We start from the raw sequence: 72,089 nt of genomic DNA on the forward strand, positions 1-72,089 counted from the left end.
TTTTGTGTTTGACTCGGTTGGACTCGTTGTTGGAGTCTGGATTTGAATTTTTGAGTCGGTTTTTGGTCTGGTATCGGTTTTGACTCTAGTTTGTGTCATTGCGACCCCGTCGTCGTGCATTAAACACTCCAAGTACTTTTGAAAAGTTTTGAAATGTTTATTTTTTAAATCGTTTTAAGTTTTTCGACGTATAGTTATACAAAACTGTCGATTAAACGTTGTTATTCCTAAGGATGTTGTAGTCCGATAATCATCGGGTGTTTGTTGAAGTCTCGACAGATACTATGTATCTAAAGAGCCCCCACTTTGACTGAGGCTTGGATAGGACGAAAGTCAAAGTATAGCCCCCAAGTCAATCGAAGATTACAACCTGGAGACCGAAGCGACGTCGAGGCGGCTCAAAAGAGTTCGGGCCAAGAACCTGCCGTCGGGAAGGGCGACGCCAAGGCGACTCAGGGATACGAGTCAAGGACGTATCGTCGGGAACAGTTTAGAGTCTGTCGACTGCCTGTATGGGTCGTTTAAAGTCCGTTAGACTACGTACGAAGGCTCGTCAGCCATAAGAAGGAGTCATACCTAAGGCATCTTCGGGATATATCCTTGAGTTGCTTCTTGTTTGTAGGCAAAGGCTCGCCAGCCATGTTACGGATATGATGGGGCTCGCCACCCGCATTGAGGTTACGTTGTGAGGCTTGCCAGGAACGTTGAAAGTAGTGCATTTTGAGGCTCGCCAGCCATGTCAAATGTGCGTTGTGAGGCTCGCCAGCCATGTCGAATGTGCGTTGTGAGGCTCGCCAGCCATGTCGAATGTGCATTGTGAGACTCGCCAGCCATGTCGAATGTGCGTTATGAGGCTTGCTAGTCATATCGAATGTGCGTTGTGAGGCTCGCCAGCCATATCAAATATGATTGAACGTGGGAAATAGCCATGTTGGACATGCCTATTTCGAAAAGTCATTGAGTTAGTGGGCTCCGTTGGAAGGTCTCCGATATCTTGTTGGGGAATTTCGGTGTTTATATTGGATGTTTGTGGTGCCGGAAAGAGATGGGCTTGTGAGCCTGGCTCCTAAGGACGGCGGTCATTTTGAATCTCGAAGAGAGGTAACGGTTTTTATTGTCGTTCGTTGGAAGTTTGTAGAAAAGGGCAGATGGGTATTTTGCCATTTGATGTATGTTTGGGGTTAACGGTTTTGATTTCATCTTCCCATGATTTGAGATTTGAAAACAGCGAGTTCCGCTATTTGTTTCTGTGATTTGAAAATATCGTCGAGAATTTTATGAAAATGGGGAATTCGAATTTCCCTATTTATTTTCGTTTGAAAATGACAGTTTTTAATGCTATCGTTTGAAAACTTGTGATTTGTGGAAATAGCGAATTTGAATTTCACTATTTTGTTTTTGTATTTGAAAAATGACGGTTTTTAATTTTGTCGTTGAAATCTTGTGAAAATAGTGAATTTGAATTTCACTATTTTGTTTTTGTATTTCAAAAATGACGGTTTTTAATTCCGTCGTTGAAATCTTGTGAAAATAGTGAATTTGAATTTTACTATTTTGTTTTTGTATTTGAAACATGACGGTTTTTGACTCCGTCGTTGAAATTTTGAAGTTTGTGTGGGAATTGGGCCAAAGCCCAAAATTCCGCTGAACAAAGCAGGGAACGCCTGATTGAGGCGCGAGCTCTTTTGCGAGGGAATGGGGCTTCCCTGTTTTCTGTAAAAAGACGCGAGAGCAGACTGCTTCTCATTTTACTCGTCTTCCTCGACACAACACCACAAAAACATGAAAAAATCGCCATTTTCGACTTTGTTGCTTGTTTGATTTCGTGCCATTGCCTTTATGTCATCTCAAGGTATGTAAATTCTCTTGAATCTATTTGAATTTGTTTGTCTTTTCGTTAATTGAATTAGGGCGAAACCTTGACCCTTCCAAATCGATTTGGGCGTTTTTGTCTAGCCCACTTTCGAGTGAAATTGATGATTGCATTAGGCTAGAAACATGTTTAGGGGTATAGGGGTGCTTTTAGTTTGCATTTTGGTCCCCGTTCCCGCTCCCTAGGCTAGAAAAACTTGAGTGAGATGGAAAACTGTCTTATTTCACAATGCCATGTTTATTTGCTTGAGTTGTGTGCCCCACTAGGTTGCATTTGAATTTTTGCCTTTTTGAGACGGTCTTATGTCTGACGAAATAAGCGTCTGTTTGAGCTCAAATTGAGCCGGTTTGTCTTGAAATGGACCTTAACGGTAGTTTAGGTCACTTTGAGACGTGATTAAATCCCGTTGCTTTGTTGTGGTCATGTTTTGAATTTTTTTTGACTTGTTTGTGCCCGAATTGGCGTAAAATTGCCTTTTTGAGCCGTGAAAAATACCCAGTTGTGTTTTGAATTTTTGTTGTTTATTTTGCGGGCTTTGTGTGGGCCTTGAGGCGTTGGGCGGTTTTGAAATTTTTTGTTGTTGTTTTGACTCGTTTTTGTTGGATGGGTTTGGGTGGGTTTGCCCTTGTCCTGTTTTGCATTTGCAGGTGTGTTGTTTTTGAATTTGTCCATTTTGTGCCGTCGTAATGCCGAAATTTCGGCTGACGTTTTTTGTTTTGTCCTGATTGGAGGGGAGTGTTCTGGGCCACTTGGTCTGTAGCTGAGGCCTTAGAGGAGGAGGATGACCCAAGAGGAGGAGAGATGGCTGTTGCCTTGTCCTTGTCGAGTTGTGTTTCTCCCTGGTGGCCTTTGTCCAACCTGTGATCAAGTGTTGATCATTGGTTATTATCTGCAGAGATTCGGACGTCTGATGATTGGGGGTCAACACGGGTGCATCGTTCTACGTTACCGTCTTCGATCGTTGTTGAATTCTGATGATTGGGATTGAACATCGGGGTGACACCCTATGTCGTGGATCCTTCCCATTGCCGAATTCCGACGACCGGGGGTTAACGTCGGGGTGATGCATTGAGTCACAATTCCTGATTGTCATGTCGTCTGAAATCTGCCAGACATGTTGCTCCTTTCTTTTCCATGTTGCTCCTTTTCTTTTCCGGTCAGAAGGATAGGGAGTGCTTAGTTTGGTAGGTGAAGGATAGCCCTCAGTTCGTTATTTTAGCAAGTGTCTATATGATAAATACTTGTATCGCATCCTGTTTGTATGGTCAGTCGTTTGTATCAAATGTGTGTTGATGTATTTTGCGTGAGGCGGTTTGTATATATGTGTTTTTGGTTTGTATTTATTTCGTTTGGCTTTTTTGTGTTGTGTTTCGGAGAAGCACGGTCAGCGGTTGATTCCCCTTTGCTTTGCATTTGTTCCTGCATCGTTAGTGTAGAAACAGGCACAGGTAGCACGTATGCACACACGTAAACACGCAAAAGCATTTGATGAAAACAAAAATATCCACGATGACTCGAAGTTAAAATTGAAATTTGAAAAGAAATTTTGAAAACTCCGCGACAGGCCGTCACGTTTGGATTTTTTTCAAAAGAAATTGATTTGAAATTTTGAGCAATTAACTCATGTTTGAATTAAATTGCATCGAATTTTGCCGAAAATTGATTTGCGACTCGAAAAAACTAATACTCAAACCGTCGTGGATGAATTTCAAAAGAGTTTTTTGCGAGTGTATTTGATTTGATTTTTGTGAGATCAAGAGTCGGATTTGTAAGAGCTTGAGTTTTGAAGAGAATTGACGTTGTGTTATCAATTTTCGAATTTTGTGGAAAATACGGAAAAGCGAAAAAATTTCGGAATTTTTGACTGACATGGAAACGATCCGTCGCGGATCGGGGTGACTTGCCCTTCCTCGCTAAAAAAAGATGAGAAAAAGCCGTATGTTTAAAGGTGCGTCATGACAACCGTGTCGGATTTCGTAAAACGCGAAAAACAAGGAAATGTGAGTGTGAGAAAACACAAAAATTTCCTGATAGGCCTGAAGAGGCGCGAGCCTTAAGGCGAGAAAATCTAGGTGTCAGGAAGAAACACAACTTGATAGGGACAAATCAAGGTCCGGATCCTGAGGACCAGCCCAAAGAGGCGCGAAGCCATAGGCGATGGAAGTGAGCTTCCCCTTTTTTCGGAAAAAAGCGCTGATTGTTTTGTATAAATAGGGACGCTTGTGCTTCATTGTTTCATCATCCGAAAAGCGAAAAACAACTCTATGAAAAACTCTCTTCTTGTTCCACAAAATTATTCGTGGATGCTTTTGAAAATAGGTTGCGACATTGGTGTCGGGATTTGTCGCCTCCCGAGAAATATCAACTCGTTGTAAGGGGAGTTGGTCAATTGTTGGTGCTTCGTCAAGTCAAGGTGCAATCCTCGTTCCTTAAAGCATGCTCTCGGTTTTGGGATTCGAAACATCATGTTTTCGTTTTCCCGAAAGGTGAAATTTGCCCTCTTGCCGAAGAAGTGGGCGCCATTGGTGGATGGCCGGGTTGTACTTCGGTGCTTCCCCTGACTCGGTTGTGTTACAAAGAGAAGTTTCGTTCAATGTTGGGCTTGTCAACGAGCCAAGTGAACTCTCTCCTTGCTCCCCATGGTCTGGATATGTTGGCTCTTATAAACATTTTCTCAAACCGGTTGGATGTTAATGTCTCGGAGGTGACTAGTAGAAGGGCTTTTTTCTTTTGCCTAGTGCATGCATACCTCCTTGTCGATGCCTTGAAGAAGGAGGGGCCAAAGCGTTATGGTAGTATGACCCTTGTGCATGTAGTTGAGCAAATGGAGCACGGTTGGGATCCATCATGGTTGGTGCTTGGCGAGATCATCTAAGCTTCGGACAAGAAGGGCTCTTGTGGAGAAGCTCCTTCGTTCGGATCTCGAAGGATCCTCCAAGTGTGGCTATTGGAGAGGCTAAGGTACGTAGAGCCTCCGGCCGATTCTTCTTCTTATTCCTTCCGTCACCTTACTACGAGGAATAAATTGTACTCGGATAGTTTTGCATCCACCGAGGCTTATTAGACCTCGAGATTAGTGGACGAGGGTGGTCCTCATATCCGTTGGGTGGTGCCATGGTGGCACTTGAGGTCCTTTGCGGGGTTGCCCGTTCCGGCTTCTAGTTCTTGTTCTTTGATGGTGGTGGGCTTGAAGGTTGCTTCTTTCATTTATCCTGAAAGGCTAATGAGGCAAGTGGGGCTAAGATACTCTCATCCAAGAGAGTGTTTTCCGGAACTCTGAGCTTGTGGATGTTTTTGAAAGGTGGTGGGCCACTCGGCCGACTTGGGAGGTACCAAACCCCGTTGCCACGACATGGGTGAATCCCGCTTATGTCAGGTAGTCAAGAGCTCAAACCTTGGAGGAAAGGTCCAAGTCTCGTAAAGACGAGGTTGTTGACTTGAAGTATAGAGAGGTTGGTAAGGCCAACCGTCCCTTTTTTGACGACTTTGCCGATGATTTTAGCCCGGATGTAATGAGGTTACCAAAGAGGAGAAACTTGGGTCCCAAAGAGGTAGTGGGCCGTGTATGGGCTCGACTTGGCCGAGTTTGGGGTCATGCAAGAGACCGGAGGCCGTCGCCGTTGTAGATCCGTTGAGGATCCGTTCCGAAGAGGAAGTTCGTGCTAGGCGGGCCAACAAGAACAAGGGGAAGATGTACCCTGAGGGAAAAGGCAAGGGTAGAATGGAAGAATGAAGACCTCCATTACCCGTTTTACTATTATGTTGTAATAGTGTTGTGAGTTTTTATTATGTTGTACTAGCTATGTATTGTGTATTTTGTGCTAGTTTTACTGTGTGAGATGTCTTAGTCGACATCCTAGCTTTGACAAGTTGTAGACTTGCTTAGCTTTATTTGTTGTCAAATTTGTAATACTTCTCATTATTAATTAAATAAGAGGATTGCTTGCGTTAAAAGAGTTGTGAACGCTTGTTTCTTCCATCCATTTCATAAAGGCAATTCGGTTTGAATTATCCTAAACATTGCACTTGTAAAAGGGGATTTTTGTGGGAAGGGAGAAAGGCTTCCTTTTTTGTATTTTTGTGGAAAAGGGAACGTTGTTCTCCTTTCTTTTTTTTGAAGTTGATATGGGTGGTGTTTTTTTGTATGTGGAGATGGTTGTGTCTTTCTTGTATAAGAATGGGCTGCCTACGTATCCACCTAAAGAGGTGAAATCAAACAATGCTCGTAGTTCGAAAAGTTTTGTAAATTTTATTTGGGTTTTGTGGTTGTATCCTTCTTGTGTAAGAAAAGACAGCCTACGTATCCAGCTGAAAAGGTGAAATCAAACCATCCTCGTAGTTCAGGTGTTTTTGTATGAGTGCAAAATGGATGTTGCCTTTGACAGATTAGAGGACGTTTGAAACGTGGCAAAGTACCGTAACTTAGACTCGATAAAACATGCAATTTCGAATCAGAACGCGTTGGGGAACTTGACTTGAAAGGAATATTGTGGTCACTAGTTGTGAAACTAGGGTAAGGTTTGTTGGTTCCTAGGGTTCAAGGGTAGTATTTCTTGAGTTGGTCTAGGTTGGTCGGGTTTGTAAAATCCTCTCCGTCTAGGTCACTCAGTCTCACTGCGCCCCCCGAAAGTATTTTCTTGACTAGGTATAGCCCGGCCCAATTGGGTTTAAATTTCCCCCCTCGGATCGACGGGTGGTAGTGCTCGAACCGACTTGAGGACCAAGTCCCTTCTTTGATGTTTCTGGGTTTGACCTTTTTGTTGAATGCCCGTTGTATACATCGTTGGTATAGTTGGACGTTGTGCAAGGCGTTGAGTCGTCGTTCGTCTAGAAGCGTTAGTTGTTCGAACTTTCGTCGTGTCCATTCCGCCTCAGGAACTTGACTCTCCAGTAGGATGCGTAGAGATGGGACCTCCAACTCTACAGGTTGAACCGCCTCCATACCGTATGCTAGGTAGAAGGGTGTGACACCTGTGGGTGTTCGAATGGAGGTTCGGTATCCCCAGAGTGTGAATGGGAGTTTGCTCGGCCAATCGCGGTAATTATCTGGCATCTTGTTGATGATGGTGACAAGAGGTTTGTTTGCTGCCTCTGACCTTGAAATTTTTATATGCCCTCACATGCATATTTTACTTATTGTATATAAAATATCGTATTAATTTGATTAATATTGCATGATTTATGATTTTTATGAGATAAAAAAGAATTAAAAGGAGGTAAAATGGTTAAATATAGTTAAAATTCGAAATGGCCATGAGATTTTAATATGTTGTCACATGCATGATTTACACACTGTATGTAAATTTTGAAATAAAATGGTTTCATTTAGCATGATTTATGAATTTTTAGAGTAAAAATGGCAAAAATAGTGACTATTTTAGCATAAATAGCTAAAACGAATTACATGGCATGAGAAAATTATTTTAGGTTGCATTAATATCCCACTTATCAGATCTAAAGTTGTAAAATTGATTGGATTAATTTTTGTATACTTTAGATGTTTTATTTGATAAAACTGATAAGTTGCAACTATATTTTTCTCGAAATTAATTAGAAAATTTTAACCATGATTTTTGACATTATGAATGTCATAGAATTATTCCAGAATGTTCAAAAATTTAAATTCAAATTTTGAAATTATTGTAATTTAATTTGGATTTATTTCATAAATGTTATGATTTTAAGGTCGAAATGAGCATAAAATTATATCAAGTTGAATTATTGTCAAAAATTGAGTGATGACTAATTTTTGAGTCCTAAGAGTGTTAGGATAATTAACTTGAGCTTAAATTTGATTTAAGTATTGATTTGTGATTTTAATAAGTTATTATCACGCATTTCCATAAAACCGGGTTATATAATTGATATAAGTTAAATAGGGCGATTTGGCACATAATTTGGCATGATATACACATATTATAATGCTGCATATTTCAATTGTTGAATATCTTTTATTTATATAATTTTGAATTATGTAATTTTATCTTAGTATGGCCTTAGTTATAATCGATATTACCCGTAATGAAAGGGAATATTGATTCGGTTGTAATTTAATGTGATCTCGTATCACTTTTATTTTTACTAGTTTTTCATATTACAAATGTATAATAGGAATAGCTGTGTATTTTTATTATTATTTGTAATTATGGAATTTCTTCAAGACGGTGCCATTCGGAAAGGTGTTCCGACGAAGATGGGGTTCTTGGGAGGCGTGCCACTCGAAGATTCAAGGGACCAAAGGAGTTGGTTTCTGAATATGTAATAGATTATTTGATTTTTTATTTTAGGAAGGCCATACTAGGAATTTATTATTATTGCTTTGCATTTATTTTAATATGTTGCATGCATTGCCAAATCGCCATAACAACACATTCATATCATATCGAGTCATCGACCGTGTCAATTATAATTATCGTAGTTCACCGCTTTAGTTCACTTAAAACGTGATAGATAATAAATTGACAAGACCTCTCACTAAATAATAATTGAGAATTAGCCTTACCAAATAGTAGAAACCATGAGTCCCAATTTCATAAGGAAGTAGGCTCGTCTCACCGGGGTGCTAAACTTGTTACGTTGGGTAATAAAATGTTATTACATCGAAATTTGGATTGAGCTCAAAGGAAGTATTCGTGACCGTAGTCGCATGTGTTCCGGGCTAAAGATAAATATTAAAGTAATTTTTATCGACCGAGAGTTCTAGAAGTAGAATCGATTAAAGTGTTAATCCACCAAATTATATTAATGAGGGATGAATCGGCTCACCGTGCCCAAGCTAGTTAATATGAATTTGGATCTCGGAATCATTTATGATAGTTGAGTAGAGGTCACTATATAAATGCTAAAACTTGTTTAAAGTGTTTACAAGTTTGATTAAAATGACAAATGTTAATATTTCTTTTACCTCCATGTTTGTAGTTTATATATATCGCAATGGATCTTACACATGCAACAACACCAATTACCATTGAGTCTTATCATAACTTATTTGACGAAATTTGCTCCAACAACAATCTCGATACTACTAGAGAGCTTCATTTTGGGATTGGTTCCGATGGAAACCTTAATTTTATTACTTCCTCCATACCTCCTACTATGACTAGGTCTTTTGTGAATGTGTCTCGGGTAGACCATATCACTAAATCTATGGGATCCTTATCTTTGGAAGTAAGGGATGCCGAAACCAGTGGGAGTCCTAGCAAGCAAGTTCTTGCAACTAAAGGGAAATGGTTCAAAATGAAGGGAATGAAAGGTTAAAAATTCAACAATGGAAACAAGATGGCTAGTGGGACTATCAAAGGAGCTAAAGTTGATGATGAATGCCATTATTGTCATGGCATGGGACATTGGATGAGGAATTGCCCCATATATTTGGGAAATATTAGGGATGGACTTGTTATTCCACTTGGTAAAATTCCTTCTGAAATTTATGTTATTGATGTAAATTTCACTTCTATCACAACATGGGTATTAGATACTGGTTTCGGTTCTCACCTTTGTAATCATTTACAGGGGCTAAGAAACGTGGAAAAGCTGAACAAGGGCGATGTAGATCTCCGACTTGGGAATGGATCTAGGGTAGCGGCCACATCCAAGGGTACTTATGTACTTGTTTTGGCAAGTGGATTTAAGTTGTATTTGAGTAATTGTTTTTATGTACCTTCTCTTTCTAAGAACATTATTTCAGTTGCTGTGTTAGACATAGAGGGCTTTAATTTTGCCATTAAAAACAATTGTTGTATTATTTCTAGAAATTACTTGGTCATTGGCCGAGGCTCTTCTATAAATGGAATTTATGTTCTAGAGACTTCAAATCCAAAGAATGACATCTATAACATACAAACCAAGAGACTCAAATCAAGTGATCCAAATGAATAGTACATTTGGCATTGTCGATTAGGTCATATTAACGAGAATCGCATTAAAAGATTAGTTTCAACTAATGTTATTAAACCATTTGATTCTCAATCCTATTGTATATACGAATCTTGCCTCCTAGGCAAAATGACTCGTAATCCTTTTAGTGGTAAAGGGACTCGAGCTAGTGAACTATTGGGCCTTATACGTACCGATGTTTGTGGACCAATGACTATCACCGCTAGGGGAAATTATGACTAATTCATTACCTTCATCGATGATTTAAGTAGATATGGGTATATCTACTTTTTTTTTTTTTTGAGGGGAAAGATCGATTTCATTAAACAAAAGCCATACGGCATCTACAACAGACGTCAAACAAGACAAAATACAATATCGTTGAAATCAAATAAAAACCATCTTTCACGAAACAAAGATCTCTAATTAGATTATAATACGCTTCTGCAAGCCCTCTAAACCGCTGTTTCTTCACACAGCCTTCCGCGAGGGGATCTTTGGATCTGTTGGAGTTTTGAGAAAGATGAGTTTTTTCTGATCTAACCTCTTGTATCCGACGCACCGACATCAGCTGCAACACCATTGGAGAAAACTTGACCGCGTCGATCTTCCGCCTAGATCTACGACTCCCATATTGGGAGATAAAACCCACATAATGTGGGAACAAAACTCTCCAACAGGGAGAGGACAAAATAAGAACACAGAAATCTACATCTAAAAGGAAGCACCAGAACGAGAAGAAAACGAGATCGACAATTAAAAACATGAAAAGAAAAAACGGAACCGCCACCGCCGATCCAACCGTCACTACCACCAAAGCCAACGACTAGCCCTCTCATTCAACTCTCAACCACCAATAAAGAACCAAATCAAGAGAAGCCCACAAAAAAATCAAAAAAGAAGCAACAGGTGGGCTAAAAGTGATTTAAAACGAAAATTATTGGTGGTTTAGAGATGAATCGCCGGAGATCGGCCTCGGGGAGGCCCAATCACCGGCGTTAGAAAGGACTAGCATGGGGTGGTAGAAGGAGGGGGCGGCGGCGGAGCCAAGCAGAATAGGGTTTTGGGGTTTTTTTGGGGGGGATTTAATTGGGAAAATTAGAGAGAGGTTTTTAGAGAGAAGTGACTAAATATGGTATCTATCTACTTAATAAAGTACAAGAGTGAAGCTTTTGAGAAATTTAGAGAATTTCAAAATGAAGTAGAAAACCAATTGAACAAGAAGATAAAAGCACTATGATCGGATCGTGGTGGAGAATGTCTTAGTAATGAATTTGATTCACACTTGAAAGATTGTGGCGTTGTGTCACAACTCACTCCACCCGGTACACCACAACTTAATGGTATTGCCGAGAGGAGAAATCGAACCCTACTTGATATGGTTCGATCTATGATGAGTCAAACCGAGTTACCCGACTCATTTTGGGGATTTGCAATCCAAACCGCAATCAAATCATTGAACAATAGTCCAACAAAAGCAACCGAAAAGACTCCATATGAGATGTGGAAAGGAAGGGTTCCTAATATATCATATAAGAATATTTGCGGATATGATGCTTACGTCAGGGTAAAGATCGACAACAAGCTAGCCCCGCGATCCGAAAAATGCATCTTTGTAGGTTACCTCAATACCTCCCGAGGCTATTACTTCTACAAACCTCATGAAAACAAAGTGTTTGTGTCTATTGAGGCTGTCTTCTTAGAAAGTGAGTTTATTTCTAAGAGACAGTGGGAGAAATTTTGAACTTGGTGAAGTTCAAGAGACACAAACCGAAGTGGAGGCACATGAAGATGTTCCTTCGTCGTCTAATTCGGTTATTATTCCTCAACCGAGGAGGTCGGGTCGAGTAACTCGCCATCCTGATAGATACGTTGGACTTATCCAAGAGGATGGGAATCTTGATGTGTTACTTTTAGAAAGTGACGAGCCCGCCACCTACAAAGTTGCAATCTCTAGTCCCAATTCAGCTTTATGGCTTGAAGCCATGCAATCCTAAATGAATTCTATGCTTGAAAATCAAGTTTGGAACTTGGTGGATTTGCCTGAAGGAGCAAGACCTCTTCAACGCAAATGAATCTTTAAGATAAATAATGGCATAGAAGGACATGATGATGTCTACAAGGCTAGGCTAGTGGCAAAAGGTTTTACCCAAGTTCATGGTCTTTACTATGACGAAACCTTTGCCCCCGTAGCCATGCTGAGATCCATTCGGATAATGTTAGCGATCGCCATATTTCATGACTATGAAATATGGCAGATGGATGTCAAGACCGCCTTTCTAAATGGGCATTTAGAAGAGGAGGTGTATATGATGCAACCTGAAGGTTTTATGGATCCTAGAAATCCTAACAAAGTATGCAAGCTTAAGAGATCCATTTATGGTCTTAAGCAAGCATCAAGAAGTTGGAACCATCGATTTAATCATGTTATAAAAGAAAATGGTTTTACTCGAAGTGTTGAGGAACCATGTTTATACATGAAGTTCAGTGGGAGCAATATTGTGTTCCTAATATTGTATGTGGATGACATACTACTTATTGGAAATGACATTCCAATGTTATCCTCCGTTAAGGAGTGGTTGGGAAATCATTTCCAAATGAAGGATTTACGAGAAGCACAACGCATATTAGGTATCCGGATCTATAGAGATAGACCCAAAAGGATATTGGCATTAAGTCAAGAATCTTATATTGATAAGGTTCTTCGACGCATCAACATGGATCAGTCTAAGAGAGGCTTAATTCCTATGGGTAATGGAATCATTTTGAGCAAGTCTCAATCTCCCTCCGAACCCAAAGATGTTGAACGCATGAAGTTGATTCCCTATGCTTCCGCTGTTGGATCAATCATGTATGCCATGATATGCACTCGTCCAGATGTCTCATATGCCTTAAGCATGACTAGTAAATATCAAGAGAATCCAGGTGAGAGTCACTGGATAGCAGTTAAGAATATCCTCAAGTACTTGCGAAGGACTAAGGATTCTATCTTAGTGTTTGGAGGTGACTCCCAGCTATGTGTTAAGGGTTACACAGACTCGAGTTTTCAAACAGATAGAGATGACATGAAATCCAAGGCTGGAGTTGCTTAAATGCTCAATGGTGGTGCCGTAAGCTGGAGAAGCTTCAAGGAAGCTGTGATTGCGGATTCTACTACAGAGGCTGAGTACGTTACAGCATCAGAAGCTGCCAAGGAAGCCGTGTGGATTAGGCAATTTTTGGAAGGGCTAAGGGTAGTACCTGTTGGAATAAGTGTCCTCCGACAACAATGCGATCACAACTATCGATCATGATGATCACATGTTTAAATCTCATTTTAAGAATACATGTGGGATGTAATATTTTACAGTCAACTGGTCCACACATATCGGTAATGATTGGCTGACTAGAGTTTGACATTACTGCCGTGCGACGGTGGTGATCAGTTGATCCCCTTAGGTCATACCTAAAGGGTGACGCTCTTAATTGATTATTTAATTAATCGTATGTCTATACGAGTTAATTAAATTGCTTAAAATTGACGAGTGATTTTGTGAGTAAAGTTAACGTGTCTTATTATAATTTAATTAAATGAGATACGGTCTAAGTAATCGAATTTTTTTATTACTTAGATAAAATTATTGTTTACGAAACAATTGAAATTGAAATTGAATGAATAATTTATTATAAATACAAGACGTTGTAATTTATAATTTGATAAACCGTTTTGGCACAAGTAATTACGAATTACTAGTCGATTTTGTATATGACATATTTTTTGAGTATGTTGATTTTTAATATGTTAAAAATACATTACAATTTCATATGTCAAGTAACATGTCACATATGTTACAATTGACAAATGACAAAATAAGATGGACCATCAATTTTATGTTAAATGTGCCGAAAATATGGAGGGAGTATAAGGTTTATATTGTGTTTTAATTTTAAGTGGAAAACGTAATGATTATGCCTAATGACTAGCCACGCATGCCTAGTCTTGTCTTGAGAAGAACACAAGACCATGCATTGGGCTCTCCTTCCACCTCCAACCGGTTTTCTACATAGAAAATACAAGGGCTTTTCTTTTATTATTCACTTCTTAAACACATAATTTTCTAGTTTAAGAAAATTGATTATTCTCTACATTTTTGTGAGACATTTTTAGAGAAAGAAAAACCACAAAAACTCTCTTCTCTAAACCGAAATAGAGGAGAATAAAATAAATATTTTGGGTCAAATTTAAGCTAGATTAATAATATTACTAGTTTATAATATTATTAATTATTAAGAGTAACACCTTGGGTATATGCTTTTGGGAGAGGTTCTAATTTGAACCTTGTTCATCCATTATAAGGAAAGCTCAAGAACTAACAAGAAGGAGAACTTGTTGGTGCCCAAATGGTTGAAATAAGATGGTGAGAAATAGATTTTTCCATCTCTTTTATTAAAGTTTGCATGCATAAGATCTAGCTTTTATTTTATGACTAAATAAATTATTTCATATATGAATATGTAAATTAATGAGATTAATATTTCCTTCAAGTGGTATCAGAGCCAGGTTTCGATCCTGGGACCTGTATTGTTGGAATAAGTGTCCTCCGACAATAATGCGATCACAACTGTCGATCATGATGATCACATGTTTAAATCTCATTTTAAGAATACATGTGGGATGTAATATTTTACAGTCAACTGGTCCACACATATCGGTAATGATTGGCTGACTAGAGTTTGACATTACTGTCGTGCGATGGTGGTGATCAGTTGATCCCCTTAGGTCATACCTATAGGGAAATACTCTTAATTGTTTATTTAATTAATCGTATGCCGATACGAGTTAATTAAATTCCTTAAAATTGACGGGTGATTTTGTGAGTAAAGTTAATGTCTCTTATTGTAATTTGATTAAATAAGATTCGGTCTAAGTAATCGAATTGTTTTATTACTTAGATTAATTTATTGTTTATGAAACAATTAAAATAGAATGAATAATTTATTATAACCACATGTAGATGTGATTTATAATCATATGACTCATTTTGGTACAAGTATTTATTAATTACTAGTTATTTTTGTATGTGACATATTTTATTAATATGATGATTTTTAATATGTTAAAAATGTATTATAATGTAACATGTCAAATAACATGTCACATATGTCACAATTGACAAATGACAAAAATAAAATGGACCTCCATTTTATGGATAGAAACCGGTTTTAGTGGAGGGAGTATTAGGGTTGTGTTTTTATATTTTAAACAATTAGAAACACAATGATAACCTACCCATATGTAGCCATGCAAGCTTACTCCTCTTGGGAAGAAAGTTGGCCTCATGCATTGGCTCTCTCCCCTCCCCCCAACCGGTTTATGCATAGAAAAGCCAAGGCCTTTTCTCTTATTATTCACTACTTCAACATTATTTTTCTAGTGTTAGAAAAATTATTACACTCTATACAATTTGTTGAAATACTTAGAGAAATAAAATCTCACAAATCTTTTCTCTCTTGACCGAAATAAGAGAGAACAAATTAATATTTTGTGTCATTTTTAATTAAGACTTATATTGTTACTAGATCATAATAATATTGGTTATTAAGGGTATTCCTTGGGTATATGCTTTTGGGAGAGGTTCTAATTTGAACCTTGTTCATCCATTGTTGGAAATCTCAAGAACTAACAAGAAGGAGATCTTGTTGGTGCCCAAATGGCCGAAAATAAGATGGTGAGAAATTGATTTTTCCATCTCCTTTTATTAAGTTTGCATGCATAAGATCTGGTATTTATTTTATGACTAAATAAGTTAATTCATATATGAATATGTATACTTATGAGATTAATGAATCTTAACAAGCGGTATCAAGAGCATTAGGTTGTTTGCATGCAAATCGGTTTATGGTTTTTCCAAGTTAATGTGAATTTGGATCATGGACACATTTATTCGAAATTTGGGTTAAACTCAACAAAAGTATTCTCGACCATAACCGGATGTGTTTTGGGCTAAAGATAAATATTAATGTAATTTTATCGACCAAGTGTTCTAAAAGTAGAATCGATTAAAGAGTTAATCCACCGAGTTATATTGATAAGGGATGAATCGGCTACACCGTGCCCAAGTTAATATGAATCTGGATCTTGGAATCATTTATAATAGTTGGGTAGAGGTCACTATATAAATGCTCATATCTTGTTAAATTATTTACAAGTATTATTATAACGATAAATGTTTTGTTTTCATTATTCCGTTAATCATATTGTTCTAATTCTTTACCTCAAATTATATACGATATCATTTCGATTTTATTTCAAATATCCATTAAAACATCGTAACTAAAGACAAAATTTGAATTTTCTTCTAAAAACCTCGTATTATCCATTGTAAGGATCTCTTGTGAAGAGTATAGATAAAAGTTATTCGTGATCAAAAGGGTTTTTGATTCTTGACTAACATATCTACTTACAATGAATTATTTTTCATATGCTTAATCGAATTAAGTACTTTGAAACGTTAAATCATTTTCGTGACTAGATTTGTAGGAAATCAAAATTGACCAAAATACCGCAACCACTTCAATGAAAGTTTTAAGACTAAACGAATGAAAAGAAGAGTAGTCTTCATGAAATTCAATTTTGCTTCTCTAAGCAAAGACTCATTGAAATGAGTGGGAGCATTCTCTTAACCGTTAAGAAAAGGACGAGGTTCAAAGAAGTAAAATTAGAATGGAATTGATACAAGGTAATGTTAAAAGTAAAGTTATTGAGAATAACGATACTAAACCTATCAATCCCGACCAATAAAGTTTCCATTGTCTTAATTGTTGGACGCTAGAAAGGAAACTACCCCAAATTATTGAAGGATCAACACGTTAGTTGTGGGACATCTAATGGGACCTTCTTCTTTAAATGTTTATTTGATTGACATAAATTTTGCTAATACTACTTCGTCAATATTAGAAACCGGTGGTGGTTTTCATCATTGTATTTGATACATAGGATGATTAGAATATGACGACTAGCAACAATGATGTTGAGAGATAGAGTCATTGTGTACTCAATCTAGTTTTTGGGTTTAAAGTTGTACTTAATTGTGACTATTAAGTGCATAAACTCTAAATAAGAATATAAACTTGTTAAGATACAAAAGAGGTTTCACTTTTGTGACTCTATACACCACGATTTGATGTATGGCTAGCCCATTATCAAGGTGAATATATTCTAAACCAAACTAGAATGATACATCATGTAGATGATGCAAAACTCAAATTGGTAACCCAAGATTAAACCTTAAATTCTGGAATGCTGAACGCAAAGAGTTATCGAGTACTCTTGAAACCATTAGATTGTTAATCTTATGGTATATGCGTATCTTGTATTCGAAGCAAGATATCTCATACCTTTTGGTTGAAAAGGAGATCGAGGTTGTAAATCATTGATCCAGAATAGGTTGATCATTTTATTTTACCAACGATTTAAGTTGACACTAATGTGTTTACTTAATAAGGTAAATAGAGAAATCTTTGAAGAAGTTCAAAGAGTTCCAGAAATTACGATTTAGTCGTGATGGGATTATCAGAGTGAAGACTTTGATATAAGCCAAAGGAAATGTGATATAGTATCACAAATTAATCTCTCTTAGCACGCATTATGGGATAATGTGTGGTTGGATAAATAAATCAAACGCTATTCGATATGGTTTGGACCTTAATCAAGTTACTTTGAGTTACTTGATCCTTTTGGGAATTTTATCATTATTGTCTAAATTATTTTTCCACTAAATCTAAAACGATTCATATGAGATATGAAATGGTAGGGTACTATGCTTGTAAGTTGTCACAAGAAACAAATGCTCATTTTTCCTTACAATAATCACGAGTACAACGGGTTTGTGCCTCGTGAACCTGTCTTTCTAGAATACAAGTTTATTTCTAGAGGACAGAGTGGGAGAAAATATTCAAGAGCCACAAAAGAATTGTGTCAAAAATTGTATGAAATTTGTATGTCGCAAGAAACTGTATTTTCTTGGCTACATGATGTTGTTTCCTCGAAACCTAGGAGGTTGAGCTCATCACTTGTTGAAGATGATGAATTCGTGTTACTTTTAGAAAGTAAAGAGCTTGCAACTTACAAAGAAATTGTTTGATTTAAGTTACTTCTGGAAAGTAATGATCATATGACTTAAATGAGAGTGTTTAAGTCACAACTCAATACAAGGCTTAGAGCCATGATAATCCGAAATAAATTCCGAGTGGAATTGTTGGATATCTAAGAGAGATATCAAAGCTTGATTAGTTGCAAAGTGTTTTGCACTATTCGGATCTTCTTAGGGATTGTGTTTCATTATGATGATATACATATAACGAGTGAATCTAAAACCCACTTCTTCAATTAGAAGAGATGTATTCAATACATGTCATGAGTTTTGTAGATTCTTGCAATCCTAAAATAATGTGCAACTTAAGAGATTGTCTTAAGTAGGACCTCAATGAGTTGGAGTCAACATTTTGTTCATGTTATAAAACTTTTCTCGATAGGTTGAGAAGTTGTGTTTATACATGAAGTTTAGTGGGAGTTACGGAAATTTTAATTAGTCTTATATGTGGACGACATATTGATCAATGGGAATGATTTGACACTTATGGAGTATTATAATACATCTAATATCCGGATTTATGGAGATAAATCTACATGATATTAGCATCAAATAAGAAGTCTTATATTGATAAGATTTATGATTAGTTCAATTGAGTTGAACATATTTGATTGATTCCATTTGTTTCTGTTGCCGGATCAATTAAATGAGTAATGATGTACAATACTTCATATACTTTGAGTATGATTAATTGTTTCAAAATTGAATTTAAGTAATAGTTACCAAGTAGCCATATAGATTATTCTTAAGTGCTTGAGGAAGCATTAAGGATGCAAAGTTAAGTGTTTTTGACGCAATTAACTAATTTGTGTAATGGTGATACACGAATGACAATTGAGATTGCGAAAGGTTTCAGACAAAACCATATTCAAAACACGTGAAGATGGTTAAGGAACCATTGTGGCTATGTTATTTAAGAAATAGATTCGCTAGAATCGTTCTAGGAAATAAAGAACAATGAGAGATACTCACAACGGAAATTGAGTACACTTGCAATCATGAGAGGAGCAAGAGGATGGATCCCACACACTGTAAAAACAGTGGGAGCTATTCTAAGGCTAGAGAGCTTATGTCTAGATTGGATCTAGACACGTACTCAGAAAGTTTTGTAATGCAAATGTATACATTACAAAGGAAAATGAGTATGTAGTAAGGTTGAGTAAGGTACAAGAAGTTGATAAAACCTACTAACCAAAGCCATCTCATGGGCTTAACATGATGAGTCATGTCATATGTTATTTCAATTGCATTGAGATGAACAACTACATATAAAATGAAAATGGATTATAAAATTATGAAGTAGTAATCAGGTATTGACTATTCATATATGATAATCACATTTGTGATTCGAGTTTTTTAAATCTGAAAACTCCTTTTATACTCCGTTACATCCAAACGGGTTGTAGAGACAATATTGAACCCCGTTAAAGTGAACCCGGATTAACATGGTATTTGCCCATAGTCACTTGTATGAGGTGACGTCTTGAAGTGACTAGAGTGTGATGCGATTGATGGCAAGTTCAAGTGTCATAGAGTCATGTGAGATGACTAGTCGATCACATAGGCAGACTGTTAGGAATACTTTGTCGGGCCTTATGACCGCTTATAGAGTTCTGGCAAATTTATAAAGCCTGGTCGTGGCGAGAGCTACTATAGTATTTTAATGAGTCGATTCTTTTGACTAAAGACTGTTCGCCTAAGGTGGCACAGTTTCAGATTAACTTCGATTTATGTTACTACGACCTTCATAAATGGGGTCAAATGGGCATATTTTGGGTTATGATGGCTGTGGCTAGTCGAAGGGAATAGTGCGATAGGAATTGTCCACCCCCTTGTCAGGGTTAAAACAATATCTCAGGGCCACTCGAGGAGTAATGAACTGGAAATGCGTGGCCACGCTCGGAAGGTATCTATGGTAGATAACTCCGGTCAATCAGTTATTCTCCAGATCAAGGAAACCACTCTCGATATGATCACTTGCAAGTACGACCTGAAAGACACCTTACATTGAGTGGGAGATAGAAATAGGACAAGAGAATTGGTGACGCACACTTGTCGAGGACAAGTGGGAGATTGTTCGAATAAGTGTCCTCCGACAATAATGCGATCACAACTGTCGATCATGATGATCACATGTTTAAATCTCATTTTAAGAATACATGTGGGATGTAATATTTTACAGTCAACTGGTCCACACATATCGGTAATGATTGGCTTACTAGAGTTTGACATTACTGTCGTGCGACGGTGGTGATCAGTTGATCCCCTTAGGTCATACCTAAAGGGTGACGCTCTTAATTGATTATTTAATTAATCGTATGTCGATACGAGTTAATTAAATTGCTTAAAATTGACGGGTGATTTTGTGAGTAAAGTTAACGTGTCTTATTGTAATTTGATTAAATGAGCTACGATCTAAGTAATCGAATTGTTTTATTACTTAGATAAAATTATTGTTTACGAAACAATTGAAATTGAAATTGAATGAATAATTTATTATAAATACAAGACGTTGTAATTTATAACTTGATAAACCGTTTTGGCACAAGTAATTACGAATTACTAGTCGATTTTATATATGACATATTTTATGAGTATGTTGATTTTTAATATGTTAAAAATACATTACAATTTCATATGTCAAGTAACATGTCACATATGTTACAATTGACAAATGACAAAATAAGATGGACCATCCATTTTATGTTAAATGTGCCGAAAATATGGAGGGAGTATATGGTTTATATTGTGTTTTTATTTTAAGTGGAAAACATAATGATTATGCCTAATGACTAGCCATGCACGCCTAGTCTTGTCTTGAGAAGAACGCAAGACCATGCATTGGGCTCTCCTTCCCCCTCCAACCGGTTTTCTACATAGAAAACACAAGGGCTTTTCTTTTATTATTCACTTCTTCAACACATAATTTTCTAGTTTAAGAAAATTGATTATTCTCTACATTTTTGTGAGACATTTTTAGAGAAAGAAAAACCACAAAAACTCTCTTCTCTAAACCGAAATAGAGGAGAATAAAATAAATATTTTGGGTCAAATTTAAGCTAGATTAATAATATTACTAGTTCATAATATTATTCATTATTAAGAGTAACACCTTGGGTATATGCTTTTGGGAGAGGTTCTAATTTGAACCTTGTTCATCCATTATAAGGAAAGCTCAAGAACTAACAAGAAGGAGATCTTGTTGGTGCACAAATGGCCGAAATAAGATGGTGAGAAATAGATTTTCCCATCTCTTTTATTAAAGTTTGTATGCATAAGATCTAGCTTTTATTTTATGACTAAATAAATTATTTCATATATGAATATGTAAATTAATTAGATTAATATTTCCTTCAGTACCTACTGCCAAAGATCCTATCACGATCTTCTGTGACAATAGTGGGGCAATCTTTCAAGCTAAAGAGCCTAAGTCTAGAAACAAGTCTAGACACGTACTTAGAAAATTTCATGTAATTAGAGATTTCATTGAAAGAAAGGAAGTAGCGATTTGTAAGGTTGGGAGGGATGACAACATAGTTGATCCTTTAACCAAACCTTTATCGCAGGCTAAGCATGAACAACATGTTACATCCATGGGTCTGAAACGCATGCCAAGTTTGTATTAGATTATGAGATATAAAATGAAAAACTTTGTTTTTGGTTTATATATGATAATCACATTTGTCGTTTGAGTTCCATTATGCAAACTCATTTATTATTTACTTTGTTAAACCCAAATGGGTTGTTGAGACAATATTTAACCCCATTAAAGTGAACTCGATTGACATAGTACTCGCCCCTAGTTACTTATAGAAGGTGACGTCTCAAAGTAACTAGAGTGTGATGCGATTAATGGCATGTTCAAGTGCCATAGAGTCATATGGGATGACTGGTCGATCACATAGGCAGACTGTATGGGACACTCTGTCGGGCAGTGACCGCTTATAGAGTTCTTGTAATTCATAAAGCCTGATCGTGGCAAGAGCTGCTATAGTATTCTTGTGAGTCAATTCTTTTGACTAAAGACTATTCGCCCAAGTTGGCACAAATTTCTGATTGGCTTTGATTTATGCTCTACGGCTGTCGTAACTGAGGTCAAATGAGTATATTTTGGGTTATGACGAATTGTGGCTAAACAAAGGGAATAAAGCGATAGGAATTGTTCACCCCCTTGTCAGGGTTAATTAAAATCTCAAGGCCACTCGAGGAGCAGTGAACTGAAAATGCGTGGCCACGCTCGGAAGGTATCTATGGTAGATAATTCTGGTAAGACAGTTACTCTCCAGATCGAGGAAACCACTTAAGATATGATCAAATGCAAGTACGACCTGTGAGACACCTTGCATTGAGTGGGAGATTGTAATAGGACAAGAGAATTGGTGACGCACACTTGTCTCGGACAAGTGGGAGATTGTTGGAGTTTGTGTCCTCAACAATAGTGCGATCACATGATTTAATATCACAATCAAATCTCATGATAAGAATACGTAAGGGATGATTCATTTATATTGTCAACTGATCATCATTAATCGGTAATGATTGGCTAACTAGAGTTTGACATTACTGTCGTTTGACGGTGGTGATTAGTTGATCCTTAAGGTCACACCTAAAGGACAATTCCCTTAATAGACAAATTGATTAATTGTATGACGATACAAGTTAATCAATTCCTTAAAATTGAACAATTCAATTGTGAGAGAGATTATTTATATCTTATTGTAATGGGATTAAATAAGATTTATTTTAGTAATTGAAATACCTTATTACTAAAATTGATTATTGTTTGTGAAACAATTGAGATAAGAATGAATGGTTGATTATAATTATAATATGTTGTGAATTATAATTATATGACGCATTTTATTTAGGTGATCAAGTATCATTAGTCAATTTGTTATATGTAATTTAATTAATTTATGAAATGATATTTATTTGATAAATATACATTAAATTAATTAATAACATATAACATACTACATGTGACATATTTTGTGACAAGTGACAAATTGACAAAATAAAATGGGAGTCCATTTTATACATATGGACCGAAATATTATAGGTTGTGGAGGATAATGGGTGATTTATTTTAATGGTTAAAATTATTATAATCATACCTATTGATACATAGCCTTACACCTACAATATTGAGAAGAGCAAAAAGGAAAAGAAAAGATGCCATCCTTGGCCTCTTCTACCCGGCTCCCTCCTCTCTTTATGAGAGAATTTTGTTCTCTTTTCATTACACTATTCACTCTATATGCATTCATTCTCTCATTCTCTCTAACTCTCTCTAAAACAAGTTTTTAGAAACATGATGTTGTTCATCTAATATCATAAAAATCTAAGATTACTAGTGTAGTAATAGTGATAATATTAGAATTAATTTTAAGGGTACTATTATATTAATCTAGTTAATTAATATACTAGTTTAAGAGATTAGTCTTGGGTGTAATCAAAGGAGGATCTCTATATTGGGATTTTGGAGGATCATCCAACATATTATAGCTCAAGAACAAATAAGTAAGGTGACCTTATTTGTGCCCTTAATTTCGACCACTCTACAATGTAAGGGACATTGTTTTTCCTTATTAATCTCTTATTTTGTTATGCATGCACTAGATCTAAAGAACACATATTAAGAAGTTAATTAATTCACTATTAGAAGAGTCTAATAATAGGTATATGAACCTAACAAAAACATCACAACTTATATCAAAATAACAAAGTTGAGATTGAAACATAAAAGATAGGGATAGTAATTTACCTACTGGAATAACTTTTCCAGCTTTTATATCGCCAAGGTACTTTGGACAATTTATCTTCCAATGCCCAACGCCATTACAATAGAGGCATTTGTCCCCGGACGGGTCACCCTTCTTGGGCTTAGAGGAGCTAGCTTCACAAGCCTTTCCTTTGTTCTTGTAGGGAGTTTGCTTCTTTCCCTTATTGCCACCTTTCTTGAAATTTCCTTTGCTCTTATGATTAATGTTGAGCACATCCTTGGTGGTGCTAACACTTAGCCCCATGTCCCTCTCGGCTTGCACAAGCAATTTGTGCAATTCATCGAGGGAAACTTTCAAGTTTTGCATATTAAAATTCACCCTGAATTGAACGTATGCCTTAACCTTGTTCAAGGAATGAAGAATTCGATCAATGATGAGTTCCTCGGGAATTTCCACCTTTTGCATTTTTAAGGTCTCAACATGGTCCATCAACTTGAGCACATGAGGGCTAACTTTTTGGCCCTCCTTAATGTTGAGATCAAAGAATGCGGACGCCGCTTCATATTGAATGATCCTCGGAGCTTGTGAAAACATGGTCACAAGTTTCGTATAGATCTCATAGGCGGTGCTAATCTTTATAGCACTCCTTTGGAGTTCGGCCTCCATAGAAAAGATCAACACATTTTTTATTGCGGCCAACTCCTTTTGGTAAGTCTCATAGGCTAGCCTAGCGGCGGGGGTAGACCTAGCGTTAGGTGCGGCGGGAGAGGCCTCGGTAAGGTAACGAAGCTTGTCGTCACCCTCCGCGGTCAAGCGAAGTTATTGCGCGTCCTAATCGGCGAAATTGGACCCATTCTTTTCTAATTTACAACGATCCATGAAGGATCGGAGCCATGAAACATTGGTGAGAGTGTTTGAGCTAGTGGTCGCGGATGAAATTGGAGTTGCATTTCAATTGAGAAAATAATTTCCACTACAAAATAGGAAGTGAAGGAATTAATAAACATCTATCGTTTTAATAATACTAGTAAATATTTTAAACACGTTTTAAGCATTTATATAGTGATCTCTACCAAACTATTATAAATGATCCCGAGATCCAAATTCATATTATCTCGGGCACGGTGAGCCGATTCATCCCTTATCAATATAACGCGGTGGATTAACTCTTTAATCGATTCTACTTCTAGAATTCTCGGTCGATAAAATTACTCTAATATTTATCTTTAGACCGGAACACATGCGACTACGGTCACGAATCTTTCCGTTGAGCTCAATCCAAATTTCGATGTAATAACATTTTAGTACCTACTTACCCAACGTAACAAGTTTAGCACCCCGGTGAGCCGAGCCTACTTCCTTATGAAATTGGGACTCATGGTTCTACTATTTGGTAAGGCTAATTCTCAATTATTATTAAGTGAGAGGTCATGTCAATTTATTATCTATCTCATTTTAAGTGAACCAAAGCAGTGAACTACGATAATTATAATTGACACGGTCGATGACTCGATAAAAAAATATGCATGTGTAGTTATGGCGATTTGGCTATGCATGCAAACATATAAAACAAATGCAAAGCATAAAGATAAAATCCTAGTATGGCCTTCCTAAAATAGTAAATCAAATAAACTATTTACAAATTCGGAAACCAAATCCTTTGGTCCCTTGAACTTCATTTGGCACGCACTCCAATGCAACACCGTCTTTGTCGGATCACCTTCTCGAATTGCACCGTTTTCAAGGAACTCCGAAAAAAATAAATTACATAGCTTTTCTACTTTATACATTATAAAAAGAAAAACAAAATAAAATAAAAGTGATACGAGATCACATTAATTACAACCAAATCGATATCCCCATTCATTTCGGGAAATACCAATTAAAACTAAGGCCATACTAAGTACAAATTACATAATTCGAAATTATATAAAAATATGACAATCATACTAAAAATGCAGCATTAATATATGTATGAAACATGCCATGTGATGTGCCAAATCGCCTTATTTAAGTTAATATAGTATATTTGGTCCGGTTTTATGGATTATTGTGACAATTAACCTTTTAAAATCACACAATATTACATAAATCAAATCTATGTCCAAGTTAATTAACCCAACCTTCTTAGGACTCAAAAATTTAGTCTTCACTAAATATTTGACAATAATTCAACTTGATATTTTATTATTGCTCTTTAAACACTATTATTCTTAATAATAAAAAAATAATTCCCAAAAAGTCATAAAAATTCGAAAATTTCAAAATCAAAATTTTGTATATTCTAGAAAATCTCCAACATTCCAAAATTTTAATAAAATTTGCCCTTGGATTATTTTATTTTATTTCACAAATAAATCGTATAAAACATAATTTTAACCCTTTAATTCAAAATTAAACATAAAATTATGCAATAAATCAAAATTAAAAATTTGAATATTCTAAATAAGTTTCTTGAACCTGGAAATTGACAAATTTTAAGCCCAAAATCGAATTTTCATATAAATGATTATTAAAGTTGATATTTATCAATTTATATATCATAAAAATCAATAACCAATTAAATCATACGAAATTTAACATGCAACTTTAGATCTGATGTTCATATCATATATTCAACATTGGGAAAAATTTCATGCCATAAAATTCATTTTAGCTATTTTTGACAAAATAGTCACTATTTATGTGATTTTTACATCTAAAAATCATAAATCATACAAAATAAAACCATTTTATCTCAAAATTTACATACAGTGTGTAAATATTGCATGTGACAACATACTAAAATTTCATGGACAGAATCGAAGTCTAACCATTTTTAACCAAAATACCTCTATTTAATCAATTTTTAACATGTAAAAATCATAAAACATGCAATATAAAACCATTATATACGAAATTTTACATAGAATGTGTAAAATATGCATGTTAGGTTATGTAAAAATTTCATGGTCAGAATCATAGTCTAGCTAATTTTAGTAATTTAAGTGACATTTTATACAATAAAATGTAATAAAAATACTAAAAATCATATTAAAGAGCAATAAAATACCATAAATCATTAAAATGACCTAAAATCAATTTAGGCCCATAATGTTTAACATGCAAAAATTTCGTGGCCTATATCATCATATATCACAAAATTTTAGTTTTATATGTTAACATTTTAAATCGGAAACACAATAACCGATTATGCATGCAACAACTCTTGCTCTGATACCAATTGTAAGATTCATTAATCTCTTATTAGACACTTCTAATAACTATGTGTTTATTAGTTAAGTCATAAACTAAAAGGAACTTATGCATGCATAACAAAAATACAAAGTAAGAAGGAAAAATCGATTATTCCTACAATGAGGGCCGAATACTTTATACTAATTGGTCTCCTATCAAATTAGTCTTCTTAAAGAAAAGTCCAAATGCCTAACAAAACCCTAGATCCAATAATTGGATCTACTTCTTAAGGATTTATACCAAGGAAACACCCTTAATAGAAGTACTAATTTAGTTACTAGAAATTAGTATTTGTGTCCTTAAATAATTACTAATATTATGAGATTACTAGTTCTAGTAATAGAGGAATAATATTAGAGATTTGTGAGAGTTTTACTTCATAAGCCTTCTAAACCAAGTTAGAGAGAATATGCAAATTATCAATATATTTTGGTAAGAATGAATTAGAATGACAAAGAAGAGAAAAACTCTCCTTTTTTCATATGGGTGGTCGGGTAGCTTAAGGTAAGAGTGCCCAATGCATGCACAAAGTTGTTCTTCTCAAGTCACATAGTGTAGGACTAGGTTTAGGTCTATAAAGGACATAATCATTATGCCTAATTCTCAATTAGAGCACCAATTAAATCCTAAACCTACCCTATCCCTCCATTTACACGGCACACCCACATGAAATGGGTCCATTTTAAGTTTGTCAAATGTCAATTTGTATAGTGTGACATATTGGACATGTTACTAGACATGTTGTTTAATAATGCATTTTTAACTTATTAAAAAATCATCATATAAACAAAATAAATCACATACAAAAATTAACTAGTAATTCACAATTACAAGTACTTAAAATGGGTCATAGAATTATAAATCACAGCAACTTGTATTTATAATAAACCATTCATTCTTATTTTAATTGTTTCAAAAACAATAAACAAAACTAAGTAATAAAACAATTTAAATTACTTAGTCCGAATCTTATTTAATCGAATTACAACAAGATACGTAATCTCACTCACAAAATCATTTGTTCAATTTTAAGGAATTAATTAACTTGTATCATCATACAATTAATTAATTAATCAATTACGAGTGTTACCCTAGAGGTATGACCTTAAGGGATCAACTGATCACCACCGTCATACGACAGTAATGTCAAACTCTAGTCAGCCAATCATTACCGATTAATGTGGATCAGTTGACAATAAAATATTACTTTCCCTCAGCATTCTTAATATGAGATTTAAACATGTGATCGCATTATTGTCGAGGACATATACTCCAACACCTATAACCCCTCTTCCTTTCTTTATTTCGCCTCCTACCTTCATTTTACTCTAGTTCTTCAAATTTTCTCTCTCTCAAAATACTTAGGTGATTCTTGGTTGTAGTTGGTCTTCGATTTCCTCTTGCCTTGTTCAAATCTCTAATTAAGGAAATGTATCTAATCAAATTTCTTAACTTTTAATTCAATCAATGGAAGAACATGCCCTCTAATCTGAATTTTACTCTTGTAATCCAAAGTTTTTATACTTCTATATGGGTATTTTGGTCATATTTGCTCTTAAACATCGCCTCTGTATGCTCTAGAACGGTTTTTATGCTCGAAATCATCCATCTTATGTTAAAAATTTCTCTAGGGTTTACTTCAAAATCTTGAGTTTTGGTCACCTAGATTGCCCCTAGGATGTTCGTTGTGAGTTAACTGATGGTAGCAATGTGTCACTTGATTTGTATGTCATGTCTTTTGTGAGAAAAATCCGTCTTAAAACTTCGTCTTAAAAGTGTATAACTCGAAAAATAGTCCTTAAATCCTTGTTGAATTCATCTTTTTGCAGCGTTCCGACAGCAAAAGCCCCAGCTAAGAAGCGGACTCGCGCCAATGTTAACTTGGAAACTGGCCAATCTAGCCAGGAACCCATTGTTCCTCCGGTGGACGATTATCCATCGGTAATTTTCTCTGACTTCAAGCAACAGACTGCTATTGTGGCCTTAATGGGTCGGACCATGAGTCCGACTTGTTGTGTGGACCCTGATATCTTGGATACCTTGGGGGTTAAAGGGGATATCATTCACATTTTTGAGATTTTGGGAATGGAGGGACTCTAGCATCTTCGAAAGAAGTTCTACCCATATCTAACATTGGCGTTTCTGAGCTCCTTTGTGTGTGATGTAGAGGGGAAAACCGTTTCTTTCCGCCTCATGAACGAGGACCATAGCTTGACACTTGATGAGTTTGGTAACCACCTTGGGCTAGAGCTTGAGAAGAAGGGGTACTTGACTGATGTAGCGAAGAACAGTGGGGCACCTCACTACCTACCTTACCTGACTAGGAGACCCGTTCCGAGTGCGAGTGCCATGTTGATTAATGATGTTCAACATGTGTCACTCCGTATGTTCCTTAGGATGATGACTTATCTACTATTTGGGAGGGGGGATGTGAGCAAGATGAACACGCATGAGGTAATGCTGTTAATGTCCTATTTTAACCCTCGTAGGGGGGAGCCTTTTTACTATAGTGCTCCCGGGGTCGTATACTCTAGTTTGGATCTTATGGCGCGGTCTTCGAGCCGCTACCTTACTTGTGGGGCCATAGTGACCCGCTTGGCCCAGAGATTGGCTGACTTCCAGGCTCCACCTGCGTTGGGTACTGGGTTGTTCGAGTTTGCCCCCACGATGGATGAGAGATACAGCTGTCATATTAGGTGGCTTAGGAAGTTGGAGAATGGGTCTTTTGCTTGGAGGGTGTGAGGATCTATGTGGATGGTGCTCCCAGATCCCGAGCACCTTCCCGTGGTGGACCATCTGGCAGAGTATGACCCAGGGAGTGATGAACGTAGACCCGACCCTAAGTCTTACTTGATCGACCACAGAATTTGCTAGACCTACCTGAGCCTATCTCCGTGACGGAGAAGCAGCCGATCACTCCCCAGCCCCGTGAGCATCGTAGAGGGAGAGCAGCTAGGGTGGCCGAGACTGAGACTGAGCCTTCCTTTTCTACACCTAGCTTTTATCCATCGCAGTACTCGCCCTACCCCACCGTCCACGACCCTAGGATGCAGGTTAATCACTTGACTGAGCGGATCTATACTACCTTAGTGCTACGGAACATGTATGAGATGGCCTATAACCAGGGTATAGGGAAGGACTTAGCGCAGCCGGTTTGGTAGAGAGGACCCGGGGTTGACACTGGAGTATTCCATAGTTATGGGGTTCATCCCAACTTTTGGAGACCACCGATAGAGACCGAGTTTGGTTGCCTCGCGGGACCGTGGGGAGCCAACTACGACAGTCAGCTTGGACGTGGCAGAGAGATGGACCGGCGGTGGAGGCTACTCAGCTGAAGGTTATCAAGGAGCGGGAACATCTGGAGCAGGGACATCTAGCACCGGAGGTGTTTAGGAGATGAAGAAGGGTTCGGACATTTGAGTTCCACTTTGTTTTCTAGACTTGTTTCTCTGGAATTGTTGTTGGATATTTGCTAAACCTTTATCGTACTCTTTTATTTTGGGTGTTGTAATTGGCCATAAGGCCACTACTTGTTTCCGTACTGCTATTGAGTCATCTGGATCAGGAACTTTGAGTTGATGTTAGACATCTAGCTATTTGCAGGATCAAACATTGGTGTTATGTTTAGGAGATGCCGAAAATCGCATTCTGCTCTGGAAAATTCGGCCGAGCATGCCGATACTTGGACGAGTATCGCGTACTCGACCGAGTACTCTTTGATACTCGACCGAATATCCGGGCATTGCACCCCTCGTTATTTGAATTTATTATAGAATGCCATTGAGTAACTTCTTTTGATGTGACTCATATTTGAGCACATTTAGTCCCCGAATTAACCTCGTTCCTATGCTTTATAGCACTTATTTGAGTCATTTACTATCTTTAGTTTCCCATTTTGCATATTCTTTGAGGGTTTGTATCCTTGGTAGGAAAGAATTGCTAACCTTGCATTTATGAGGCAAAAAAGAGCTAAATGGATCGCATCTAATGACCAAGCATCAAAGGAAAGACCGACACTAGAGGTCTAAGTAGATAATAAAGTGAAATGGGCAATGATGAAAGGATCCTTGCATCCTCGACATGATCCTTGCCGATTGTTAAGGAGCAAAAGAAGAGAAGCACTCTGTCCAGCAAACCGAGCGGATCAAGCACGATCCGAGCATCTCAGAACACCAGGATCCGAGCGGCTTGTACCCAGGACGAGCGGCTTGAAATGCCAGAACCCGAGCGTCTCCCACAGGATCCGAGTGGATCACAAGGTAGAACAGCCCGTGCCATACCATGGGACGAGTGGATCGAGGCAGGACTAGCAAGGAGGATCCGCTCATTTCCCTCGGGAGTAGCATTTCCTCAACTTTTCTTAGGGTCTTAATAGTCATTTAAGCCCTTAGTACCCCTAATCCTTGTACCTAATCTTTAGTATAAATACCCCTAGTACTACCTAGATTAGAATCATCTCTTAATCAAGTTGTAATCCTCTCTTAATCTCATCTTAATACTCTCAAATTAGTCTTAATTTAGTTGTAATACATTTCTCAATATTAATCACATCTTAATCTCTCCTTAATTTCTCTATTGTTCTTCCTTTATTTTGGGTAATTAGAAGATTATTTGGGTTTATTTGGAGGATTGACAACCTTCCATCAATCATCAAGTACTTCTATTATTCTTTGCTTTATTATTTGGAATCATCTTCATAGGTATAATTCTCTCTTAATCTTGTTTAATTATTGTTAATCACTTTCATTTATTCATCGTGTTTTGCTTTGTTGGTATGATTGACAACCTTATTAGCATGCTAAACTTGATCATGAGTGAGTAGTTTCCTTAGCTAGGGTTAATGGGGAATTAGGGGAAACAAACATGGGGATTGATTCATGCTTAATTTAATATGTTTTCATAATTAATTTGCTTGCTTGGTGTGATTTCAACTTATGCACATGTTATGTTTGATGAAATGCGAGCCTATGAATCCTTGCATTTTTTTGATCCATCACCTATCTCTTCAATGAGGCTTGTAAGCTTATAAACCAACTCGAGCCTCATTAGACCATGCATAGAGTTGAATAGGAAGGATTAAGTCGACTTGTAGGTGTTGTACAATCTAATCGATTCGGCTCTGGGACCCAAACCTTCTTAGGGATTGTAAGATATACACTAACTCAATCCCATGACAACAATAAGTGCTTGCATCTAGTTGAGAACATGTTTGTATGATGAACTCCCATGAATCCCATATGAACCCATGACACCCTAGTGCCTTTAATCAACTGTTTACAACTCCTTTTAATTGCCTTGATTTGCTTTCATTACTTTACTTTCATTTTGTTGATTCGTTTAGATTACATATCACCTCAACCCAAATTGTGACACCCTAAGACATAGCTATTTGCAATTGAGAATCTTACATCAATACCCATCCCTTGGGATCTGACCTTTACCTCTTTACTAAGAGTAGTTTGTGAAGTTATAAATATTTATTTGGTTGGTAGCTTTTTGACGATGATTTTAAACCGAACCAAAATGGTGCCGTTGCCGGGGACGGTGTTAAATTGATTTGATTTTCGTTAATTGTTTTTCGTTGTGTCTTTCTTTACCTTGAGGAAGTCAATCTCGTCAAGGTTGTTCTAATTGTTTTCGAGTTGTTTGATATTTTGCATGACTAGGAGATCACAAGGTAATTTATTACCTATTGATTTCGAGATTGAAATAACCTTAACCAACAATAGAAGAGTTGCTAGAGGTACTTCAAGAGTTGTAGGTATTGGAGAGATTGTGGACATTCAACCAAATAACATTGAGTTTACCAACCCTTTTGCAAGAGAAGGAGAGGATAACCCAATACAAAACCCACCACAAAATCAACCCACAATGCCTAAATTTTCATCACATTCCTGTTAGAAATCTATATCTCATTATTTAACATATTCATATATGTTACATTTAATTTAGTAATAAAATTAAATACAAATCTTATGCATGCAAACATAAGTAAAAATAGAGAAGAAATCGTTTTCTCACCATATGATATTCGGATTAAAAGGGCACAAATGAGTTCTCCTACTCACTTGTTCTTGAGCTCTCCTAATATGGATGAACAAAAGATTCAAGTATAGAATCCCTCCCAAGGAATAATACCTAAGATAACCTCTGAATAAAATTAATATTATTAATACTAGAACAATATTAATTTGAATAAAATTGACCCAAAATATTAATTTTGGTCTCTTAATTTCGGTTAAGAGAATATGAATTTTGGACGTCCTACTTAAGACCCTCTCTTAAGTTTCACATTATCTTAGGATTGCAAGAATCTACAAAACTCAAGACATGTATTGAATACATTCCTTCTAATTGAAGAAGTGTATTTTAGATTCACTTGCTATATGTATATCATCATAATGAAACACAATCCCTAAGAAGATCCAAATAGACTTAAGCATTTCAACTAGTGCAAAACCCTTTGCTACCAATCAAGCTTTGAAATCTCTCTTTATTAGCGCAAAACCCTTTGACACTAATCAAGCCTTTTATTTCGGATTTTCATGGCTCTAAGCCTTGTATTGAGTTGTGACTTAAACACTCTCATGTAAGTCATATGTTCATTATTTTCTAGAAGTAATCAACTTGAATCAAACGATTTCTTTGTAAGTTATAAGCTCTTTACTTTCTTAAAAGTAGCAATTTAATCTCCTAGGTTTTAAAGAAACAACGTCTTACACAAAACGTCTCAGGTAGCCAAGAAAGACCAGTTTCTTGCGACATAACATTCGATATAACATTCTTTGTGGCTCTTAAATAATTTCTCTCACTCTGTCTTCTAGAAATAAACTTGTATTTTAGAAAGACAGCTTCACGAGCCACAAACCCGTTTTACTCGTGATTATAATTAGGAAAAATGAGCATTTGTTTCTTTTGAAAACTTACAAACATGGTACCCTACCATTTCATATCTCATATGACTCGTTTTAGATTTAGTGAAAAAATAATTTAGACAAAATGATAGAATCCCCAAAAGGATCAAGTAACTCAAAGTAACTTGATTGAAGTTCAAACCATATCGAATGGAGTTTGAATTCTTTATCCAACCATACATCATCCCATAATGCGTGCTAAGAGAGATTAATTTGTGATACTATATCACATTTCCTTTGGCTTATATCAAACTCTTCACTTTGATAATCTCATCACGACTAAATCGTGATTCCTCGAACTCTTTGAACTTCTTCAAAGATTTCTCTATTTACCTTATTAAGTGAACACATTAGCGTCAACTTAAATCGTTGGTAAAAGAAAATGATCAACCTATATTGGATCAATGATTTACAACCTCGATCTCCTTTTCAACCAAAAGGCACGAGACATCTTGCTTTGAATACAAGATACGCATATACCATTAACAATCTAATGGTTTCAAGAGTATTCGATAACTCTTTGCGTTTATCATTCTAGAATTTAAGGTTTAATCTTAGGTTATCAATTTGAGTCTTGCATCATCTTTATGATATATCATTCTAGTTTGGTTTAGAATATAATCACCTTGATAATGGGCTAGCCATACATCAAATCATGGTGTATAGTGGTCCCAAAAGTGAAACCTCTTTTGTATCTTAACAAGTATATATTCTTATTTAGAGTTTTTGTACTTAATAGTCATAATTAAGTACAACTATAAACCCAAAACTAGATTGATTACACAATGACTCTATCTCTCGATATTATTTGATGCTAGTCGTCATATTCTAATCATCTTATGTATCGCATACAATGATGAAAACCACCATCGTTTTCTAATATTGACGAAATAGTACTAGCCAAATTTATGTCAATCAAATAAACATTTAAAGAAGAAGGTCCCATTAGATGTCCCACAACTAACTTGTTGATTCTTCAATAATTTGGGGTAGTTTCCTTTTTGGCGTCCAACAATTAAGACAATGGAAATTTTTTTTCCGGTCGGGATTGATAGGTTTAGTATTGCTATTCTCAATAACGTTACTTTTAACATTACCTTGTATCAATTCCATTCTAATTTTACTTCTTAGAACCTTATCCTTTTCTTAACGGTTTAAGAGAATGCTCCCACTCATTTCAATGAGTCTTTGCTTAGAGAAGCAAAATTTAATTTCATGAAGACTACTCTTCATTCGTTCGTTTAGTCTTAAAACTTTCATTGAAGTGGTTGCGGTATTTTGGTCAATTTTGATTTCCAACAAATCTAGTTACCAAAATGATTTAACGTTTCAAAGTACTTAACTCAATTGAGCATATGAGAAATAATTGTAAGTAGATATGTTAGTCAAGAATAAAAAAAAAAACCCTTTTAATCACAAATAACTTCCATCTATACTCTTCACAAGAGATCCTTACAATGGATAATTCAAGGTTTTAGAAGAAAATTTAAATTTTGTCTTTAGTTACGATATTTTAATGGAGATTTGAATAAAAATCGAAATGATATCGTATATGAATTATGGTAAAGAAATAGAACAATATGATAACGGAATAGTGGAAAACTTAACATTTATCGTTTTAATAATACTTGTAAATATAATAACAAGCAAAGCATTTACATAGTGACCTCTACCCAACTATGATAAATGATTCCAAGACCCAAATTCATATTAACTTGGGCACGGTAGGGCCGATTCATCCCTTATCAATATAACTCGGTGGATTAACTCCTTAATCGATTCTACTTTTAGAACTCTTGGTCGATAAAATTACATTAATATTTATCTTTATCCCGGAACACATGCGACTACGGTCACGAATACTTCCGTTGAGCTCAATCCAAATTTCGAATAAATGTGTCCATGATCCAAATCCACATCAACTTGGGCACGGTAGGGCCGATTCATCCCTCATCAACATGAATTCGGTGGATAGACATTTATCACCCACTTCCCCTACGTAACAAGGTTTGTACCCCGGTAGGGCCGAGTGCACTCCCTCATGAAATAGGTTTTCGTGGTTTCTACTTTTTGGTAAGGCTAAGTCTCAATTGTTTATTTAAGCGAGAAGTCATGTCAATTTATTATCTATCACGTTTTAAGCGAACTAAAGCGGTGAACTACGATAATTGTAATTGACACGGTCGATAAACTCGATAAAATGATAATGCATGTTTTAGTTATGGCGATTTAGCGATGCATGCAACATATAAATAAAATGCAAAGCATAAATTAAATCCTAGTTTTAAATAGAAAATCTAATTAACTATTACATATTCGGAAACCAACTCCATTGGTCCCTTGAACTTCGGTTTTGGCACGCATCTCGAGGTAACATCGTCTTTATGTATCGCCTTCTTGAGTGACACCGTCTTCAAGGAACTCCGGAATAAATAAATTACATAACAAATTACATAATTTCCTATTATACATTTGTAATTAAAATAAAATAAATCTATTAAATTACAAAACGGTGATACGAGATCACAATAAATTACAACCGAATCGATATTCCCATACATTTCGGGTAATACCAATTAAAACTAAGGCCATACTAAGTAAAAATTACATAAAATAAAATTACATAAAATAAAATTATGACAATCATAAATAAAATGCAGCATTATAATATGTATGAACATGCCCAATTTTATGCTAAATCGCCTTTAAGGAGCCAATATCGTATATTAAACGGTTTTTACGGATTTGTGTGATTTAACGTTTTATAATCACAATAATTACATAAATTCATATTTATGCACAAGTTAATTACCCTAACCAACTTAGGACTCAAAATTAGTCTCCACTAACTATTTGACTATAATTAACTTATATTTCTTAAAATTGATCATTAATGGACTCAAAATTACAATAAAATGCTATAAACTTCAAATAAATCATAAAAATTTCAAATAAATTCAAAATTTGAAATTTAAACTCTTGAACATTCTGGAAAAATACCATGACACTCATAATGTTCAAAAAACTTAGGTTAAAATTTCGAAAAAAAATTATCGGAAAAACTATGCTGCGGTTTATCGGATTAATCAATTATAATCATAAAAACATGAGAAAAATTATATTCATCAACTTTTCAATTTTAGATCTGAAAAAGATAATAAAATGCAACATGTGACGTTTTTCCTTAGTCATGAAGTATGTTTTAGCAATTATTCACTAATTAAGTCACTATTTATGCTATTTTTCATCAAAAATTCATAAATCATGCTTAAAGACTTCAATATAGCCTATTATTTTACACACATCTTTTTAAATTGCATGTGACAACATACTAAATTTCTATGACCAGATTCGAGATTTATCTCATATTAACCCATTTTTCATTTAAATTCGATTTTTATCATGAAAAATCCATATTTCGAGCATAAGAACTCCAAAAATTATGAAACTTTACAGGTCATCTAAAAATAAAATATGTGAAAACATATCCAAAAACCACTGAAAAAATCGAAGTTTAGCTAATTTTAGTCCGAAAATGACATTTTAATCATAAAATCACATTTTTGATGCCATTATTATATAAGATGAACAATAAAAATCTATAAATTAACTAAAATATCCTAAATACATTTTAGGATCAGAAACTTTAACATTCATAATTTATTTCATGATATATCATAATAACACAAATTTATGAGTTTTATGTGTTAATCGTATAACTCGGAAAAACTATAACCGATTTGCATGCAAACAACCTAAGGCTCATGATACCGCTTGTTAGAAATCTATATCTCATTATTTAACATATTCATATATGTTACATTTAATTTAGTCATAAAATTAAATACAAATCTTATGCATGCAAACATAAGTAAAAATAGAGAAGAAATCGTTTTCTCACCATATGATTTTCGGATTAAAAGGGCACAAATGAGTTCTCCTACTCACTTGTTCTTGAGCTCTCCTAATATGGATGAACAAAGGATTCAAGTATAGAATCCCTCCCAAGGAATAATACCCAAGATAACCTCTTAATAAAATTAATATTATTAATACTAGAACAATATTAATTTGAATAAAATTGACCCAAAATATTAATTTTGGTCTCTTAATTTCGGTTAAGAGAAGATGAATTTTGGAGTGTTTATTTCTCTAGTTTTTCTAGAGAGTTTTTTTTTGTATTTCTTACACTAGAAATATTATGTAAAAGTTTGAATGAATAATAATGGAGAAAAACTCTCCATAAAGCTCTTGGAAAACCGGTTGGAGGAAGAGGTAGAAGCCAATGCATGGGCTTGTTTTTCTACCCAAGAAAAATAGGCATGCAATGCTACAAGTTAGGTTTCATCATTGTGTTTTCCACTTAAATAAAAAACACAATATTATCCTAAACATCCTCCATTATTTCGGCACATATAGATAAAATGGGAGGTCCATTTTATTTTGTCATTTGTCAATTGTGACATTTGTGACATATAACTTGACATGTGAAATTGTAATGTATTTTTAACATATTAAAAATCAACATACTCATAAAATATGTCATATACAAAATCGATTAGTAATTCGTAATTACTTGTACCAAAATGGTTTATTGAATTATAAATCACAACGTCTTGTATTTATAATAAATTACTCATTCAATTTCAATTGTTTCGTAAACAATAATTTAATCTAAGTAACAAGACAATTTGATTACTTAGACCGTATCTAATTTAATCGAATTACAATAAGACACGTTAACTTTACTCACAAAATCATCCGTCAATTTTAAGCAATTTAATTAACCCGTATCGTCATACGATCAATTAAATAATCAATTAAGAGTGTTACCCTTTATGTATGACCTAAGGGGATCAACTAATCACCACCGTCGCACAACAGTAATGCCAAACTCTAGTCAGCCAATCATTACCGATATGTGTGGACCAGTTGACTGTAAAATTATTACATCCCACATGTATTCTTAAAATGAGATTTAAACATGTGATCATCATGATCAACGGTTGTGATCGCATTATTGTCGGAGGACACATATTCCAACAATTCCGTAACAACCAAGGAGAACCTACCAAATGGTACTCCTACACCACCACATTTAACCGGTAATTTCATTGCCAAATCCGCATTCATACAACTAGTTGAGAGAAGTCAATTTGGAGAGATGCCTAGTGAAGACCCTCATTCACATATGGAGACTTTTTGTGACTATTGTGATGCGATTTCTCAAACCGGAGTTACTCAAGACCAAATCCGATGGGTATTATTTCCTTTTTCTTTGATTGGTACCGCAAAGCAACAGTTGAAGAGCCTGGACAAGGCTACCCTTGGTATTGATTCATGGAAGAAGTTAGCACTTGCTTTCTACAAGAAATTCTATCCTCCGGAGAAGACTAACATGTTGAGAGCCCAAATCACCGGGTTCAAGCAATGAGATGAAGAATCATTGTATGAAGCATGGGAGAGATTTAAAGATACTTGTCGTTCTTGTCCACACCATGGACTTAGCGAGTGGTTCCTTGTGCAACAATTTTAGAATGGTCTATATGAAGACTCCCGCAACATTCTCAATATGGGATCCAATGTAATGTTCACCGAAGTTGATGACAATCAAACATGGGCCAAAATCGAAGAGATGGCGGTGCATAATTCTCAATATAGTACGCCTCGGAAGGCCACTAGAGGAGTAAAGCATGAGGGAGATGTCATCACTCAATTGGGTGCTTAACTAAGTGCTCATATTGACACCATCAATTTGAAGTTTGAGAAGGCCATGGCCAAGCTTGATGAAGCTTCCAAATCACCCAAACAATATGTTAATGCTATGGTGGCATCATCCTCAATTCCAAGTGGAGTATCTGAGAGTTGTGGAACTTTGGGACATGAACAAAGTGAATGTAGGGGAACAAGTTAACAAGTGAATGCTTTCCAAGCACACAAAAGTGGCACCCCTTATTCCAACTATTACAATGAGAATACTAAATTCCATCTAAATCTTTCATACAAGAGCCAAAATGTTCAAAACCCTCAACCAACATACACCCCACCTCCAATGAGAAATCAAGCTCAAAGACCCTTTTACAACCAAAGCTAAGGTTATCAAAATCAACCTTCTTACAATCAATCCAATGACCAAAGCTTTGATGTTCAAAAAGCGATCCTCCAAATGCAAAAGAACCAACAATAATTTTTCACCCAAATGCAAAAAGATAGCCAAGCCAAAGACATCACCATCAACAACATACTAGCCCACACCAAGATGCTAGAAACTCAAATGACTCAATTAACATCTTCTAGCTCTCAAAGACAAAAGGGGCAATTACCACCTCAAAGTAATCGCCCAAGACATGAGTCGGTTAGTGCCATCCATTTGAGGAGTGGTACAAGGTATGAAGGGCCGAAGAAGCCAATTGATGGAGATGTTGTGGATGCTAGTGACAAGCAAAGAGTTGTCGAGAACTCTAAGGAAGAAGAAGAACCCACCACCCAAGAAGTTTTAAAGAAGAAGAATGAAGAGAAGGCTAAGGAGAAAGAGCCTATTGTGATTAGACTTCCATTCCCAAGTCGTCAAGCTAAGCCTAAGTTTGATGAACAACTTGGAAAGTTCATGGAGATTGTGAAGAACTTAAAAGTCTCAATCCCATTCACGGAATTGATCAATCATGTTCCGGCCTATTCAAAATACATGAAAGACATTCTTACCAAGAAGAAATCCATCCGGAAGCTAGAGACTATTGCCTTTACCAAAGTGAGTAGTGCTATTCTACAAGGGAGTTCCCCTCCAAAACTCAAAGATCCGAGAAGTTTCCCTATTCCATGCACCATTGGCGACACTACAATCAACAAAGCATTATGTGACCTTGGAGCAAGTGTAAGTGTCATGCCATACTCGGTGTGCAAGAGGCTAGGAATAGGAGAACTCAAGTGCACCAATATTACACTTCAAATGGCGGATCGATCAACAAAGATACCTTTAGGAGTATGGGAAGATGTACCCGTGAGAATTGGCAAATTCTTCATTCCGGTAGACTTTGTTATTGTAGACATGGAGGAGGATTCCAACATTCCTATCATTTTAGGAAGACCTTTCTTTCACACCGCGGGAGCGGTAATTGCTGTGAAACATGAAGAGCTTATACTTGAAGTGGGGGATGAGACAATCACTTTCATCCTTGACAAAACAATGAGAGCTCCCCAACTACATGAGCCATGTTTCATGATTGACCATTATAGCCGAGAAAGTGATGGGAAGAAGTTGGCATCTCAATGCAAAGATCAAACTATGGGTAAAGAATCACCGCCCATATGGAAGAAGAAAGTGGATAATCTTCAAGATGCTCTATCCGAAGAGTAAGGAAATTTCAACAACAATGAGAGCTTGAATTGCTCACCACCAATCATGATAAGAAAGGAAGAAGGCCTCATTGGCCATGACAATAAGAAAGAGGAGTTGGTCTTGTCAACTCATGATACCATTGGGGAGCAAGTTGATGAAGTTTGTGGTCTATGGGATGACGAATTTGAAGGATTAGTCAATCCCTACATCGGCAATGCTATGACCTTAGACCAACGCTTTGGTGATCCTTGTCATCATCTTGACTCAAGTCATCACCATAATAAAGAACACAATGTGCAAAGATCTATGCAAGATCTTTATGATGAGAACAAGCCTTTGACTACTTCTACAAGGTGTTGAGCAACATCAACAACACCTTGGCTTTTCCCCCTTGACGTCTTATCAAAGAACGAGAGTTTGGTGGAGTCCTCCCTAAACCACCATTTGTAAATATTCTAACCCTTTAACTAGCATTTTATTTCATTTATTGCATTTTTGTCACTTTTGGATTTGCAATTTCATACTTTGATCAAGATTTTCATTATGAGAGAAAGTGAGGGAGGTATTTTAATGTGTTTTGATCCGTACTGTTTGATCTAGTGCGGGGATAGCAATTGCCTAGGCTGCCCAACCCTTCGAAGTGCACCCGCAACAATGGACAAAGGAAATGAAGAAAGAATGATACGAGAAATGAAGACCCCCACGGGTGGAACTGAACTCCTGGGTGCAGAGGAGAATCCGAGCGTCCCAGAAGGGAATCCGCTTGAGCTGGCTATGATCCGAGCGTCCTGGCTCTAGGAGGCGGGTCTTGGGAGTGCTGGAATTGAAGAAATGGGTCTGTTGCAAAATCTAAGCATATCACATACAGGATGAGCGTCCCAGGCCATGAGCCGCTCGTCTTGAGAACAATATGCGCGTCCTGGCTGCTTCAAAAATTTAAAGCTCACGCTGTTTATAAATCCGAGCGTCCCCAGGTGAAGCCGAGCGTCCCCAGCAGGAATCCGCTCGTCTTGGCAAAGATCCGCGCGTCCCAGCACGGGTTTAAAATTCTAGAGCACACTGACTGAGGATCCGAGCGTCCCCAGTCCAATCCGCTCGTCCCCTGCTGCTACTTATTGAAAACACGGGATTTAAACCCTCCTTCCCAAATTCATTTCTATCTTTTACAAACACAAACACACACCCTTTCTCCCTCAAAACCCTCAATCCCCTCATCAACAAAACACAAATTCCTCAACCAAATTCACCAAAATCAAAACAAAACTTCCTCAAATCAAGCTTAAACTACTCCTTTATCAACAAAAGACCATCCAAACATCAAAATCCTCACAAATTGAATCGATTTTCTAGGGTTTGAGCACAATTTCGAAAATCCTAAAATTGATTGAGAATTGATTGAAGCTTGAGGAAACAAGGAGCATTCAAGCACAATATTGGTTTGTTGATACAATTTTGAAAAGGAGAACAACATGGCAAGAACAAAAGGTGGAAACAAGGCACCCAAAACCTCAAATTTATCCAAAAGGCAACAAGCGCTTCTAGCCTCAAAGGCTATGGTAGTGCATCAACCAATGGTGGAGATTCAAGAAATTGCTACTCCTATGGTGGAAGCTACACCTACTCCGGTCATAGAACAATTGCAAGATTATCCGGAGGTAACTTTTATAAACGATTCTCATAGGAAAACATTTGTATCCCTTACTAGGAAGACTATTTTGCCTACCAAATTCATATGCCATGATGCCTTAGAAAAGTTGGGTGTGCTTGAAAGAACTACGAAATTTTTCGAGTCTATGAAATTGCTAACCCTCTTTGAGATGGAGGAATTACCCTACCCTTCATTGACCATGGAGTTTGTAAGCTCCTTGAAGGTGACTAAGGTAGAGACTCAGAAAAATGTTGAATTCCGCCTTGAGAACAAGGATAGACGAATGTCTTTGAGTGAGTTTGGCAAAGTGTTTGGTCTTGAAGAACATTTTCATTATGAGAAAAAGCCTTCACAATATGATGCCGCACCCCTTTGGAAAGCGATTACCTGGCGAAAATTTGAGTCTTTCCGGGAGTGTCATGTTCACCATCCGGGTATAAGGGTATGGCACAAGTTTGTGGGCAACACTTTGATTGCAAGAAAAGGCATCAACCACTTTACCGAGCTTGACTTTGTTTACCTTGAGTCTACTATGAATGTCAATGGCAAGTTCACCAAAGAATACAACATCCTTCAACTCTTACTTGATCGGTGGCTTGAAATTGACCATGGAAAAGATGGAGTGGCTTTTATTGTGAATGGAGGATTAGTGACAAGGTTAGCTAAGCATTTTAGCCGAGATTTCAACAAGGATAAAACATACAAACCGGTTAAAAGGACCAACCTCATTGAATTGGCTACTATGATCAACATGTTCCATTGGGTCAAGAATGATAATCTTGACAACAAGTTTGAGTGTCTCATCAAGGAAGCTAGGTCCTTCATCTTGCCTAACAAAATATGCCGCATGGTCGTTCGTAGTCCAAACTACCTTCTACCCGTCTCCGAGGAAGCCGAAGTGATTATGAAGCAACGTAGGGAATCAAATGCCAAGCCCTCCTCCTCCTCCATTGTGACCCCACCATATCCATTTGCCTACCAAGAATTCAAACCAAGTGGCTCAAATGTCATGGTAGGCAACGACTACTTGACCAAACTAATGCAACATACGCATAAGGAAGCTCATGAAGATCGGGTCAATGCTTACCTATCCGCCCATCCTACACTTAGCTAGGCAAGGACTACTTGATCCATCATTTACTTTGCCTAGTTGGGCGGATAGGGAGGTATTCTTCTAGAGTGCTTCTAGAGATGCCACCATGGATAGTTGAGTTACTAGGGGGAAGGAAATTGTTGTTGTTGAGAACGGGGAAGGTAGTGACTCTTGCCAAGAAGAAGAAGAGGAAGAAGAACAAAGCTCAAGTGATGATGAGAATGATGAAGCCTCCGGGTCAATAGAGGTAGATGATGAAGATGATGAGGAAGTTGATGATGAAAGCAATGATAGTGATGAGGATGTCGCAATGAGCGACAATTGAAGATTAACAAGCTTTATGGAGGATTCCATTGTGAGTTTCCTACACCTCCTTTAGCTTTGTCTTTATATCATTTTAATTTTATCTTGATCATTAGTTTTGAGTCGTAGCAACACTAAGAGGACTCCCACCTCGGTTCCATTGAGGTGTCTCATATTGTTCCCACTTTTGAAAATCCAAAATGACAATTAGTTTCATGCATTACATACTTTTGTATGAACTCCCCCATTTTTACACTAGAAATAGTGTCTTACTTGGTTTAGGGAAGTTCAAACCCAAGCATTGGGATTAAATCTAAATTAGCTCTCCAACCAATAAATTCATGCATCATATAGTGTAGTTTAGAATGCATCACTTGTATATATGTCATATAGTTTGCAAATCATGCATTCTCATTTAGCTTGCATAATTTCCTATCGTTTGGTCATTGAGGACAATGCCCATACTAGTGTGGGGATGGGAAATTCTAACTTGACTTTTAAATCAAAAATTATAAAAATTGAAAATTTTTGAAAAATACAAAAACATGTTCCTTTATTTCACAAATATAAAAACCATAAATATTTGAAAAATTGAAAAACCAAAAACATGTTCATTCCTTTATAGTGTAGAATTGTATATTTTATATATACTTGTTTGTTTATCCTTCTATCACATTGATCGACTACGCCACATCCAAGGCATGAGGAATATGAAGACCGCATGGTATGATCTTTCCAATCTTCTTTTTCCTCTCTATGTTAATGACTATGTGGGTTTATTTTGATTGATGCGGTATACACCAATGTGATTCTAGGAGTTGCATTTAGTTTATATGGCATACTAGTTGATAGAAGCATTTGCATTAGGTTGTATAAATGATAGTTGCATCATGGCATGTAGTTGAATTTTAGGAAATTTTTTGTGAAAACATCTATTTGGGAAGCTTGACAAGTGTATATAAGGCCCTTGTAGATACTTTTTCTTCTTAAGACTTTGCTCATTAGAATGCTTCTAAAACACCCTAGGATGTGTCATGCTAGTATCCTTTGACCCATGGATTAAGGCCTAGTCAAGAGTACCTTGTGGTGTGATAACACATTTGGCTACCATTTATTCCAAGGTTACTCTTGAAACCATGCAACCATCTTCCACATCTATCACATTTTGTCAACAAAAAGGAAATGGGCACAAAAACTATCAAATTGATTTCAAGCATTTAAATGAAAATCAAGAAGTTTGCAATTTGCATCAAAGAAAAGAAGAGTACAAAAATAAGAACTCCTATACTTTAATAAAAGCACCCTCGTTACAAATTGGGGTGGCTTTGAAAATGTTCAAAAGAAAATGCAAAAATTGAAAATTGCCAAGTATCAAAATGCCAAACATGAAAGAAATGACAAAAAGAAAGTGTTCTCAAAAATGTCAAATGCCACAAGAAATTGGGGGAAATAACAACAACATCAAAAGCAAACTCCCATATGAAAGTCAAAACACATTGATCCCTTTATCCATCGAATCCACTTTTGTGCAGGGTAGAGAGGGGACGACCCTTCTTCTTATCTAGGCAAGAAGGGGAATTCTGCGATCCTCCAGTGTTTCTAACACCATAGGGAGACTACTCTTGACGAAAGCATTTAACGATTGAGGACAAAGGTACCCTAGCTTAACACAACATGGAGGTGATTTATTGGTATCCTTCTAGGCTTAGTAGTTTGAAGAAACCATATCTATGATGGAATGTGTACCCTTAGATTGCTTCCCTTTTAGATAATTTCCGCCACTTAGATGAGGAAAATGGCTATTCATTTTTGTAGATGCATCAATTACTTGCTTTTGTGTGCTTAATACTTGGATGTGTCGCCATTTTGGCAAGCCCCACCTTGCTTTACAAGAAGGCATCCTACCTCATGGTTGTCTTGTTGTGAGTTGAAGGGGCGGAGTAAGACCCGCTAATTGTCTCATATCGGCTATATTAGTATGTTAGCTTAAATAAGATCCTAGTTTTAGTCACCTCTTTACTAGGGACGAGCAAAGGTTCGGTTTGGAGATGTTTGATGTGACTCATATTTGAGCACATTTAGTCCCCGAATTAACCTCGTTCCTATGCTTTATAGCACTTATTTGGATCATTTACTATCTTTAGTTTCCCATTTTGCATATTCTTTGAGGTTTTGTCTCCTTGATAAGAAATGATTGCTAACCTTGCATTTATGAGGCAAAATGGAGGTAAATGGATCGCATCTAATGACCAAGCATCAAAGGTAAGACCGACACTAGAGGCCTAAGTAGATAATAAAGTGAAATGGGCAATGATGAAAGGATCCTTGCATCGCCGACATGATCCTTGCGGATTGTTAAGGAGCAAAAGAAGAGAAGCACTCTATCCAGGAAACCGAGCGGATCAAGCACGATCCGAGCATCTCAGAACACCAGGATCCGAGCGGCTTGTACCCAGGACGAGCGGCTTCAAATGCCAGAACCCGAGCGTCTCCCACAGGATCCGAGCGGATCACAAGGCAGAACAGCCCGTGCCATACCACGGGACGAGCGGATCGAGGCAGGACTAGCAAGGAGGATCCACTCATTTCCCTCTGGAGTATCATTTCCTCAACTTTTCTTAGGATCTTAATAGTCATTTAAGCCCTTAGTAAACCTAATCATTGTACCTAATCTTTAGTATAAATACCCCTTGTACTACCTAGATTAGAATCATCTCTTAATCAAGTTCTAATCCTCTCTTAATCTCATCTTAATACTCTCAAATTAGTCTTAATTTAGTTGTAATACATTTCTCAATATTAATCACATCTTAATGTCTCCTTAATTTCTCTATTGTTCTTCCTTTATTTTGGGTAATTAGAAGATTATTTGGGTTTATTTGGTGGATTGACAACCTTCCATCAATCATCAAGTACTTCTATTATTCTTTGCTTTATTATTTGGAATCATCTTCATAGGTATAATTCTCTCTTAATCTTGTTTAATTATTGTTTGTCACTTTCATTTATTCATCATGTTTTGATTTGTTGGTATGATTGACAACCTTATTAGCATGCTAAACTTGATCATGAGTGAGTAGTTTCCTTAGCTAGGGTTAATGGGGAATTAGGGGAAACAAACATGAGGATTGATTCATGCTTAATTTAATATGTTTTCATAATAAATTTGCTTGCTTGTTGTGATTTCAACTTATGCACATGTTATGTTTGATGAAATGCGATCCTATGAATCATTGCATTATTTGATCCATCACCTATCTCTTCAATGAAGCTTGTAAGCTTATAAACCAAATCGAGCCTCATTAGACCATACATAGAGTTGAATAGGAAGGATTAAGTCGACTTGTAGGTGTTGTACAATCTAATCGATTCGGCTCCGGGACCCAAACCTTCTTAGGGATTGTAAGATATACACTAACTCGATCCCATCACAACAATAAGTGCTTGCATCTAGTTGAGGACATGTTTGTATGATCAACTCCCATGAATCCCATATGAACCCATGACATCCTAGTGCCTTTAATTAACTTTTTACAAATCCTTTTAATTGACTTGCTTTGCTTTCATTACTTTACTTTCATTTTGTTGATTAGTTTAGATTACATATCACCTCAACCCAAATTGTGACACCCTAAGACATAGCTATTTGCAATTGAGAATCTTATATCAATACCTGTCCCTTGGGATCCGACCTTTACTTACCTCTTTACTAAGAGTAGTTTGTGAAGTTATAAATATTGTTTTGGTTGGTAGCTTTTGACGACGAGTTTAAACCGAACCAACTTTCTTATGTATGCATGTTTCAGTGTCCTAGTATCGAGTTAAGTCTTCATGGTATGAACTTTGCTTATATGGTAATGATACATGATCGGAATCTGTGTTGAGACGGCAATAGTAATATAAGAACCGGAAAGGGGTGAAGGAATGGTAATGGTATCATCATGGTTCTCATAAATACAATTTACATCTCTTTGTCCATGTTGCTTGTATCTATTTTCCTTAAATTGCATGAATATGATGGTTGTTCACTTACATTACAAGCGTGTCGTAATTGTCATGCGACGTGATAGATGTTCGATGTTGTCGATTATTTGCATACTTATGAGTTTGGTCCGACGGGTGGAATGAACTTCGTGGACGAATTTCCTTTTTAGAAGGGTATATAACATCGCGGTAAAAGTCCTAACAAGTTGACAGGGTTCTTCTATGTTTACCTTTGTTTTAACTTTCAAGTCTCTAAGTTGGCATAAACGTATGTAATACGTACTTTTGAAGTTCAACTTTGTTACATAATTAACTTGGTGGTTGTATACAGTAACAGTATAGCGATTCTGTGGTTGACAAAACTATGTCAAAAGATGTTTATAAACTAGTGTAATACCCGGCATTTGTGAGACCCGTACTTAGACCTAGGGTCATGTGAGGGAACCAACTTGTACTCGAAAGCAAAGGATAATCCTCCTACGAGACCAAGTAAGACCTAACCTAGACCTAGTAAACTTCCAGTGGACCGAGTAGAACCTCAAGTGGACCAAGTGAGTCGGCACTCGGTCGAGTGAGGGTACACTCGACCGAGTGAGAGCCACTCGGTGGAGTGAACAGGTCACTCGGTCGAGTGAGCTGAGCTGTACCGAGAAATGATATTTCGGGATTTCCATTCTATCCCAACCCTATCCCATTCATTCTTCTCCTTCTTCCTTTTAACACTAAAACCCTTTCCCTTCTCTCTAAAATACCCCCAAATGCCTTTCCCTTGGACTTCAAGCTTGGATTAATGGTGGAACATGTCTCCTATGCCTCGATCTACCTTTGTCAGTAGAAATCTCACCTTTTCCTCTTTGTCTTATGAGTAAATTCGAGTTAGGGTTTACTAAAAAAGACTAATTAGTAGTTAGTTATGTAAAATGAATAGTTAGTGACTAATAATGAGGGATTTTATGTTGTAATTTAGTGTAGTGTAAATTGTGATAGTTATTACATGATTTATGTAGGTTGAGACGGTTTTATGAGATGGATACTTAGTGATTTATATTAGCTTGAGGATTATGCTTAAAGGTAGGTTATCCTACTCGGTTTCAATATTGTGTATGCATGTTTGGGTGTCTTTCCTCACTAGTTCATTCATGAGTTGATTAGTATGTATGTGGGATTCAATTCATGAAGTTGGTTAGATGTTAAGTGTTGTCTTTCCATTTGTTTTGTATAGTTGTGATTGTGTGGTATTGGGGGTCTTTGGTGGTGGTACTTGATTATTGAGGAGACATAAGACGGTTGGAAAACCGTCTTGCGCTCGTTTCTCCCCTTGGAGTTTCCCACTCCAAGGGGGATATGCACATTAATGACTTGAGTCACGAAGGGACTCGTGTGGTTGAGGCACGATGTCTGGAAGAGGATCCGGTTGGCTTCCGGACCCGGTACGTCTGGGCGTGTCCCGGTACCTTTGTGTGAGATGTGATGTCGTGGGCGTGTCCCTGGCACCGGTGGTTGTGGGTACGTCTGGGCGTGTCCTGGTAAGGTATGGTGATTACATAGTCGAGTCTCATTCACATGCTTGTGTCGTGTCTATACTTATCAAATCGTGATATATGTTGTGTATTGAAACTGATGTTTGTATGTCTGTGTAATTGTCAGCTATTTTCGGGGTAGCCTGTGTCGATCCATATGATATTTCCGATCATTTGGGTAGCAGTTGTTTACAGGTTGGCTTTGGTAGCATGCGGGAGACAGGATGATCCGTGATGACATTCGAGTCAAGCATAGTCGATTATATTAGTTTAGTAGTCATGAGTTATATTATTCATTTCATTTATTTCATTTATGTCTATGTAATCGACTAAACACTTATTTATGTTAATTGTTTCTCAATTGGGACTCCAATTTCACTACCTCGGGAAACCGAGAAGGTAACATCTCCCAATTACCTTGGCCGGGTAAGAAGGGGGTGTTACAAAGTGGTATCAGAGCTTTGATTTTGGAACCTAAACAAATGAACTAAAATGAACCTAGGTGTGTCTAATAAAATGAACCCGACCCGAGTACAATAGGAGGTCAGTTTTGGATGAGTGGGCGCCCTCATGTCAAAACTAGTGCCTATTGCCTCGATTGGTCACTACGTGAGTGGTTACAAGTAAGGGTGAATGATATAGACAATGTTGTGTGATTCCATGAATGACATGGTTGTGGTTAGACTCTTGTGTGCTATGAATTTCGCATGTGTATGGAAGTTGAATGCTTAGGTTAGTGTGAATAACGCGTTTAGGAAATGGTTAACATGTATTGATGTATGGTTAATAATTTTAATCTTTGCATCACATAGTGTGTTAGTTGAATGCCTATTAGTGTCCTTGATCATGCATGAGTAGTTTGGATTGCTAATGGAGTAACCAGTAGTGTTACGGTAGTACACCCTAGATGGTGAGTAGAACAATGTATGGACTAACTCGGGATGGGTCACCCTTATATGGTGGCCTCCCAAACCTTGTATTGTCTTACAGGGAATCCGTCGATAAGCTCTTAGTGAGAATTTGATACCCAACGGGATCACTTGACCGAGTGCGAGTACCAAATCAGTCGAGTAAGCAAGCACTTGACCGAGTGGACCCTTGATCTGACCGAGTGGACCTGATTCCAGAGGGTTATACATTCTGGAAAACCTGTCACTCGACCCAGTGAGTCGTCTACTCGACTGAGTGGAGTCGTACTCGACCGAGTGCACTCGGCACTCGATCGAGTGGGTTCACACGGGTTGGTTTACTCGGCTTAAAGCCCTTGTTTTTCCCCAATTCCTCATTATTATCCTCATATCTTCATATCTTCATCTCTTTCTTCACCAAAAATCCTCAAAAACCTCCATTGTTGTTCTATTTTGCTTGGAATTCATCCTATTTCTTCACTTTCCTTATCTAATCCCCATTAACTAGTCAAGGTAAGAATGTTCATCTCCTTCCACCTTTTCCCCAATTTGATTTTTTTTCTTAGATCTACTCTTAAATCCCTTGAGTTTTGTTAATTGGTTGTTTGTTTTGCTTAGTTCATGATACTAGTAAGCTTTCAACACCATTGTTGTTGATAAAAATCAAATGTTTGTGGAAAATTTTCGACCACCATGGTAGAACTCGAAGTTGGTGTTCTCAAGTCAATGATTGGATTTTGGTGATTGTTGTTGTGTATAGTTGGACAACAAAGGCTTAGCTTTTGTTGTCATGAATAGATCTTGCATAATATGTGTAAATTTCGTCTTAAAACTCCGTCTTAAATTTTCGGATTCTAGACAAGTCATGCCCAAATTTTGATTTTTCATGAGCGAAACCTAGTTTAATCACCTTATAGGACTACTATCTTGGTTGATAATGTATCATATAAACTAAAATGAAATCAATTTTGTCTTAAAACTTGGGTGAAAACTCTCACAACTCCTAAAATTTCCATGAATGATACATTTTTGGTGCCTTAATGATGAACTTCTTATGTGGTAATATGAAGAATTTTGTGGTTACTACCACTTTATAAGAGGGATTAAAAGAAATTTTTATCTCAAACTCTTGAAAATCCGACAGTAACTATCAAAAAATTTAATTTATACTCACTACTTGTGTTACTATCTACTTGTTCAACTTAAAGAACTTCTTATGATAAAGATGTTGGAATATGTGTCCTCCGACAATAATGCGATCACAACTGTTAATCATGATGATCACATGTTTAAGTCTCATTCTAAAGAATACAATTGGAAAGTAATATTTTTCTGTCAACTGGTCCACACATATCGGTAATGATTGGCTGACTAGAGTTTGACATTACTGTCGTGCGACGGTGGTGACCAGTTGATCCCCTTAGGTCATACCTAAAGGGTAACACTCTTAATTGATCATTTAATTAATCGTATGACGATACGGGTTAATTAAATTACTTAAAATTGACGGACGATTTTGGAAGTAATATTTACGTGTCTCATTGTAATTTGATTAAATAAGATACGGTCTAAGTAATCGAATTGTTTTATTACTTAGATGAAATTATTGTTTAAGGAAACAATTGCAATTGAATGAATAAATTATTATAAATACAAGATGTTGTGATTTATAATTGGTAAAATATTTTGGTACAAGTAATTATGAATTACTAAGTCAATTTTGTATATGACGTATTTTATTAATGCGTTGATTTTTAATATGTTAAAAATACATAACATTTTTACATGACATGTTACATGTGACAAATTGATAAAATAATGTGTAAAATGGATTTTCCATTTTACACTAAATGGACCGAAATAATGGGGAGTATTAGGTATATATTATGTTAATTATGTTAGTGGTAAACATAATCATATTAGCCTAATACTAGCCATGCATACCTACTTGATCTTGTGAAGACAACCTTGTGCATGCATTGGCCATTCCCTCCCCCTTCTACCCGGTTTTTTGAGTGGAAAATGCCATGAGTTTTTTCCTCTAATTTTACCTTATACATTATATCAAATGTAAAAAGATTATTCATTTTCATTCAACATCTAAAAACAAGAGTTTTTAGAGAGATAAAAATCCTTCCTTTTCTCCCTTCTCTTAGCCGAAATATTAAGAGATCAAATAATACTTTGGTCAATTTTATACAAAATTAATATTGTTCTAGTAATAATAATATTAATTTTATTAAGTTTTTACCTTGGGTATTAATCCTTGGGAGGGATTCTCTACTTGAATCCTTGTTCATCCACTTAAGGAAGCTCAAGAACAAGTGAGTAGGAGAACTCACTTGTGCCCATAAAATCTGAAATCTTCAATGTAAGATGATGATTTCTTCTTTAATTTTGTTTTTGTTTGCATGCATAAGATCAACATTTAATTTTATGACCAAATTAAATCATCACATATATGAATATGTCAAGTAATGAGATATAGATTTCTAACAAAAGAAGCATTTTACTCACCCGAATTCCTTTCAAGTTTAGACAAGCAAAAATTTATTCCACTAACTTTAACAAAATATGGTCGACAATAATAGTAACATGTAATTGTTTAAGTAAAATTTTAAAGTGTTGTGTGTCATCGTTGAATTAACAAGTTGAAGGATGGCTATAGATAATACATGTAGTTAAAGTCATGTTTAAAGGCCATATTATATCACACGAGTCTTTAATTTCCGGAAAAGAACCTGTAACATGTGTAAGTTTTGAAAAGTTGGTTAAACTTTGCAAGGAAACTATCTTAGAAATTTTCCCATGCGATATTCATCAAATGGAAAAGTTGAGAAAATTCTCATTCACACCAAACATTTACTTCCAATTCTTATCTTTCTCATTCCGTATCTTGTGTGTGATTCTCTTGTACCATGGCAAGGAACCCTAGAACCGGTTGTAACACTCCTCATTTTCGGCTAATTAAAAACTTATAATTATATACAATACTGAGCCAAAATAGAGAGGTATTATAATCAATATACAAAGTCTCTTATTACAAATCTCTTTTACACAAATGAAAAAGGAATAAATAAAACTTTTACAAAGTCTTTAAATAAAAACTCTCGACTCGAAAATCCTTTTGAACAGCAGCGGAAGACCTAAAAAGAAAATCAGAAGACAGAAAGGAACTACCCCCATGACGAGTAGCCCAGAAGAGAGAAAACATGTCAGCCGGAGAGCTGAGTAACAGATAATACCTCAATATAAGCAGAATAGTTTTTGGTCGTGGCGTGGAAACACAGACACGTAAAAATAAAAATAAACAGAGAGAATAATAAAAACACTCCCCGTTAACTAATCTCAAGCCCAAAGCTACTCCACAATATAATAGTCGCTCTCATCCCAATAATTAATTCAATCTCAACTCTCTACTCCATCTCACTCATTACTCTGTCTCATAATATAATACTCCAAAACCAGATATCGTATTCTCATTGTCGGTCCTTAGCCAATGACAAGGGGTTAGTGAACTGGCGGGTAAACCGCGAAACAATACTTCCATCTCAATATCGATTTCAAGCTCAATTAACTCAATAACTCAATAACCATGGTCACTTGAACCATAAACACAAGATGGCACAAAGGCCCCATAATTCAATACCAGTAACCAATTTCCATCTCAATTTCAATATTGATATTGTCAAAGGTTCAAAGAACCGTACTCAACACTTAGAATAAAATTCTAAGCAACTCACCCACGAGTCGAGGTTAAAGAAAATCGACAAATTAAATCCGAAATCAAAATCCAAGACATCAAACACATACATTTAAGTATTCCACGTTTACTTTTGTTTGTTTCATGCAATGTGATTATCCTCTTGCTACGTTATAGCTTGAACCAACTTTCGTTTGTCTCTCATATGAAAAGATCCTCAAGTTAACAAAAACACTTATATACCCACTATGATTTTATATCCACAAGATAATTAACAAAGGTCAAACTATTTCCGAACCTCAAAAGCATTAATCACATCAGATCTCTTATTCTTACCATTCAAACCCGACCCTTCTCACCAGCAATACAACATGGCATCAACAAATACATAGCTACCACTGCTATTAATAATATCAATAATAATCACAGTTCATTACTAAACACGTTTTATCACAAAACAGAAAATAATAACACATTCACATACAACCCCGAACGATAATAATCATACTAGGATCGGTAGAATCGTGTTACCTTAGATGAAGGGACAAGTTGACGAGCAATTCACCGAAATACAAAGAGAAGTGGAAAGGAATGACCAATATGAAATAATGGCCGCACAGAAATATAGGAAAGTTATTAAATAATTATTGATCAATGAGATTTGATGATGACGGCACTAATTTGATGGATTTTATAAATAGATGGTCAATGTAGAGAAGAGCAAAAGATGGCGGCTGCCAAGCTAATGAAACAAATTAGGAATATAACTTAAGAGGGTTTATATGGGGACAAGAGAGCGACTTAAAAACAAGGGTTTATAAACCTCTTTTTTTTTCTTCCTAAAAATCATATACTAACTAAAAATAGAAATTATAAATTATAAACTTTAAAATATTTGAGATATTACAATATTCCCCTCTTAAAAGAAACTTCGTCCCCGAAGTTTAATATTAGAAATCGAAAACAATACTTTAAAATTTTAGTGGTATTAAACTGGTCGCGGAAGGAAAATTCGCCAACCCCAACAAGAGGCACCGCCCGCGATCACGCTTCCCGACTACCCATCCATAACTTTTGAGAGTGAGGAGCATCGGGGCAAGTTTGAGGTCCTAGCCACGAGGAGGATGGCCCCGACCAAGTGCATGTCGGTAAGCACCTTGGAGCCTCTAGGGATAGAGAAGGAGGTGCATAATATTTTTACGGTCCTTGGGTTGGAGGGTTTGTACAACTTGGAGGAGATAAGCTACCACGACCTTACCCTCGAGTTCTTGAGCTCCTTCACTTTTGATAAGGAGACCCATAAGGTGAGCTTTAGGCTCAAGAATACCCCTTTTGACCTGGGTAGCGATGCTTTTGCCGACCATCTAGGGGTGGGTAAACGAGTGGTGGGTCACCATGACAAGGTCGAGAAGGACATGAAAGCTTCAAAGTACTATCATCTTTTTACAAGCAAGGAGAAGGTTAGCGTGAGTAATATGAAGACTAGTGACATTAAGCACCCCGTTCTACAGATTTTCTTACACTCCTTGACCAACCTCCTCTATGGGAGGAAAGACCCAAGTAAGCTTAACTCCACGTAAGTGTTAAATCTTAAGTTCCTACCTTAACCCCCGCCATGAAAGCCATCTCCACTTCAATGCCGTGTCTTTGTTGTGTCTTGCCCTTGTAAGAATGGCCTAGGTTGACCAATGCTCCTTAGATTGTGGGACCTTGGTGACTCGTTTGGCCAAGAACTTGTTAGCTTACGAACCAGGAGCGGTGGATGTACTCATGTCCAAGGAAGTGGTTTACTTTGATCTTGATTGGTTGAGAGCTCACTATTGGGTGGTAGATGGGGAAGAGGATAACACTTAGTCTTGAAGGGTTGATGACGAGTGGTATATGAAGCTCCCCGCCGGTGAGAACCTACCCCCGACTTCCCCTTTAGAGAGAGCGGGATCACCCCATCCCGAGGCCCAAACGTATACCATCCCTAGTAGCCTTACCTTCAACCTAGATGACGCTACCGAGCAGTGGGAAGCACCCTCGTTACCTCCCTCTCCTCGTGCTCCCGTCGAGGAAGCTCCCACATTTTTTCCCCACTCCATGCCTACAACTATGATGCCCCCACCTTATACCGGGAACTTTGGCCAAGCCCCACCGACCTTTGACTCCAACTATCCCATATCGTACCTCATACACCGGGTGAACACCGACCTCGTGTTTAGAGACATGCACGAGGCGGCCTATAACCAAGGAGTACGGCCCGTCAACCGACCTAGCCTTTGGACTGGAGCCGGAGACACTTCCGGAGTCTTCAAGGCCTATGGTATCCAACCATCGGATTGGGAGATCAAATTTCCTTTCTATAACACCCCCATACTCCAAGTGCCTTACCAGGACCACTTAAGGTATGAGAATGCTACCATCTCGGTTACCCGAGGCAATGAATATCAAATAGACCATAAAGAAATGTAATTTAATAAATGGTTTAACGTGATACAAGTTCAACCAAAACGGATAATGTAAAATACAACTGTTCTCAAAATGTTAAACCAACTAAACAAAATGAAAGAATGTTCGACACAGCGGAATACTTCTAAAACAGCTCATGATGATTCAACCCAGCTATCCCATGCGCATCAACTCATACCTGCTCAATAACTGCTCACCATCCCCGAAGGGATCACCACAGTTTTTAAAACAATTAAACGGGGTCAGTACTGATTACACAAAACAAACAGCTGCAATAAAACAACATTACAAAACAATCCAATCCACCAACTCCGTCACAACACCACACACCTAACTACACATTAAAGTGTGTAGTCCTGCTAGAATACTCATCGCAACAAGTATTCCACACCGCCAGCGGGGGGCCGCAGCCGTTCCCACCTAAGCCCCGCTCATCTCATCCGAGCGATAAACTCATGTTCCTTAATGTGCACATCCCTTCCGTGGCGGGTTCCACAGAAGGCGAATCAAGGGCGTGAAGCCAGTCCCGCAAGTGACTCCACTCAGAGAACGTACCTCGTAAACCACAGATAGTTATACGATAATCACATTACACTACCAACAATCACCAATTCAGAATCCATTGCCAATACGGTATACAACAACAACAGTTAATCACCAACACAACCATGTAATCAATACTGAGTAGGGAAACCCTACCTGGAATAGCAATCACACGAGACCGTCTAGCAGCTAATCAGAATTTCTCCTCTACGAATCCTCCTCCTATAACATGTATATATATAATTACTGCCAACACATCAAAACACTCCCAAATCCCCTAAATCTACCCAATTAGGGTTTAACCAAACTCAACGAAATACTATAAAAATTATACAAGAAGCTTACCCTTGACGCAACGATCACAACGGTATAACGAACGAGACAATCCGACGATCCTAGCCTTGGGATTTGCTAATGATGCGAGAGATGTGAACAACGTAACTTTTAATCTTTTCTTGAAAGGTTTTAGAATGATAAAAGTGTTTAGGAAACAATGACGGAAGCTTTTATATTAATCACGCGTTATTAACAAAACCAGGCTAATCAATCCCGTAAAACACACTTACTCGATCGAGTAAGTGACTTACTCGATCGAGTGCCCCTTACTCGATCGAGTGTCACACTTACTGGATCGAGTACCCAACAGGAAGACAACTGTTTTGCGTAAAAATCTACTTACTCGACAAAGTAAGCCCCACTCGATAAAGTACCCATAGACATAGAAAACCATAGTATTACAATCTTCCCTCCTTAAAAAGAACTTGGTCCCCGAAGTTCAACCCATACACAAAAAAAAACACACTATCTCCCTTCCGACACAACAACAAAACAAAAATTCAAAACAAAACACAAAACAAAACTCTTAACCAATACTCAAACCGACTCAAAGCTACTATAAACTATACTAAAACCAACATAAACCATACAAAAACCTTATACGACCATCTCCTACCCCCCTAAAAGTAACATGGTTACGTCCCCTTAACCACACATACCTGAACAAAAAGAGACGGATATCGCTCCTGCATAGCCTCCGCCTCCCAAGTAGCCTCCTCAACCTCATGGTTAGACCAAAGAACCTTAATCAACATCGTTTCCCCATGTCTAGTTTTCCTAACCTTGCGATCAAGAATCTGTTTTGGCACCTCAGGATAAGACAAGGACTCATCCAACTCGATGTTCTCTACCTCTAACACATATGAAGGATCACTCACATACTTCCGTAGCTGAGACACATGAAACGCGTTATGCACTCTATCCAAAGCAGCTCGTAAAGCTAACCGGTAAGCAACCTCACCCACACGATCCAAAATCTCATATGGTCCGATAAACTTCTGGCTCAGCTTCCTTTCTTACCAAATCTCATAACTCCACGCATAGGAGACACTTTCAAAAGTCCCCAACCTGAAACTCTATGTCACGACGATGTAAATCTGCATAACTCTTTTGTCGATCCTGGGCCGCTTTCATCTTTTGTTTAATCAGCTTAACATGTTCTACCATCTCCTGTACCATCTGTGGTCCTAAAACCACTGCCTCAGCTCTATCATCCCAGCAAATCGGACTCCTACACCTCCTCCCATACAAAGCCTCAAACGGTGCCATACCAATACTCGTGTGATAGTTGTTGATATAAGAAAACTCAATCAGATCCAATCTCTCCTCCCAGCTACCACCAAAATCCATAACACAAGCTCGCAACATATCTTCTAAAGTCTTGATGGTTCTCTCTGTCTGGCCATCTCTCGTAGGATGAAATGCAGTACTCATCTTCAAAGTAGTTCCCATCAACTCCTACAACTCTTTCCAAAACCGTGATATGAATCTCACATCTCTATCTGACACTATATCCTTAGGCACCCCATGCAACCGAACCACATGCTTCCTATAAGCCAAAGCTAACTGTATCTTGGTCCAATTATCTTTCATCGGCACGAAGTGAGCTGACTTGGTCAAACGATCAACTATAACCCATATCATGTTATTACCCTGTTGACTCCTCGGCAAACCCACTATAAAATACATAGAGATGGATTCCCATTTCCACTCAGGTGCTGGTCGGTTTGTCGTCGAAAGTTACCTAGACCAAAACAATATTTATAACTTCACAAACTACTCTACTCTTAGTAAAGAGGTAAGTAAAGGTCGGATCCCAAGGGACTGATATTGATGTAGGATTTTCGATTGCAAATGGTTGTGTCTAAGGGTGTCACAATTTGGGTTGAGGTAGGAGATCAACTAAACTAATCAACAATGTAAATAAATTAATGAAAATAAGCAAGATGATTAAAATGAGTTGCAAACAATTGATTAAAAGCACTAGGGTGTCATGGGTTCATAGGGGATTCATGGGATTTGATCATACAAACATGTTCTCTACTAGATGCAAGCACTTATTGTTGTGATGTGATCGAGTTGGTTTATGTCTTATAATCTCTAAGAAGGTTTGGGTCCCGGAGCTGAATCGATTTGATTGTACAACACCTACAAGTCGACTTAATCCTCCCTATCCAACTATATGCATGGTCTAATGAGACTCGAGTTGGTTTATGTCTTACAAGTCTAATTGAAAAGGTAAGTGATGGGTAAAAAATGCAAGGATTCATAGGCTCGCATTTCATCAAACATAACATGTGCATAAGTTGAAATCACAACAAGCAAGCAAATTAATTATAAAAACATATTAGATTAAGCATGAATCAATCCCCATGTTGGTTTCCCCTAATTCCCCATTAACCATAGTTAAGGAAACTACTCACTCATTATCATGTTTAACATGCTAACAAGGTTGTCAATCATACAAGCAAGGCAAACCATGATGAACAAATGAAGATGATTAACAATAATTAAAAAGGGATTAAGAGAGAATTATACCTATAAAGATGATTCCAAATAATAAAGCAAAGAATAATAGAAATACTTGATGATTGATGGAAGGTTGTCAATCCTTCAAATAAACCCCAAATAATCTTCTAATTATCCAAAATAAATGATGAACAATAGAGAAATTAAGGAAAGATTAAGAAATGAGATTTGTATTAATGCTAAATTAAGAATTGATTACAAGATTAAGAGAGTATTGAGACTTGATTAAGATAAGATTAAGATCCTATTAAGTTGACATGCTAATCTAGGTAGTACAATGGGGTATTTATACTAGAGATTAGGTACAAGAATTAGGGTTACCAAGGGCTTAAATGACTATTAAGACCCTTAAGAAAAGTTGAGGAAGTGCTCCTCTCCAAGGAGATGCTCATCTCCATTTTGGTGGTCTTCAGGAAATCTGCGCGTCCCGAGCGTCTAGGCAGTAAGCACGGTGGGTTCTGCAAGGAAATTCGAGCGGATCAGGGGAGAGACGCTCGGATCTGTTAGCCTCAAGACGAGCATCTTGGCATCGGGACGCTCGGATTGGTTGGCAGAGAGACGCTCGGATTGGTTGGCAGGGAGACGCTCGGATCCTGGGTCAGCACTTCTCTTTTCTTCTTTCCTCAACAATCCTCGGGTATCTTGTTGGGGATGCAAGGATCCTTTCATCATTTCCCAATATACTTTATTATCTACATAGGCCTTCTACTATCGTCTTCCCTTTGATGCTTAGTCATTTAATTCGATCAACTTAGCTCCATTTTGCCATGAAAATGCAAGGTTTGCACTCCTTTCCTACCAAGGGAACAAAACCTCAAAGAATATGCAAAATGGGAAACTAAAGATAGTAAATGACCCAATTATGCACTAAAAAGCATAGGAACGAGGCTAATTCGGGGACTAAATATGCTTAAATATGAGTCGCATTAAATATCCCAAAACCTAACCTTTGCTCGTCCCGAGTAAATAGGTGACAAAAACTAGGACCCTTATTCAAACTAACCTACTAATATAGCCGATGTGAGATAATTAGCGGGTCTCACTCCGCCCCTTCAACTCACAACAAGACAACCATGAGGTAGGATGCCTTCTTGCAAGGCAAGGTGGGCTTGTCAAAATGGCGACACATCCAAGCATTAAAGCACACAAAACAAGTAATGGATGCATCTACAAAAATGAATAGCCACTGTCCTCATCTAAGTGGCGGAAATTATCTACAAGGGAAGCAATCTAAGGGTACACATTCCATCATAGATATGGTTTCTTCAAACTACTAAGCCTAGAAAGATACCAATAAATCACCTCCAAGTTGTGTCAAGCTAGGGTACCTTTGTCCTCAATTGTTAAATGCTTTCGTCAAGAGTAGACTCCCTATGGTGTTAGAAACACTGGAGGATCGCGGAATTCCCCCTCTTGCCTAGACAAGAAGAAGGGTCATCCCCTCTCTACCATGCACAAAAGTATATACGATGGAAAAGGGATCAATAGAATTTGAGTTTCATATGGGAGTTTGCTTTCTTGTTGTTTTTTCCCCCAATTTGTTGTGGCATTAACATTTTGAGAACATTTCTTTTGCCATTTTTTTTGATGTTTGGCATTTTCAACACTTGGCAACTTTTCAACTTTTTCTTGCATTTTCTTTCGAACATTTTCAAAGCTACCCCATTTGTGGTGAAGGTGCTTATTTTTGAAGCATAGGAGTTTTCATTTTTATTACTCCTCTTTTTTTTGATGCAATTGCAAAAATTTTTACTTTCATTTCAATTCTTGAACTCAAATTTTGAACAATTTTTGTGCCCATTCCCTTTGTTGACAAAATGTGGTAGAACATGGATGATGGTTGCATGGTTTCAAGGGTCACCTTGGAATAAACGGTGGCCAAGGAGTTATCACACCACAAGGTACTCTTGACTATGCCTTAATCCATGGGTCAAAGGATACTAGCATGACAAATCCTAGGGTGTTTTACAAGCATTCTAACAAGCAAAGTCTTAAGAAGAAAAAGTATCTACAAGGGCCTTATATACACTTGTCAAGGTTCCCAAATAGATGGTTTCGCAAAATTTTTCCTAACATGCAACTATATGCCATGATGCAACTAACATATATACATCCTAATGCATATGCTTCTACCAACTATTATGCCAAATAATCTAAATACAATCCTAAATTCACATTGTCTATACGGCATCAATCAAAATAAAGCCACATAGTCATTAACATAAAGAGGAAAAAGGAGATTGGAAAGATCATACCATGCGGTCTTCAATATCCTCATGTCTCGGATGTGGCGTAGTCGATCAATGTGAAAAAGGACGAACAAACACAATATATACAAGACTAAACTATAAAGAAAATGAACATATTTTTGGGTTTTTGAATTTTTCAAATTTTTATGGTTTTTATTATTTATGAAATAAAAAGACATGTTTTTGTATTTTTCAAGATTTTTCAATTTTTATCATTTTTTGTTTTTAGAAGTCATGTTAGAATTTGCCATCCCCACACTAGTATGGGCATTGTCCTCAATGGCCAATACGATAGGAAATTATGCAATTTATATGAAAATGCATGATTTCTAAGCTAAATGCAAACTATATGACATATAAACAAGTGATGCAACTATACTATATGATGCATGAGTTTTTGTTTTGGTTGGAGAGCATTATTTAGATTAGCTCCCAATGCATATGCATAAACTTCCCCAAACCAAAATAGACACTATTGTTAATGTCAAAAATTGGGGGAGTTCATGCATAAAGATGCTATGCATAAAACTACAATTGGCATTTTGGATTTTGAATGTGGGAAAAATAAAAGAAACACCTCAATGGGACCGAGGTGTGAGTCCTCTAGACGATGCTAGGACTCAAAAATCATGATCAAGATAAAAAATTATATGAAAAACAAGAGAAATAAACAAACTTTAAAGGAGGTGTAGGAAACTCACAAAGTAATATGGTATCCTCCCAAGAGCTTGCTAATCCTCGATCTTAGCCCATGGCGTCATCACTATCATCTCCATTATCATCAACCTCTTCACTAGAATCAACCTCCATAGATCTGGAGTTATCATCATTTTCACTTGCACTTCCTTCTTCTTCCTCACTACCCTCTTCTTCTTCACCTTCTTCATTTACTTCTTCATTTTCTTCACCTTCTTTTTCATCACTCTCAACAACAACCACCTCCTCTTCACCCAAGCTACCACTCCTAGAAGCACTAGGAAAGAAGACTTCCCTATTCGCCCAACTAGGCAAAGGACAAGATGGGTCAAGAAGTCCTTGCCTAGCTAGATGTATGAGGGGTGGATATTGTGCTCTATAAGCATCGACTCTATCCTCATAAGCTTGCTTGTGCATTTGTTGCATCAAAAGAGTCAAGTAGTCATTCCCCGTCTTAACATTTTTGGGTTGAAACTCATGGTAGGTGAATGGGTAGGGTGGAGTGATAATAGAGGAGGAGGGCTCGGCAATGTCCTCCCTTTGATGTTTTATAATGTAATCGGCTTCCTCGGAGAGTGAGAGAAGGTAGTGTGGCCTATGGACATTTAATCGGCAAATTTTGTTCGGTAAAGTGAAGGACTTGGCAGCTTTTGTTAACCACCCAAATTTGTCGTCAAGAGTGTCGTTCTTAACCCATTTGAATTTTTGAACCATGGTGGCTAGATCAATGATATGGCCTCCCTTAACCGGTTTATAAGTTCCATCTTTGTTGAAGTCCCGATTGAAGGAATTTGCCAAATAAGTTATCAATCCCCCATTAACAATAAAGGCCATGCCTTCCTTTCCTTGGTCGATATTGAGCCACCTCTCGATCAAAAGTCGAAGAATATTGTACCTCTTGGTGAACTCTCTACCAACATTCAAGGTTGACTCGAGATAAACAAAATCAAGCTCGGTGAAGTGTTTTGTTCCCTTTCTAGCAATCAAAGTATGCCCAACAACCTTGTGCCACACCCTTTTACACGGATGATGGACATAAAGGGCACGACAATCATGGTAAGATGTAAACTTTCTTCCGGTAATAGCCTTCCATAAGGGAGCGGGATCATATTTTGTGACGGGTTTCTTCACATAGGTCGAGTCATTGCTAAGGCCAAAAACTTTACCAAACTCGTCATAAGACATTTTCCTATCAACATTCTCAAGGCGGAATTCAATGTTTGTTCGAGTCTCCACCTTTGTAACTTGAAATGAGTTTAAAACCTCCAAGGTGAGGGATGAGTAGGTCAACTCTTGCATATTAAACAAAGTAAGCAATCCCATGGACTCGAAGAAATTCTTGGTTTGTTCTAAGACACCCAATTTGGTCAAAGTCTCTTGGCATATGAACTAGGTGGGTAAAATAGATTTCTTAGCAAGAGATAAACATTTCTTCCTATGGGCATCCGATGTGAAAATTACCTCCGGATAATCATGTAGTTGTTCAACAACCAGAGTAGAAGTAGTAGTTTCCACCATAGGAGGAGTAGTCTCTTGAATCTCCATACTTGCACTTTGAACTACCAAAGCCTTTGAAGCTTGTAGAGCTTGTTGCCTTTTTGAGAGATTCTTCTTTGGAGGTGCCTTGTTTCCACCTTTTGTCCTAGCCATCTTCTCCGTGTATGTAGTAACACCAAAGGTATGCTTGATTTCTTCAAGTTTCAATAAGACCCAAATCGATTTAGGATAGTTGAATTTTGCTTTATATCCTAAAAATCGATTCAAACTTTAAAGATTTTGGTGTTTTAATTGCTTGTTGTTGACAAAGGAGTGATTTGTTTGAGTTTTGAGGGAGTTTGGAATTAATTTGGGTGAATTTGGTTGAGAATTTTGATTTTTGTGGATGGAGGGATTGAGGGTTTTGAGGGTTTTGGAGATGTGGTTGTGTTTTGAATGAGTAAAATGAAATGGGAAAGGTGGGGTTTTAATCCCGTTAGATTTGAATTACACAGGGAAGACGAGCGGATCTGGGTCGGGACGCTCGGATTCTACTTCAGTTTGCTTCAGAAAATAAGACCGTGTTGAGACGAGCGTCTTCTGATAAAGACGAGCGTCTTTCTAAGGAGACGAGCGGATTTTCTTGAGGACGCTCGGATTCCTTGTCAGGGAAAAATCCCAAATGTTACCTGCAGTAAGACGAGCGGATCCTTTTCGAGACAGGCGTCTTGACTGAGACGAGCGGATTCTGTGTGGAGACGCTCGGATCTTAAGTCAGACCAAATTTTTTTCTTTCCAGCTCTCTCAGGACGAGCGTCTTCTTCCCAGGATGCTCGGATTTTCTTCAGGACAAGCGGATTCTTGTCGGGCCGCTCGGATTTTCCCTCTACCTCACGAATTCGGTTCAATTCGTGGGTATTTCTTAACCCATGTCATTTACTCTTCGTTCTTTTGGTCTTCATTGTGGGGGCACTAAAAAGGCTTGTATAGCCTAGGCAATTGCTATCCCCACACTATGTCAAAACACTACACATCAATAAACATATAAGTCCCTCCCTCACTTTCTCTCAAAATGATGAAAATCTTGATCAAGGCATACAAACCCAAAATTGACAAAAATGCAATACAATAAGTAAAATGCAAGTTAAGGGGTTCGAATATTTACAAATGGTGGTTTAGGGAGGACTCCACCAAACTCTCATCCATGTATGAGATGTCAAGGGGGCATAGCCAAGGTGTTGTTGATGTTGCTCAACACCTTGAAGAAGTAGTCGAATGCTTGTTCATTGTTATGATAAAGATCCTCAATAGACCTTTGCACATGTTGTTCTTCATTGTGGTCTTGGGTCATAGCATTACCAATATAAGGACTGAATAACCCTTCAAACTCATCATCCCAAAGACCGCATACTTCATTTACTTGTTGCCCAATAGTATCAAGAGTTGATGAGAACAACTCTTCTTTTTTCTTGCCATTATGGCCAATGAGGCCTTCTTCTTCTCTTGTCATGAGTGGTGGTGAGATATTTAAGCTCTCATTCTTGTTGAAACATTCTTGCTCATTGGGTGGAGCATCTTGGAGATTACCCATTTTCTTCTCCCATATGGGTGGTGATTCTTTACCCATAGCTTGTTCTTTGCATTGAGATGCCAACTTTTTCCTATCACTTTCTCGGCTATAATGATCAACCATGAAACATGGCTCATGTAGTCGGGGAGCTCTCATTGTCTTGTCAAGATTAAAAGTGATTGTTTCATCTCCCACTTCGAGTGTGAGCTCTCCATGTTTCACGTCAATCACCGCTCCCGCGGTGTGTAAGAAAGGTCTTCCTAGAATGATAGGAATGTTGCAATCCTCTTCCATGTCAACAATAACAAAGTCCACCGGGATGAAGAATTTGCCAATTCTTACCGGCACATCTTCCCATACCCCTAAAGGTGTCTTCGTTGATCGATCCGCCATTTAAAGAGTGATATTAGTGCACTTAAGCTCTCCCATTCCTAACCTTTTGCACACCAAATATGGCATGACACTCACACTTGCCCCAAGGTCACATAGAGCTTTGTTGATTGTGGTGTCGCCAATGGTACATGGAATAGAGAAACTTCCCAGATCCTTTAGTTTTGGAGGTGAACTTCCTTGTAGGATGGCACTACTCACCTTAGTGAAAGCAATAGTCTCAAGCTTCCAGATGAATTTCTTCTTTGTAAGAATATCTTTCATGTATTTCGCATAGGCCCGAACAAGATTGATTAATTCCGTAAATGGAATTGAGACTTCCAAGTTCTTCACAATTTCCATAAACTTCCCAAGTTGTTCATCAAACTTAGGCTTAGCTTGACGACTTGGAAATGGAAGCCGAATCACAATAGGCTCCTTTTCCTTAGCCTTCTCTTCATTTTCCTTTGAAACTTCTTGAATGGTGATGGGTTCTTCTTCTTTCTTAGAGTCTTCAATAACTCTTTCCTTGTCACTAGCATTCACAACATCTTCATCAATGAGCCTCTTCGGCCCTTCATACCTTATACCACTCCTCAAATGGATGGCACTCACCGACTCTTGTCTTGGGGGATTATCTTGAGGTGGTAATTGCCCCTTTTGTCTTTGTGAACTTGAAGATGCTAATTGAGACATTTGGGTCTCCAACATCTTTGTGTGAGCTAGTATGTTGTTAATGGTGATGTCTTTTGCTTGGCTATCCTTTTGCATTTGAGTGAAAAATTCTTGTTGGTTCTTTTGCATTTGGAGGACCGCTTTTTGAACATCAAAACCTTGGTCATTTGTTTGATTGTATGGAGGTTGATTTTGATAACTTTGGTTTTGATTGTAAAAGGGTTTTTGAGCTTGGTTTCTCATTGGAGGTGGGGTGTATGTTGTTTGAGGGTTTTGAACATTTTGGCTTTTGTATGAGAGGTTGAGATGGAATTTGGTGTTTTCATTATAATAGCTGGAATAAGGGGTACCACTCTTGTATGCTTGGAAAGCATTCACTTGTTCACTTGTTCCCCTACATTCACTTTGGTCATGTCCCAAAGTTCCACAACTCTCACATACTCCACTTGGAATTGATGAAGATGCCACCATGGCATTAACATGTTGCTTAGGTGATTTGGAGGCCTCTTCAAGTTTAGCCATAGCCTTCTCAAACATCAAATTAATGGTGTCAATATGAGCACTAAGTTGAGCACCCAATTGAGTAATAGAGTCCACTTCATGCTTTCCTCCTCTAGTAGCCTTCCGAGGTCTACTATATTGTGAGTTATGGACCGCCATTTCCTCAATCTTGTTCCATGTTTTATTATCATCAACTTCGGTAAACATACCATTTGATCCCATATTGAGAATGTTTCGGGAGTCTTTATATAGACCGTTCCAAAATTGTTGTACAAGGAACCACTCGCTAAGTCCATGATGTAGACAAGATCGACAAGTATCCTTGAATCTCTCCCATGCTTCATACAAAGATTCCTCATCCCTTTGTTTGAACCCGGTGATTTGGGCTCTCAACATGTTAGTCTTTTCCGGAGGATAGAATTTCTTGTAGAAAGCAAGTGCCAATTTCTTCCAAGAGTCAATACCAAGAGTAGCCTTGTCTAGGCTCTTCAACCATTGTTTCGCGGAACCAATCAAAGAAAAAGGAAATAAGACCCATCGAATTTGGTCTTGAGTCACTCCGGTTTGAGAAATCGCATCACAATAGTCACAAAAAGTCTCCATATGAGAATGAGGGTCTTCACTAGGCATCCCCCCAAATTGACTTCTCTCAACCAATTGTATAAATGCGGATTTTGCAATGAAATTACCGGTTAAGTGTTGTGGTGTAGGAGTACCATTTGGTAGGTTCTCCTCGGTTGGTACGGAATGTTATGAAAATTTAGGCATTGTGGGTTGATTTTGTGGTTGGTTATGTGTTGGGTTATCTTCTCCTTCTCTTGCAAAAGGGTTGATGAACTCAATGTTATTTGGTTGAATGTCCATAATCTCACTAATACCTCTCAAAGTATTTCTAGCAAGTCTTCTATTGTTGATCAAAGTTCTTTCAATTTCAAGATCAATGGGTAACAAGTTACCTTGTGATCTCCTAGACATGCAAAATATCAAACAAGTCGAAAACAATTAGAACAAACCTTGAGGATTTTGACTTCCCCAAGGTAAAGAAAGACACAACTAAAAACAATCAAAGAAAATCAAATCAAGTTAACACCATCCCCGACAACGGCGCCATTTTTGGTCGGTTTATCGTCGAAAGTTACCTAGACCAAAACAATATTTATAACTTCACAAACTACTCTACTCTTAGTAAAGAGGTAAGTAAAGGTCAGATCCCAAGGGACGGGTACTGATATAGGATTTTCGATTGCAAATGGTTGTGTCTAAGGGTGTCACATATTGGGTTGAGGTAGGAGATCAACTAAACTAATCAACAATGTAAATAAATTAATGAAAATAAGCAAGATGATTAAAATGAGTTGCAAACAATTGATTAAAAGCACTAGGGTGTCATGGGTTCATAGGGGATTCATGGGATTTGATCATACAAACATGTTCTCTACTAGATGCAAGTGTTGGAATATGTGTCCTCCGACAATAATGCGATCACGACTGTTGATCATGATGATCACATGTTTAAGTCTCATTAAAATGAATACAATTGGGAAGTAATATTGTTCTCAAACTGGTCAACATATATCGGTAATGATTGGTGACTAGAGTTTGACATTACTTGTCGTGTGACGGTGGTGATCATTGACCCCTAGGTCATACCTAAAGGGCAACCCTCTTAATTGATTATTTAATTAATCGTATAATGTTACGAGTTAATTAAATTACTTGAAAATTGACGGACGATTTTGGAAGTAAAATTTACGTATCATATTGAAATGTGATTAAAATATGATACGGTCTGAGTAATTGAATTGTATCATTACTCGGATGAAATAGATTGTTTAATGTAACAATTAAATTGAATGAATTGTTATAAATACAATCTGTTGTGATTTATAAATTGGTAAAATATTTTGGCACAAGTAATTATGATATTACTAAGTCGATTTTTGTATGTGACGTATTTTTATTAATACGTTGATTTTTAATATGTTAAAAATACATAACAAATATATGTGACATATGACATGTTACATATAGACAATTGACAAAAATAATATGGACTCCATATTATGATTGTACCGAAAAATTGGGTTATTAGGTTAATAATTATGTTGATTAATTTATTAAGTGAACATAATCATTACCTAAATTCCTAGCCATGCAACCCTAATATTCTTGTGAAGACAAAAGTGTTCATGCATTGGCTACCCAATAAACCCCCCCCCCCCTATACCCGGTTTTTGATGAAGAAAACCATCATTGGTTTTTCATCTTATTTTACCTAATATTACACTAAAATGTGTTAGTGCATATTCATTCTACTACTCATCCAAAATATAAGTTTTCTAGAGAAATAAAATCTTCTCTTTATCTCTCAACAAAACCGAAAATATTCAAAGTGTTAACAATATTTTTGGTTCAATTTTCTCATAGATTAATATTATACTAGTATTATAATATTAATTAGATTAAGTGAAAGCCTTGGGTATTAAGCTTAGGGAGAGATCTTGCTCTTAGATCTTTGTTCTTCCATTGGAATAAGCTCAAGAACAAAAGAGAAAGGTGATCTCTTTTGTGCCCAAATATCCGAAATTAATTATGTAAGGACATGATTTCTCCTCTATTTATATTATTGTTTGCATGCATAAGATCCGTTTTAATTTTATGACAAATTAATTAGACATATATGAGCATGTTAATATGTATATAGATCTACATTTCCTTCAATCGGTATCATGAGCCACGGTTGTTTGCATGCAAATTGGTTAAAAGTTTTTCCGAGTTATATGAATAACAAAATAAAACTTGTAAAATTTGTGTTATTATGATATATCACGAAATAATTATATGCATGTTAATATTTCTGGTCCTAAAGTGTTTTAGGATATTTTGGTTAATTTTTCGGATTTTTATTGTTCATATTTATTAATAATGACATTTAAATGTGATTTTATGAGTTAAAATGTCATTTTTGGTCGAAAATTAGCTATACTTCGAATTTTCACTTGGTTTTTGGATATGTTGTCACATATATTATTTTGAGATAACCTGTAATTTTTCATAATTTTTGCACTTGTTATGCTCGAAAAATGAATTTTTCATTATTAAATATGGATTTAAGAGAAAAATAGGTTAATAAGAGTTAAATTTCGAATCTGGTCATAGAAAATTTATATGTTGTCACATGCAATTTTACAAGATGTGTGTAAAATAATTGGCTATAAAGAAGTCTTTTAGCATGATTTATGAATTTTTGAAGAAAAATGGCATAAATAGTGACATTATTAATGAAAATTAATAAAATATAATCTATGACTTAGGAAAAACGTCTAATGTTGCATTTTATTATATTTTTTCAGATCTAAAATTGAAAAGTTAATGAAAATAATTTTTCCATGTTCTTATGATTATTTTATTAAATATCGATAAACCGCAACATTGTTTGTCCGGAAAAATTTCGAAATTTTTAACCTAAGATTTTGAACATTATGAGTGTCATGGATTTTTCCAGAATGTTCATGAATTTTAAATTTCAAATTTTTAATTTATTTGGAATTTTTGGATTTATTTGAAGTTTAATAGCTTAATTTTGTAATTTTTGGCCCATTTATGAACAATTTTGAAATAAAAGTTAATTATGGTCAAATTATTAGTGAAGACTATATTTTGAGTCCTAAGAGGTTAGGGTAATTAACTTATGCATAAATATGAGTTTATGTATTTTTGTGATTATAAAAATGTTGAAATCACGCAAATCCGTAAAAACCGAGTAATATATGATATTGGCTATTTAAAGGCGATTTAGCATAAAAATTGAGCATGTTCATACATATTATAATGCTGCATTTTTCTTTATGATTGTCATAATTTTAATTTATGTAATTTTGAATTATGTAATTTTACTTAGTATGGCCTTAGATTTTAATTGGTATTTCCCGAAATGTATGGGAATATCGATTCGGTTGTAATTTTTATTGTGATCTCGTATCACCGTTTTGTAATTTAATAGATTTATTTTATTTTAGTTACAAATGTATAATAGGAAATTATGTAATTTATTATGTAATTTTTTTTTCATTCCGGAGTTCCAAAAGACGGATCTCTTCAAGAATGGCGATACATAAGGACGGTGTTACCTCGAGATGCGTGCCACAACCGAAGTTCAAGGGACCAATGGAGTTGGTTTCCGAATATGTAATAGATTAAGAATTTTTCTATTTTAGGTAAGGCCATACTAGGATTTATTTATTCTTTATGCTTGCATTTTATTTTATGTCACATGCATCGCTAAATCGCCATAACTAAACATGCATTGTCATTTTATCGAGTTCATCGACCGTGTCAATTAGAATTATCGTAGTTCACCGCTTTAGTTCACTTAAAACGTGATAGATAATAAATTGACATGACCTCTCGCTAAAACAATTAATTGAGATATAGCCTTACCA

General features: G+C 36.8%; 2 non-coding genes across 2 annotated transcripts; one reads left to right on the plus strand and one right to left on the minus strand.

The window, feature by feature from the left end:
• Positions 1–39,152: 39,152 nt before the first annotated feature.
• LOC141620864 (small nucleolar RNA R71) lies at positions 39,153–39,259 on the minus strand. Its single transcript, XR_012532054.1, has one exon. It is a non-coding gene; the product is annotated as a small nucleolar RNA R71 (small nucleolar RNA).
• Positions 39,260–67,936: 28,677 nt separating this feature from the next.
• LOC141619951 (small nucleolar RNA R71) lies at positions 67,937–68,043 on the plus strand. Its single transcript, XR_012531847.1, has one exon. It is a non-coding gene; the product is annotated as a small nucleolar RNA R71 (small nucleolar RNA).
• The last annotated feature ends 4,046 nt before the right edge of the window (positions 68,044–72,089 follow it).

This window comes from Silene latifolia, chromosome 1, assembly GCF_048544455.1.
Source record: "Silene latifolia isolate original U9 population chromosome 1, ASM4854445v1, whole genome shotgun sequence".
Taxonomy (NCBI): Eukaryota; Viridiplantae; Streptophyta; class Magnoliopsida; order Caryophyllales; family Caryophyllaceae; genus Silene; species Silene latifolia.